This window comes from Pleurodeles waltl, chromosome 12, assembly GCF_031143425.1.
Source record: "Pleurodeles waltl isolate 20211129_DDA chromosome 12, aPleWal1.hap1.20221129, whole genome shotgun sequence".
NCBI lineage: Eukaryota > Metazoa > Chordata > Amphibia > Caudata > Salamandridae > Pleurodeles > Pleurodeles waltl.
Genome location: NC_090451.1, coordinates 651017160 through 651089248, shown reverse-complemented (window position 1 = coordinate 651089248; position 72089 = coordinate 651017160). Strand labels below are relative to the sequence as shown.

Here is a 72089-nt window from a genome sequence, read left to right as displayed (position 1 = left end):
GATGACTTTTTTCTCTAGCAGAACCCCAAGCATCAGCATTGAAAGAGAGGAAATAGCAAAGTGCCGTGGAGGTAGAGAAAGGATTCTGCAGGCATCTAAAAGCTGCCATGTACACATGCAGACAAAAGATACAGTAATGAAGCCGTGTATTAACAAACATAGCTAAAGTACATTACATAGAAAAAAAGATATTTAAAAGACACTAAAGGTAATTTCGAACAAATATTGTAAAATAAAAAGAAAATTATCTTACCTCAGCTGCTATGAGCAAAGAAATAGGGTAAATTGGCTGGGCTGCTTCAAGATGTTGGTTGTCACACATGCTCACTAATGTTTATCACGTGATAAAGACATTTTTTCTGTAGTTCAGTGTCTCATGGGTTTTGCAGTCCGTATTGTGTGTTGTGTGTAGTGACTGTTTCAAGTAAAGAAAGGGATAGTATAATACTCTCTGCCTATCCTGCCAACAACTCTATTTCTTGCCTAACAATGACAATGTCATCTTCCTTCTCCGTTTGTAATTATTTAGTTGAACTCATATGGGATCTGGACCCTCACCAGTATTAGAATCCATCCCATGGACATGTGGAATGCACAGTATAGAACATCTCCCAACTTCATCTTCTAAGCGCCTTCTTTAGTCGGATAGGCCCCCTATTCTTCAATGCTTGGTGCAGGTGGCACTGCTGGGGGCACACTGAATGCTCCTGAAGCATTCTGCATGCCCAGAGCACTGCTGCTCTTTCTAGCTACTCTCCCCAACTTGATGGAAAACTTTCTGTTTGGGTCTAAAATTTTGCAGAAACTTAAACATTTGTCATCATTCTCTTCACTAACTACAGTGGTATCTAATGGGATAGTTAGAATCATCCCTAAAACTCACATAAAACTGTCAACTGAATATTTTATATTTTATGATGTTCAATATGCCACTTCTTTTGCACGGATTTGTTTCAACCCTGGTAGAAAGCAATATTAGTTTCACACTGTGCATGTTCACTGGTCTAGGGATAACTTTTGGCCTCACACAATTTCTCCATGCCTTGCCCGCTAGCATGACTTTTCTTATGTTAGTTTTGCATACTTGTCAATAATATCGAACAGGCAAACTGTATTGCAGCGTCTTTAAGCCTGATGTTGGGCTCATAGGGATGGCGCTGCTGTTATAACTCCCTTTTACGGATGCTGGTGCAATAATGGACTTACATGAACCCCATTTCCTGAAACCCAATCTCCGACTCCCCTTAAAATAATGCCAGTACGGGAGGGGTACTTAGAAACAAGTATTGCTGTAAAAACCCCAACATGTATGTTTTCGTTGCTTAGAAGACTTGGAGATTCATTCTCACCTACAATTTAGGATCTGTGTTCATTAACTACGCAGATGAATTTAAAATCTAAATTTAATGGGAGTCTTAGACCTTAGTTTTGTTTACCAAATGAATGCTTTAATTAAACATTGCTGGTTCAGTCTTTGCTCCTGGCCCACCCTCACCGGGGATATGAAAGGGCCAGGATATTAGTGATGCATCCCTGAAAGGAGACCACGCCCTTCATCGGCTCCACGGGGTCTGATCACACACGTAGATAAGACCGGTACTCACTCGCCAATTTCGAGATGCCAATGGACTCCACCCATACCCCCGACCAGGACCATGGCAGTTGTAGAAAGATATTGACAACTTTACTGCCCTTCAGAATTCTCTCACTGGTTCTGGAAGTGTGGCACAAAAACCACCCGCTAACACTGGGCACAGGGAAGGTCCATTGAGCTGAGTTCTTAAGGCATATTACAACATGAACTAACTTGTTTTCGTTGCAGCAGCTGCCACATGTAATTTGCAAGGTGATCAACTGCAGCCACAGGTCATCCACCAGCCCAGGTGGAAAGGTGACACAGATGGAACACAGCCATACAATAAGTCACAATGATAAGCCAATGGGAGAAGCCATAAATGATAGTGGGAGAGATCATTTTTGCAAGACAGCGATCAGCTGTAAAAGCATGTATGGATAGGGCGTGTTACAGCCAAATGGAAGGCCTGGTCGAAGTGAAGGTGAGTGAAGCATGGTCACATGAACTGGAAGTCCACACGGCATGCCTGATTGCCCCTGAAACTGAATGAAATATGGGTGCTTTTGAAGGAAGGCCACCGGAAGTGATGGGTCACTTACTAATCCTGAATGACACAACTACTGGAAGTGGATGGGCCCAGCCTCTGATTGACAGTAGGTGATGAGACAGTAGGTGCTGAAGCACAGCCACCAGAAACGGAAGGTTATCCTGTTGCCTTATTGATGGAGGGATGGCTACTGGAAGTGTATGACCCTCCAATATGCCTGATTAACTGAAGTTGAATGAAACATGGCTATGTTAAGGGTATGACCATAGTTTATAATTGTATTGTTAATGAATAGGCTGATCACAGACAGAAGGTACACCTGACTGGATGGCATTTGGGACGTTTTGTTATGCAATATGTATTTGAATAGCACACAACTCACCCAGGAGAGTATCCTGTGCTGAAGTAGGAACTGTATGGGCCAAGTTGAGGCTAGTTGAAGGGCCTGGTGTTCAGTTTCTTGCAGAATTCAAGAACTTTGGTGCTGTCTCTGATGTGCAGGAGCAGGGTGTTCCAGACTATAGGAGCGAGGTAGGAGAAGACACAACCAGTGGATCTGGTTCTGTGCATGCAGGGTGTGTGAGAGGATGAGTCAGGTTGAGTAGAGGCGTCTGGTATTTTTGCAGAAGTTTATCCAGCTGTTGAGGTACATGTGGCCAATGCTGTATAAAGCTTTGTATGTGTTCATGAGTGCTTGTTTGAGGATTGGGAGCCCATGGAGCTCATTGAGGTGTGGTGTGATGTGTGCATGGGATGAGAGCTTGAGGGTGAGCCTGGCTGCTAAGTTTTGTGTGGATTGTAGTCTTCTGGTCAGTTGAGCCTTGCTTCTGGCAAAGAGTGCATTGCCATTGTCCAGCTTGTAGGTGATAAGGGCTTGGGTAATGGTTCGGGAGTGTTAGCAGGGTACCATGTGAAGATCTTTTTGATCATCACAAGTGTTTGGAAGTGGGAAACAGAGACTGCTTTCACTTGGCTGGCTGTGGTGAGTTGGTTGTCTATTACAGTTCCGAGGTTCTTTGCATGAGTTGTGGGAGGGTGCGGGTTCGAGGTCAGCAGGCTACCAGGTGGCATGCCAGGGAGGTGCCATTGCCGAAGATTACTACTTCTGTCTTGCCTGTGTTGAACATGAGGCAGTTGGTTTTCCTCCGTCTGGCAACTTCAGTCATGTAGATAGAAAAATTGGTTCAGCTGTTTGGCGTTTTGTTGGAGTGGGAGAGTAAGAGATGGGTGCCATCAGCATAGGATTTGATGTTGACTCTGTGGGTGTGGATGATTCTAGACAGTGGGTTCATGTAGTGTTGAAGAAGGTGTAGATGAGTAAGAATCCTTGAGGAATTCCACAGATGAGCTAGTCGGCATCCAAGGTGAAGGGGGCCAGGCTGATTGACTGGCCATGGTCTGTCAGAATAGAGGGATTCCAGCAAAGTGCAGGTCCTTAGATGCCGCAAGTGAACATTCAGTGGACTGTCAAAAAGATATAATGCATCATTTTGATTGTGGAGCACAAAAGGAAAACTATCATGGATGGTTTGTAAGTGAAAGTAGCCAAGAAACTTCGGTCTTTACTCTTCCAAATAAATGTGTAGTTTCCTTTATTGGGACTTGTGTGGGAAACAAGGTAGTTGTAACTCCACTATGACACTTCTGTTGTATTTTGTACCTTCTGATTTCAGGCCTGTGGTTGCTGTAACTGATTGCACATTTGATTATAGATACAGATTCACTTCTGTCAGCTATTTGTGAACCATAAACAGGTTCTGGACTTGTCTCAGAAAATCACCTTTTGTCCGGGTGCAATGTGCCTACACAGGAACATATGCAATGAAACCAGCATGCTTTCAGTTATCTTTTATTTTCCAGAGCATCTGCCTGTATTTGACTTAATTCATGGTCAATGTGATTTCTCTGACATCCAAGTGTCATCTCGGTTGGGAGCAGATAGAGGTCAAAACGCAGCTGGATACTCCAACTTTGCATCCACACTCAATATTCAAGTCAGTGGAAACAAATAGATGCTGTCTCAGCGTGTCATTTTGCAAACTGTGAAGCGATAAACTCTGATATATCATGCTTACAATAACAAACTACTTACAAGGATACAAACAAATGCATTGTGTGACATTCACCTGCTTGCTGCAAGGATATATAATGCGCAATTATATTTTACTCTGACTGGCATTTGTGACCTTGAGTTACACAAAACAGATTTTTTAACCATTGTACTCTTTTTCATAGGGTGGCCTGGTGGCTCTGTGTATCCTAGGCACCTTTTCTCCATTCCTAGACTTTGCTTTTACATATCATTGTTGTGACGTGTGTTGGAACAATTAAAATAAACCAAGACCACAACTACAAGACTGCACTTGTTGGAAATGTGCCCTTCTTTGGATTTGTTTGCCTATTTTTGCTGACTTGAGAACTGTGTGCACTATACCTCTGCTAATCAGTGTTAAAGTGATTTTGCTCCTCCTTTCAATGTGGTAAAATTGGTATATAGCTGATTGTTTTACCTTTAAGTCCCTAGTATATGGAACTAAGTGTATCAAGGGCATGTACATTAAATGTCACCAGTGGGCTGCAGTGAACTCACTGTGCCACTCATTACAGGAGCACTGTCAAATTTGTCTTCAGGTCTATCATTGTAGCCTGGCAGTGGTGTTTTAAAACTGCAAATTCGACTTGTCAAAATAACCCCCTTTAAATGACCTAAACCTTCCTTTTAAATATTATTGTTACCACCAAAAAAGCTTTTTTTCCCCATAAAGCAGGGTGCATGGTATTTCAAAGAGTGACATGTAAAGGTTCAATGTTAAACATGTATTTACAGTGAAAAGGCCCTAAAAACTATTTCACTGTAGCAGTATTGCCTATTCCACAGTAAAGCACTAGGGTGTAATATTAAGCTTAATAAATGTTATCTAGGGCTAAGAAAAGATACAAATTTCATGTTTGGACTTTCTTGAAATATTTATTACAATCCCAATTCAGTTGCGAAGTTAGATTTGTAATAAATATCATGTAAAGGGGACATTTAGAAAGTTACATTTTCCCTGCTTGAACTACCTGGAATCTAAAACTCACTGCTTGATGTTTCCCTTCTACCAGACAATAATTAGCATTTGAATAATTGTGAATGAGGTGTGAGCTTGTTGGTAGGAGCAAACAATAGCCTAGCCTGAATGGGCAGAGATGATGACCCATCTGAATGTGACTGCACATGAAGGGTGGGGCTGTGAGGATCCTTTTTGACATTAAAGTGTCAAGTCTTCAGTAAGTCACTTCCTTCTTGACAAGTCTGATGGTGTTTTTTATATGACACTTAGAACGCACTTCAAGAGGCCTCCCTTGTCCCAGGCAAATGTTATTTGACACTTGGGAAGGGCTCTTGCTTTGTGATTCACACAACTAGCTCATGGCCAAGCATAATTGTGGCATCTCCAGGCACCTGCTTCAAAACACTCCTGACCCAAGGCAAATCAGAAGAGGACTGAACCTGCTGTCTGCAACCTGAGAACTGTTTCAGAGGATGGGCGACCCACTCTCTCCCTGGTACCCGTGACAAAGAAGAGGATTCCAAGCATCATAAGGCTCACCCCAGCTAAAGAGATTCAAGGAGCTATAAGAGGCTTTTTCTGCAGCTGTCCAGATGATCAGTAGCAACTGGGCCTGGCCTGGACTCAGTCTGATACCCAGTGCGTCTTCAAGGGGCTTTAGAAGTGTAGAAGTGTACTCTTGTGGTGGATTGGGGCTTAGAAGACTAAAGTCACAAGGTAAACTATTTTGCCCAGGACGAACCAGGTTGTTGTATCAGCTCCATTACCAGTCAGCGTCAAATTGCGTCTAGGTCTTGTTCTACCGCAAAAATTGACTACTGTGGGAACTGAACCACAATATTTTAATGGTCCCCAATATTTAGTCCACCTCAAAATTTACCGCTGGAGGTTCGGCTACAGTATTCCTTGACTTTGCAATAAGAGTCACCACTCTCCTTAACATCAAGCCCAACAAATTTAGCAAAATAAATAATAACCTGACCACTCAGTAACTGAGTTCTAGATCAGAGGAAAGTTAAAGAGTTTTATTACAAATTACCAAAATCAAACAATATAGAATAATTATTAAATGTGATGAAGACATAAATTCAGAGTATATATTCCGAAATCAGGATAATTCAAATCCCAAGTGAGTGGCAAAATTAATAAAGAAATAGGTAAATTGATATATCCTTCAGAGTCCCAGGGAAAAGTGTTTGAACAAATGGACAGAGCCTTGAGAGGAAGAGGAACAGGAAAGTCTTCTTTGCTCACCACAATACAAGGGTTTTCTTGCATATATTTCTAGCATCAGTGTTGAGCAAAAACAACAAAATCACAGCGGTATGACTAGTGATAACCCATCCTAAACCAATCATAGAATTACTCATCAAAATGCACGCAAAACTAACTTACCTTACAAAAGTCTCCAGCAGCGACTTTGCTGTTGCTGTCCAGAGATGAAAAACACATTATTTAACATTATTCAAACAATACCCCGTACACAGTATTTTCAACCAGGCCCTCTTCATGAAGCTACTGCTGAAGGGCCCCAAGTTGTTATCCAACACATGAAGCAAGTTTAATTCAAAGCACATAAGCTTAAGGTGAAATAACTATCAATGTCTCAGTGTGCTGTGCTCGACAAAGACTGCAAAACCTTTGGGGAGAGAAGTCATGCAGAGGAATATTGATTGGGAGGGGTAATGAGCAGGAGCAGATTGAATAGTTAATCATAAACCACATCCATTTTAATGAAATAGCAACCTAGTGGAATATATGGCACAATAAAAACACAGTTTTAAACACACTTCGGATTGCTTCAGAATTTTTTTTCAAACGCAATATTATTAATTCATCTTTTATGACCAGAATTCATAATAAAAATCATTAGTACGAAAAATAATTTGTCACCCAAAATTGTACATTTAAAATACTTTAACAATATCATTGCTGCTTTGTGCTTCATGGCACTATTTATACGTATTTGTTTTTAAATCACATTGCCCGCTCTTCTTATTGGATTTTTGTCATTTTGGTGCCATTGTGTTTTTACACTTTTACTCTATTTTTCTAATAGGTTTGGGGGATTTCTCTTGTATTGAAATCATGTTTCCCAGATCCATGCCTAATTAGCTCATCCAGTTCAGGTTATTACTTTTCTTTCTGTGTCTTGAAGTAATGTTTATTCCCATTAAATATGAACCAGTAGATGAGACGGGGTTGCCACCTCAGCTGGACTCAGTCTGATACCCAGTGCGTCTTCAAGGGGTTTAGAAGTGTAGAAGTGTACTCTTGTGGTGGATTGGGGCTTAGAAGACTAAAGTCACAAGGTAAACTATTTTGCCCAGGACGAACCAGGTTGTTGTATCAGCTCCATTACCAGTCAGCGTCAAATTGCGTCTAGGTCTTGTTCTACCGCAAAAATTGACTACTGTGGGAACTGAACCACAATATTTTAATGGTCCCCAATATTTAGTCCACCTCAAAATTTACCGCTGGAGGTTCGGCTACAGTATTCCTTGACTTTGCAATAAGAGTCACCACTCTCCTTAACATCAAGCCCAACAAATTTAGCAAAATAAATAATAACCTGACCACTCAGTAACTGAGTTCTAGATCAGAGGAAAGTTAAAGAGTTTTATTACAAATTACCAAAATCAAACAATATAGAATAATTATTAAATGTGATGAAGACATAAATTCAGAGTATATATTCCGAAATCAGGATAATTCAAATCCCAAGTGAGTGGCAAAATTAATAAAGAAATAGGTAAATTGATATATCCTTCAGAGTCCCAGGGAAAAGTGTTTGAACAAATGGACAGAGCCTTGAGAGGAAGAGGAACAGGAAAGTCTTCTTTGCTCACCACAATACGAGGGTTTTCTTGCATATATTTCTAGCATCAGTGTTGAGCAAAAACAACAAAATCACAGCGGTATGACTAGTGATAACCCATCCTAAACCAATCATAGAATTACTCATCAAAATGCACGCAAAACTAACTTACCTTACAAAAGTCTCCAGCAGCGACTTTGCTGTTGCTGTCCAGAGATGAAAAACACATTATTTAACATTATTCAAACAATACCCCGTACACAGTATTTTCAACCAGGCCCTCTTCATGAAGCTACTGCTGAAGGGCCCCAAGTTGTTATCCAACACATGAAGCAAGTTTAATTCAAAGCACATAAGCTTAAGGTGAAATAACTATCAATGTCTCAGTGTGCTGTGCTCGACAAAGACTGCAAAACCTTTGGGGAGAGAAGTCATGCAGAGGAATATTGATTGGGAGGGGTAATGAGCAGGAGCAGATTGAATAGTTAATCATAAACCACATCCATTTTAATGAAATAGCAACCTAGTGGAATATATGGCACAATAAAAACACAGTTTTAAACACACTTCGGATTGCTTCAGAATTTTTTTTCAAACGCAATATTATTAATTCATCTTTTATGACCAGAATTCATAATAAAAATCATTAGTACGAAAAATAATTTGTCACCCAAAATTGTACATTTAAAATACTTTAACAATATCATTGCTGCTTTGTGCTTCATGGCACTATTTATACGTATTTGTTTTTAAATCACATTGCCCGCTCTTCTTATTGGATTTTTGTCATTTTGGTGCCATTGTGTTTTTAAACTTTTACTCTATTTTTCTAATAGGTTTGGGGGATTTCTCTTGTATTGAAATCATGTTTCCCAGATCCATGCCTAATTAGCTCATCCAGTTCAGGTTATTACTTTTCTTTCTGTGTCTTGAAGTAATGTTTATTCCCATTAAATATGAACCAGTAGATGAGACGGGGTTGCCACCTCAGCTGTTGGATACTGGCCTAGTCAGTGTTTTTCTAGAGAGGCCTGCAAAAAAGGTGGCAACCCTAGAATCAGGCAGGAGACTACCGATTTTGTAAAGCCAAAAACATTGCTTTAACATGCATGCCAACAGCTGTTTTTTTGTTTTCCAAACCTTGCATTTTCCAATTGTAAAATAGTGGCATATCTGCTTTAATTTATCTTTCTCTGGCCTGAAATTGTCCCACTTCAGTATGTCAATGCACATTATTTTCTTAAATCTTCTCTCTTTGACTTTCTGAGTGATGATATGTGTGCAATTACGAAATCAGGACTACAAGTACCACAGTTCAACAAGCATTGGCAAAGCCAATAGGTCTCACAAAGACCTATTGGCTTTGGCAATGTGTTTCTGCCATCTTGGATACCGGACTGTACACTGGATTTGTTGGAGCAGAGTAGTGTAGAGTGGAGTAGGGGGAGTAGAGTGTCATAAAAGAGAGTAGAGTTCAGTGGCAGAGACTGTCAGAGAGCAATGTCATAGTGTATTGAATTGGGTTCAAGTGGGTTGGATTGAGTAGAGTGGGTGGATTGTGGTGGGTGGGCTGGATGGGATGGATTAGATTGTAGTGGGGTACACTGAAATGGGGTGAGGTGGCTTGGATTGTGGTGGATTGGATTGGATAGGTTTGGATTTGATTGGGGTAGATTGAAATGGTGTGAGGTAGATTGGATTAGGTGGACTGGAGTGGGGTGGAATTAGATTGGTTTGGGGCGGGTGGGTTGGATTTAAATGGTAGGACTGGGATGGGGTGGATTGGATTGGGGTAGGATTGATTGGATTTGAGTAGGGTGGTTTGAAGTAGGGTGAATTAGGCTGGACTTAAGGGGGTGGATTGGAGTGGAGTGAGGTGGATTGGAGTGGAGTAAGGTGGATTTAAGTGGGGTGGTCTGGATTGGGGTGAACTGGACTGCAGTGGGGTGGATTCGATTGAAGTGGGGTGGATTGGATTGGGGTGCATTGGGTGGGTGGATTGGACTGAAGTGGGGTGAATTGGAGTGTGGTGGATTGAATTGGCATGGGATGGGGTGGATTGGAGTAGAGTATATTGCATTGCAGTTGGGTGGATTGCACTGGAATAAGGTGCATTGGATTGAGTGTGATGGATTGGATTGGGTGGGGTGGATTGAGGGTGAACAAGTTGGCGTTGGGGTAAATTGGATTGAGGTGGATTGGATTGGGGTGGATTAGAGTGGTTGTAGATGGGATTTTACTGGAATGGTGTGGATTAGAGTGGTTGTAGATGGGATTTTACTGGAATGGTGTGGATTGGATTGGTATGAGATAGATTGGAGTGGGTGGGGCGTATTGGATGGAATGGGGCTGATTGGAGTGGAGCACATTGTTTTGGATTGGAGTGGGGCAGATTGTTTTGGATTGGAGTGGGGCAAATTACTTTGGATTGGAGTGGGGCAGATTGTTTTGGATTGGAGTGGGGCAGATTGTTTTGGGTTGGGAGGTGCTGGTTGTTTTGGAGTGGAGTGAGGCAGATTGTTTTGGATTGCAGTGGGGCAGATTGTTTTAGATTGGACTGGGGTGTATTGTGGTGGATTGGAATGGAGTGCGGGGATTGGTGAGGGGGTGGGGTGGATTGGGGTGAGGTGGATTGACATGGAGTGGGGTAAATTGGATTGGGATGAATTGGATTGGTTTGGGGTAGATTGGATTGGAGTGGATTGTGGTGGATTTCAGTGGGATGAACTGGGATGGAGTGGGTGGATGGGGGTGAGTTGGATTGTAGTGGCGCTGGTTAGAGTGGGCAGATGGTTTTGGATTGGAGTGCGGCGGATTGGAGAGGAGTGGGGTAAATTGGAGTAGGACAAATTTTGGGGGATTGGAGTAGGGCAGATTGTTTTGGATTAGAGTGGGGTGAATTGGAATGGGGCGGGTTGTGAAGATTGGAGTGGTGGATTTGAGTGGGATGGATTGGGGTGTACTGCATGATAATGTGTTAAAGCATTACACATAAGAAAGAAACAATGTTGGTTTGAAATATTTAGCACAAGATAATCCTCGTCTTTGGAGAACAGCGCCCATGAGCAAAAACAAAAGAAAGCATGAGTGCAAAGTGAGGAAAGAAGACTTGCCAAAATAAAAGAAAGTTAACTGTAGAAAAAAAATCTATGCAATTTTGTTTGTCCTGCTGGGCACGTTTTCCCCAGTCACACATCTTCTGTTCGCATGGCACTAAAAGTTAAAAAGAGCAAAATAGTACCTCAGTTATGTAGGGAGCAGCAGACGGGCACTGATAATGTTGAGTCAATCAGTGCTTGGTCTCTGCTTCATGGAAGGAATGGAAATGGTGTTAGGCTGCAGCGATAAATTAGGAGGCTGTAAAGAAGAGTACAAAGCAAACCAACAAATGGTAAACAGCAAGCTGCTCGAAGCCCTTATTGTTAACAAACAGTGTCTGCAAGCGAGACGCATGCGCTAGCGCGAGCTCTCTCAGCCTCAACCCTTAAAAAAAGACAAGCATTTGCAATGCAAAGGGTCTCGCATTTACTCGAATTAGAGCTATTAGCATTCTAAACTCCTAACTGGACTTTTCTTGCCAAATACACTGAAAATAAAATGTAAAACAGTTTCAAATAAGCGAGCCAACAGGCGCCATGAGTGTGAAGCAGACATACAAAAGGAAACAGAAGTTCGCTCCCAGTCAAACGTATCAGAAAAAATGCAATTATCCATGTAACCGGCAAAAGTGCAATTATCCATCTAATAGAGTCGATGTCATGCAAAGCGCTCAAATACTTAAAAGGAAAAGTAGTCCAGAAGCCATTCGGAAAACACGGAGCCGTGTATGTTTTCATTTGTTTACCGGTGTTGTCAAGGAGGGCTAAACCCCAGAAAAGGCATGACATATGCATGGCTTTCACTAATGAAATCAATTTTAAAAGGCAAGTCCACGAACCAACCAAACTGATGGGCGTGGTTAAAATCCCACAGAGAGATTACAACAAGGGCCAGAGCACTTGCGCGCTCGACCCTAAAAAATTAAACCTTGAATGCAGAAGTTACTTGGGAATGGGCCTGAGAATCTAGAGCTCTCTAAAACTGTATGATACCACTTACCATACAAACCAGTTCTTTAAATAGGCCGGTACTGTCTATTACTGAGTACCAGCAGTTTTTTATTTTGAGAGGGAGTGTACCTGCATTTCTCAAGATAAACGTAATACTTTTGATTGGAGAGTACCGGCACTTCTCAGAAACAAGCAGGTACTCTGATGCACTTCTATTTTGCCATTTCAAGCACTGATGCAAACCAACATTTTCAGATGGTGAATTGGGGAACTTTGAAAACTAAATTGGGGGGTTGTATTTTCCCTATTTGCTTAGGTTGATGCAGAGACAATTTTAGGCGGGGGACACCTAAAATAAAGTAATTTTGGCTCCTAAAATAAGGAGTCTCCTCCCGAAACGGTTCTAGTGGCATGTATGGCGGCATATGCTATGTTTTTGTGTGAACTGTCACTAGTTTGCAATTTGAAGACGCTAAGGTCTCATCGATTGGCGAACAATAGAGTTAATTCGCGTCTTTATTAATAACGAGAAGTGTTTTCTCAGTGTTTTCCTTTATTTCTCTATTTATGGGACTAGACGTTTATGAATGGACAGGAATATATTTGCACAACAAAGATGGCGTCTTCTTGTAGGCGATTTTTAAATGAATGAGCGTTCTAGTATTCGACCCGAGACTCGTTCCTTTATCAATATGTCCTCTGAAGCTCCAAAACATCCGATTACGTGTAGCACCACCGGATCCGGAAGTGCTGCGCAGAAGGGGCGGGCTTTAGGGCCAAGATGGCGGCGCTCAGAGGCTTGTTGAAGTTGCGGGCACCTTCAGGATTGCTTCTTGGGGTGCGCCCGAACCCCCAAGTGCAACACAGCAGGTGAAAAGAAACGGGTTGGAGGAAGCCAGGGCTTCGATGATGGGGATTGTAGGCGCCTGTAACAGAAACTAGGTTGCGATAAATCCGTTCCTTCACTGCAGCCAGTGTTGTGGCTAGACGTGCTTCCCCCCCAGTGAGAGGCAGTGTGACAGCTGATAAGAATGCCCCCAACAAATAAACAGTGTGCAGATGGTACTGAATTTATAGATTATCGTACATAGCTGCCAAATGGCTTGATGATATCTTTGATATCACCAGCCAGATCCTCCTTTTCAACTACCTTCGTGTCGCATCATGGAACTTGTTTTTATTTTATTATTATAAGCGAGAGCTTAAAACCCCTACATGTGCGGTTGACTGAAAAGCCAAGAATATGTTAAGCTGTTGCACGTCACATAGGGCCATATAGCGCTTTCTCACTCTTTGCAGAATGTGAGATGGGTATATCCACCACCATAGCTGCCACGTTTTAGAATGTGTGACATTACCATGGTTTTATTGCTATTATTTGTTACATTCCATACTTTGTGTCACACTATGTGTGAAACTTAAATGCGATTAAAACCAAGCAGAAAAATCCCTGTAAAGATGAATAGAAAAACAGCGTGAAGCTTGGTCAGTAAGAAATGCATGGGGGGGTTGGGGGGGGCGTTCAGATTTCCCAACAATCAAGCTGGCACATAATGTTAAAATACATTATAGGAAAAGCAGGGCATGCGAGAGGGCTTAAGTGACAGAACATTATTTTGTGAAATAACCAATATTTATGAAGGCTTTCCAATCAGAGAGAAGGAGAGATAGGGTGCGCATTTTTGTCTTTGTAAAAATTCCTAGTGGAATCAGTCAGACACCTCACCATACCCAACTGAAAGCACCTGCACCTAACTATTTATCACAAAATATATTTATTGGGGGGGGGGCTGAAGCTACGTCCCGATATTAGAAATGACCCCACTTGGTGCCATTTGACGCCCTAGAAGTGTCACTTTGTTTGTGCTGCCCACTGGTGGTATAATGTCATTGAATTTAAAGTTACCGGTGTCTGCTGAGACTAGGGTCCACCCACAATCAGCTTCGTAAAACAGTGCAGACTGTCCCGAGGTTTAACCAAAAAAGCTGTTATTCTTTCTTTGACCCCCTTATCAAATGTCCTAGTTGCAGACCGTGGTAGTAGCTAAATGCTAAGCTTGAGTCTTTCTTAGTGTGCTGGCAAATGTCTTTTGACACTCATGGAACAAAAATAACGACTGCTGTTTTGTGCTACAAAAAGTACGACTGCTGCTGAGCGCACAGTAACTTTCCAAATTGCGAGACAAAATGTTCCAGTTTCGGGACATTGGTTTTAGTCTGACCTGTGCTGCGTGACCTTTGGGAAGACTACAGCACTGAAAGACGTAACATCATGTCATTGCCTTACCCAGATGTGAAATCACCCCCTGTATAGTGCCCGGGAGATATATGGTGGGGTAATGTAAAGAAGGTGGCAAAAACCTTCAACAGTTCGCCTCTGCACCCCAGTTATGTGTGAATGTGCTGCTCAGGAAGTGCAGTGCGACAGTGCTTATTAATCATTCAACCACCCACTAAAGCATTAGGTAAGTTAGGGATGTCCATATGTCAGAGGACATGTTTGTGTGTTGAACAATACCTCCTCCCACATATTAGAACAATGGATGATAAAGTGGCATCAGAATTTAAGAAAGCTGGAGATCAAGACACAGTGATGAGTAGAGATCACTTCTGCAGAAAGATAGGCAATAGAAAATCGTACTCAGTGAGCGATGCCAAAGGTATACCCTAGCGCCTTGAGGTTAGAGACGGATCTCTCAATGTCCCACAGTGAAAGACAGTGGGACCGTGAACCCCATCCCAGGGTCACTCCCACTGCCTCACAAAGGCGCACTGAGTTGTGCTCACCTTATGAGTCCTTCCTAAGACACTCACTGCATCCTGGAAGGCGTTGGTAGGACAGAGGTTCAACTTCCTTCCAAGGAAAGTCACTATAATGAGCCTCACAGGATAAATACACACATTAAGCTGCCTAATGTGCCCAAATATGAAAGCACGCTAAACTTTACTCATCTTTTGTTGTTCAAAGTTTATTGTTCTAGAAATATTTTATAACACTATAAAGACATACTACAAGACAATTTACAGAAACAATGCAATCTTAATTGGACAGTTAAAGCACTTCTAAGGTAAATCGTAACTGACAAGTTAGCACCTTGAAACAGAAGTTAGTGTAATAAATTGCAAACCATAAATAGTGTAATACTATAATGAGTATTAGAAATGCATTACCTAATCTGAATCGGGAGAATCCCATTTCAAAAACAAAGTTATATTTAAGAATGCACAGTGGTCAATCTTACAATATTTTGTGTCACAAACAATGGCGGAACCAGAACAAGCAATATCAAAGCCAGTAGTACTGCTCCCAATGCCAGAGGTGAGATATCTATTGGATCTGCCAGTGCTTTCTTTGCTATTGTCCTGCTGCCTTCACACACTTGTCTAGTTGTTTAAGAACATTCTTTGTCAGGAACAATAAAAACTAGGGAATCATACATGTAAACACAAACATTTTTTTGTTTTTTTGCAAGACAAGCCAGAAAAGTATTTCCTACGTAAACACTTGGAATATACAGTCTGCAGCTCTTGTGCATTGCATTTCCTAGCTGAATTTATGGAACACAGACGTAGACAAAATACGTTAGAATCCGGTCACCCAAAGCTAGCTCTGAAATGCTCCAGGTCCAGAGAATTTTAATTTGTTTGGTGGGATCTGTCACTGTGACTCATTATTTGGTTTTAAATACAAATAAAAAAATAAAAAGGCGACCTGCAATTACTTTTAAATGTATTTGTTAGATAACAGGAACAATTTTCAAGACCTGGTTTTATAATTTTTTGGGTATGCACCCTGACCACTCTTCACTGAAATTACTGAGTTCCCTGCTGTTCTGTTTCTTGAGTTCCCTGTGGTCTTATGTCGTGGCTTTAGCCATGAATTTATTATATGTTCATTTGTAACGTAGAAAAGACATGGTCTTACTTATATTTTTTCGGAGATTGTTGTATGATTACACTTTCCATAACACTAACGTACTGGAATGTTTTAGAGTCCACACGGACGCGGTTGTTTTAGAGTCCTTATTAGTATGCTTTCTCTTTTTATTATGGACTTTAGAACAGCAAGGCAGTGGCAGCCAGATGTGGAATGGACGGAGCAGTACGCAGGAGCGGTCATGTATCCTGATGCCATAACAAAGAAATGGAAACCGGCCCCATGGAATGGTGAGCCTAGTCGTTTTGGTCAATGGAAGGCATGCAACATGAACTTTCATTCAGATTCCAATATTTGTATTCTTGGACATTCAGTATGCGTGTCATGGCCACAGCTGGTTATGTTTTCTCTACCTTTTGTATGTGTTTTTTAACGCTGTTGTAATGGGTAGGGGGGATCACCCTATAGCTATATCGTGATTAGTCTTGTTTTACAATGCAAAGTGACTATAAATGGAATCACTAAGCAGCATTTCTCAATTGGGTCATGACGGTGGAGCCATGATATGCACATTGGGGCCTCTGTTATTGCATGCAAGAGCCCACTGCCTAGAGTCACACCACTAGATGTAGTACGATTTGCAACTTTTGAAGTTGAATGACTTGAATAATCTGCCCTGTAGAGGGACTGTTGCATGGTGCTCCCTTATGTGTAAAAGGATGTAGCACAGCAGGGGTGTGGAATTCCTATAGCCTGATGCCCAGGATATATTGTTTGAGGTCAAGGACAACAAGATTTCATGTTTACTTTGTCCCTAGGACAAGGAGGCTCAAACCCCTGCAGCACAAACCCTCTGGCTGCCAGTTTACAGTACCACTTTATGAAGCAGGGAAGGGAATTGTGCAGTTGAGATAATATTTGTGTCCATATGTTAATGATGTTCGAACTTGTATTTATGGTGTGCTGATGTTTTCCAATTAGGACTGGAATTCTGACATCAGCAGATGAAGTGCAGCTATACCCTTATATCACTGCTGTGATTAACCTTTGATTCCTTCAAAAGAAAGAGAATTGAAAACCCAACCTTGAACTTGAATTTTCTTTTAACTTTGCACATATTGCCAATTGGGCCCGTTGTCTTGTGTGAGACCTTCAGTCTCCCTAGCTTTTCTGGCAGTGCAGTGCTGCATTCTGGTACTGGCAGTTTTTACTCAACATAAGATGGGGCTCAAAATCCCATTATGCAAGTGGTGCTGTCTAGGACAGCAGGGCTGCATCAGGGAATCACAAAGGGTTTGTGAGCACTGGGACACTTTTAACATTTTAAATAAACACTGCTCACCTCACCTTTTTAAGAACACTGTTCATTCAAATTGAACATGAAAACGATAATTTGCATGCTATTTGTTTTGACATTTGAATAGTGTATCAAGAACATGTTTGAAAAACATTGGCGTAGCAGGAGCAGTAACAGTGCAAGCTTTTCTAACCCAACACAAGGAGATTGAAAAAGTGGAATTGTGAGTGGCAGAGAGTGAGAACATTAAAACATGTGTAAGAGAATTAGTGCAGGTGAGGATGTCAATGTTTCTGAAAGTGTGTGTCTGTGTTGATGCAAGTGTGCTGCTGGCATTGGCATACTGGAGGTATTTCTTTGTTCATGGATCAGGCTACCAGTGGCATGTGGGTAGGGGTTTTATCCATGACAAAATGCAGGCTCTGCCATACTGGATTCAGATATTTGATTATAGATTCACTCATGGCAAACAGCTGCCAGTGACTTTTTAGAAGTAGTTAATTGCATAAGGAAGGGCACCCAACGTATGGGCAGTACATATTGCAAATCTCTTCTTTGGTGGTATGTTGCTGATTTCTACATGTGCCCCGTTTGTTTTCACTTGGCAATTCCTTTATATAACTTCAGCAGTACCAGATTATTGGAACCCTCTTGATTATATTTCCATTTTCCCTGATGAATTTTCTTGCGTGAATTGTTGGCTTGAGGGCCACATGGTGGTACCTTCAGGCAGGCATTTGGTTGCACATGTAGTAAGCTCTATTTGTTTATTTCAGGCATAATTCTTATGTCCTGATGGTGATCCCATTATTTGGTTAAGGGATCGAAATGTTGTTGACTGTAGTACCTCGGCTCATTTGCTGTAATTGTTCATTTGTTGATATGAGCATGGGTACTTACAGTTTGTGACTTCATAATTGTATTTCATTTATGTCACATGAGGAATGCCTGAGTGCTAAAGTTTTTATGACCATTTTGGTGCTTGTTTTCCCACTACAATGTACTTTACTCTGACTTAATAAATGCATAATATTGTCCATTTGGATACCGAACATAGGGCCAGATGTAGCAAAGGTTTTTACCCATTCTGTGTCTATGGGAAAAAGTGTTCGTACATATGGCCCATAGAGCTTTATTGTATCTCTATGGTTTGTGTTTTTGCATTTCCTTCACTTGAAGGACCATTGTTCTTTTAGAAATAATTATACCCCTGGTCCCTGAGTAGCCGTGGGTCTCCCTTGTCTGTGATAAATGTATAGATTCACTCAAGGCAAACTGCTACCAGTGACTTTTTAGAAGTAGTTAATTGCATAAGGGAGGGCACCCATAGTATGGGTGTTACATATTGCACAATGCTGGCCCTTGCACATCAGAGGTCATTTTTGACATTTAGAGACACAGTTTTTATATATGGGGCATCTATACCAGAGTTCTGGCCTATTCTGTGTATTTTTGGCATAGGGTTTGCATCTGTTGCATGTGTGTGTAGCACCCGCCAACAAAAGGCTTGCCGTGGCATACTCGAGGTAGGTGCTGACATATTGAGTGAATGCATGTCAGATTTAGAAAATAAATGGAGTCAGCTCCTTCGGAGGGATCCGGCTTCTTTGGCACCACTTGTAAGTTCTAGAATATTTCATAAGTGCGTCTGAGAATATGGCTTTTTAGCAAATTGTTCTTTAAAATGCACTGTTGACCCAATTCTTTAAAAATATTCCCAGGGGAGAATCCTCTTAACATTCCTAGGAGAAGTCTTGCTCACTGGTGGAATTCACAGTATGCATTAGGCTCAGGGCTTCCGATTTTATGGTATTTTTTTCACATTTCCATCTGCATCTATCCATATTTACTTTTTGGCCATCATATTAGTATTTATCCATATTAATGTTGTGGTTTGTGAATAAGTGGAGCCAAAAATGGTACATTTCCGCATTTATTTAACTGATAAATACACACTCGTACTTTGCCTGTCACGTATTAGCCTATTCAGCAGCCAAATATAGCAAAACAATACACTAACAGGTAAATATTAGCAATTTACCACAATTATATTTAACATATGCCTGTATTTAAAGATATCTTAATCTGTTTTTATCTCCTCGTGCCATCTATCTGCTTGCATGTTGTCCTGGAATGCACAGCATACAACATGGACAGTCGCTCATTAGAAGCACAATTGTCAGTATTTTCAGCTTTACAGAATAAATACAGACAAGAAACACATTGTTTTTTTACTATATTTATCTGTAAAAATCAGTAAAAATTGAAACCTGGGAGGCTTAATTACGCTCTACCAAGATTATCAGCCGCCGCCAGTGTGCAGAACTGGCAGGGAACAGAGAGGGCAATGTATCGGAAGATGGGTTAGAGTGCAAGCATAGAGTGCCAGCTTAGAGATTTGGGAATTATGCAGTCGCTATTGCTCTCAATCATTGAATCAAGTTACTTACATTTCGCAAGTGGATAAGCTCCAACTTCTATTTGAATTTGAGTTTTGAGACTTAGGCCCCAAAAATGATGTTGTGAAACTGACTTCAATGCAAGTGGTCCTTAAAATTAATATGGCTCACTCACATGTGCTTCTGCGTAGACAAGGACCCCCCTGCCCAGAAAGGTGTCTCCAACCTAACCATCAACTTCGGGCCTCAGCATCCTGCCGCTCACGGAGTATTGCGTCTAGTACTGGAGCTCAGCGGGGAATCTGTGAAGAGATGTGACCCTCACATTGGCCTGCTTCACCGTGGAACAGAGAAACTGATTGAATACAAGACCTACTTGCAGGTAATCTGACCTCATTATGCTGGACCCCAGCCTTTTTTCCGGACCCACAGCAGACGTCTATTGGCAGATAAGATTCTTCTTTTCACTTCTGGGCCATCCTTTTCACAAACGAGATGTGATGCAGTGGCTATGTTGCTGACTGTAAACCCAAGGGGCTCACATTCTGATCATTGTTTAGCAGTTTGACCAGGAATACGATAATGTTTTGCAATTCATTTTATGTTCTATATCCATAATGGCCTTATCTGCTTTAATGAGCAACAATCTAGAAATAAGCATTAAATGCAGTTGTCCAGTTTTTATATAGCTCCTTTTTTACTCCATAGCTAATTCCTACCAATTTCCTCGCATAAATTAACTGAGTTACATTAGTTACAATATGATAGAGATTTGTCAAAAATTAACTTTGTGTGGTAAAGCACAAAGTTAGGATTGGAACAAAGGCATCCATAAATTTTGTGTGTCCATTAGGCGGGCCTTGTTCCCCCCCCTCTGCTTACAACTGAATTGTGTTTTGGTAGCAAACAGGCATCGAAGGGCAAGCTAGAAAGAAACGAAAATAATAAAAACCAGCGGGTATACTGTGGGGGTGCGAAAGAGCCTGTAGATTATAAGAAATAGTCACAGTGTGGAACAGTGTTAGGGGCTGTATATAAGGAGGCGTACAAGCCATTGGGCTGATATCTTTGAATACTCATCCAGGCTTTACTAATAGTTGCCAACACATGCGGATTCATTCCAGACATATTTTTGTTAAAAATGTTTGGGAGGGGTTCCTTCTTTGCCTGCACTGCTTTGCCGTGAAATCTACGTGAATAGAATGTATTAGTATCATTGGATTGAATCTAGTGTTATGTTACTTGTTCCCAAAACACTAGCACTAGTATTTACATTCCATCATACTCCCCCTATCCAAACACTGTCATGAAGGGTAGTTTGCTTGGTCTTAAAACTCAGTCACGAAGCTAGCCAAAGCTAGGGGCAGGAGAAGCGAACTTTTGACAACATTCTCATCTCTGCTACGTCGCTCAGAGTAAGTGGGCGGGAGGGTATCGATGCTGGTGCAGTATTTTCCAGAACAAAAGTACTCGGAGGGGAATGTTGACACTGGGTGAAATGACTGGCGTGAGAGGGAGTTAGATCACTGGTGGCAGATTACATATGTTTGATTAACAATGCTTGGGTTCTGTTATTCCACCTTAATTAAGACCTTGCCCACATCATTTATTTGTGAATATATGCAATTAGCACGGGCCACTGATGGTGCAATTTTCAAAACTGAATTTTCACGTAGGCCTAGGTCCCTAATGGTTGTCATCTGCTGCATTTTCTATATCCGCAGGCCCTACCTTATTTTGATCGGTTGGACTATGTATCTATGATGTGCAATGAACAGGCCTACTCATTGGCTGTTGAGAAGCTGCTGAATATTCAACCACCACCTAGGGCTCAGTGGATCAGAGGTAAGGAGGATGCCCCAGTTTTGAATATATAGTCTTAACATGATAGAATATTGTCTGGCGGGACTAATGAATGACTGTGGTTACCATTCTGTTAACAGAGGCATCTCACGTAGTTTTATAATTCAGCACAGTTGTGTTACAGACACTGTTATAATTGAACTTTAAAATAGTTAATATAGCTCATTAAAGTAAACATAGGTTTGACAAAAACATTAAAGTGCAACAAAAAAGTATCTTAATCCAAAATATGCTATACGGTTTTAAAAAACAATCAACGCATTATATATGTGAAATATTCTCCTGACTGCGGTGGGATAGTTCATTGTGATTAAGTATTCAAATGCATATGCAATTATTCTTAGCCCAACAGTCTTCATAAACAAAAGTAATCTCATCGAATGACCAGATTTATGATAACGAATTATGTGATGAAATTCATTTGGACGATTTTACTGCACATGCATATTTCTTAAGGTTGACGCTTTATTCAAGCAGGAGTATTGTGAGCTGAACCCCAATTGCTATTTTAAAAGGAGCTGCTGGATAGAGGAAACCACTAAAGCCAGTCTTAGTTTTATCGTCCATGATTCCGTTGTCCTTGCGGATCACAGATGTGGCGTAGTTGGAAAACCACACGAGAACTCTACCTGCCTGTAAGACCTTTTGCTCTAGCTCTTGGGTTTGACTTCAGCTCTTGAGTCTCAGTTCACGAGTGTGACTCAGTATTAAAGCCACGGTGTGGATCTCTCTGCTTTCCGTCGAGGCTTTTGAATAAGAGATTACAGTATCTCTTCAGGCTGCTGATTTTTCAGACTCAAGACCAGTTTACCTCCGCATTTTACGCACGTTCCTGCAGCGGTTCATTTGCTTTCCAGAATCGAGGGTACAAGAACCCGTAAGGTTCAGTGTTCCAGTACCTGCTTTACAGTTCTTCAGTACATGTTGGAAGATTAAGATGAGTTATTTAGTTGTAGAGTTAGGTTGGATGCTTCATGTAGCATTTTGCAGTTTCATACATGAAGATTCGTTGAGAATTAATGCAAAAACTGAAGACTTCCATCTATTTTACAGTACAATTGACCTTGTTTTCTGTAGCAACATTTAACTCCCACCGGGTTCTGTGCTGGTTGACTCTTTGTCTAGGATCCAAAGACACTTCTTTTGATTCGTAATATTTGTATACTTTCATTCAGATTAGGTTTAGTTGAAATCCTAGCAGTACAAGGTTATCGGTCTCTATGAGGTGATGCTTCCGAACTTCAGCTCTCTTTGTTGTCGTCCTAAAGCTTGTTGTAATTGTAGTAAACAGTCCAGGCCCTGTGATGAGAAGACTCCGTTCAGGAGCCCACACACATACTGCCTGAAACCAGACCAGGTAGGTAGCTATCAGGAATAGATCATGGGCCCTTCTCAAAGCTAAACAAGAATTGTAATGTTGTGTACGCAAATACAGTGATCTAAAAAGGCAGTAGAGTGTGTTCCGATACAATGACTAAATATCCCCTTAAGCACATTGCTATAATATCACATAACGGTATGGGGAATTTTAGAACTGTCCATCCTGAAGGGCTGTATTTGAAGTGGCCGCTGTCTTTCTTTTCCTCTGTCCTTACAGTACTATTTGGGGAGCTCACGCGCATCGCCAATCATATTATGGCTATCACTACTCATGCCCTGGATATCGGAGCCATGACCCCCTTCTTTTGGATGTTTGAAGAGCGAGAGAAGGTAAGAGTGTTTAAAGCATGTGCTTTTCAGAATTCGTACTAGTGAACAAGCTGCTTGGAATAACAGTATTGCGAATTATTCCACATTGAGAAGTGAAAGTATTTTTCACTACGGCTTTTCGGCATTTAAAAAACTATAAACTCATTACAGGCACTAAAAAATAGCATGATAGAAAAAAAAATCAGTTTATGCAGACTTTCCACTTTCGTGTCAAGCTTAACTGCAGCAATACCAAATTTCTTCTCGTCTGGAGTATGCTCGCTGTTGCCCAGTAGCTGTTATTGAACAGTTTTATCCAGAACTAAACTTAGCCTGAATAGTGTGCTTACAACCACAGTTGCAACAATCAATCAAAAGGTGATGGGAGAAATGCTGGCCTATAGTCTAAACCAGTGGTTCCCAACCTTTTGACTTCTGTGGACCCCCCTTTTTATCAATAACGGAACCCAGGGACCCCACTGAATAATTATTGGAATCCAGGGACCCCCCCACTGAGTCATTACTGAAAGCTGGGGGCCTAATCTTTTAATATTACTGAATTTTCTAAGCAGTCGCGGACCCCCAGGGGTTTCTGGACCACAAGTTGGGAACCACTTGTCTAAACCACAGGCATTCCTTGTGGCACAGCATTCTAGCCATGGTTTTTCATTCTCTAAGCCACCCTAAACAGAGACCCTCTTTCTACCTCTGAACATAACTCAGGTAAAAAGTACTTGCCACCAGAGGAAATTTGACCACACCAGGTGGATATTGATGCTAATTGTTGTGTTCTTTTGGAAATACAGTTTATGCTTTTTATCGTTCTTCACAAGCCATGTTGCTTGTGATGAGTTCACGTTGTTGCTTATCACCAGTGCACTTTGCTGCTCCTGAACGGTGCTTATTGCTAGTGGAGTTTACTGTCCTTGGTTTGAATCCCAGTGGGAAAGCACTGCTGCACTTCATAGCAATGCTAATTTATGGTGTGATTTTATTTTTATCGGATATTTAGGATATCTGATTTAGGCTGTGGCTGTCCTGTTTTTAAACATTATGTTTACCTGCTTTTAGATGTATTTCCATGAGATTGTATCTTAGAAATAAACATTACAATTAACTCTCAGCTTACCACCAATAAATAGACAGAGAAAATGAGTAGGTTACTTGGGTGGCCATGCAACATCTGCCATGATACAAGAAAAGGACTCTGACAGCGTGCACTGGTTTACCCCCGACACAGCCCTATAGCCCCATTTCCATTAAAATGCATTGATTGACTACAACCAATTCAAAAGGAGACCACAGACAAAAACTATACCTGCCGCAACATAAAAACATTCCCTAATATGCAAAAATACTTGATGGCAACTTCGTATTACTAAAGGAGATCAGAGGCAAAGACTGTATGTATTGCTGCAGCAGACAATTTAACATTCAATGAAATACACTGTCTCGCCTGCAGATTCCAAAAAAGTGTTCTCGTCGACTTCGAGTGCCCTTATGATCATAACTTTCAGGAGGGAAATAAAACGCTTCAACTTACAATGAGCTGTCACCAAACTAAAGAAAAGTGACATTGTGTTCCATCAGTAGTACGCCTCTAAAGGACTCAAATGATGGTTTTGCTGCTTCTGACATATATATACAAGTTTAGCAAGAACATTGCTTAGTAAAAGAGGATCAGACTTAATCAAGATTTTAGATTTCTTTCATGGCGAGCATTTGTTGCATGCTGCTCCCCCTAAATGTACAGTCACAGGAGTAATGCCACAGCGTACTGTTAAAAGCTGCAGCAGGACATCTGAGTTTTGTTTTGTATGTTGTGTTTTTTTAAAGAAGTGTTGTTTACTGTGCTATCCAGTGTTAAAAAAGCTTTGATGTTAGCGTTTGTGTCTGCCTGCTCAATATGTGGTTCTACCAATAAAAACACATGAAAGGGCACATTTTAGTCAAATCAAGGGGTGAGAGTTCCTTGCCTCGTGCTTTTACTGTATAGGAGAATCACTGACCTTGCTTCTGAGCGGGATTTAACATCCTCGTAAAACCAGAGCCAGGCCCTTCCTTCTCTCTGAGATTGACTTGCGTCCTCCTTATTTATCTTGTTGGAAGAACTTTTACCGTGGATATGAAAGAAACGGGCTCAAAGGTAGCATGGAATTTATTTCAAAACTTGCTCGATCTTAAAATATATGCTGATCCTCTAAAGTTGCAGGCTGGCTTCAACTCCTCATGAGATATCTAGTATAAGTTTGTGCTTTTAAACTTACATTAACTTTTTACCTTTTCAGACAAGACCCTCATGCTTTATGATTTTATTTTAATATCTCTCCAGATGTTTGAATTTTACGAGCGGGTGTCCGGTGCAAGGATGCATGCAGCATATGTACGCCCCGGAGGAGTTCACCAGGTAAAAAGCAAATGACTGTTACCCAAGTTGGCTGACTCCCAACATCATGTTCCACGAACAGCTGTATAGTTTAATTTTAGATCCCCAAGCTAAGCATGGCAGAAAAGTACCAGCGGCACCAAAAGGTCAAAACGTGGCATGGCCGTTTTTGTTGTTGTTTCTTTTTGTGCTGCAGAAAATTGTTTGCAACAGTCTTATTCAAAACAGAAACGATCAGCCAGATGCCCTCTAGCCTGTCATTTTCAGAATCAAGTGTGATTTTCTATTCTCCTACATTATCCTCTTTTTTGGTTCTAAGCAGCACAGGACAAGTTCCGATATCTTCCTGCATTTATCTTTTGTTCCTGCCAGTGCTTCTGAAACTATGCTTAGTTTCTGGTTCTGTAATGCCAGACCACATGTAAGGTACTATGTAACACCTATTTATGGTTTTTTTCCTGAGCATCCTTGGATCCAGAATAACCATTTCCCAATAACTTGTGTTCTGGTACCGTCACTGATGTAGTTCCCTAAACTAAGATAGTTTTGCAGCTTTAGATGTCCATCCATAACAACTGTACGGCTTTTGGAGCCGTAGCCACTGCATGAATACATCATTCTTTCCCTCACATAGAAGAGAGGCACAGCATTGGAGAGACATGCCACCACCATCTCTCTCCCTCTCGCTCTTATTCTTCCCCCTCCTCTTTTTTTGCATATACACCACCCTATCTTTGTGTATCTGAGTTAAGGGTTCATCAGTTGAGAGATTGAAGCTCACTAACAATTCCCGGAGCTGTGATAGCTGCTAGATACGCTACCTTTGAAATTAGAAGCAATCCCATATGAGTGTGGTTGTACGAAGAGGGATCCTTAAGCATCTTCCTTCTCCCTTATTGAACTATCTGTGGTCACGTCAGCCAATAGGTCTGTAATATGTCCCCACAGCATATGCAGTCTTTTCACAGATAGCAAGGTAATATCATTCACTTACACGGGTAGCGCCATATATGCATGAATACATAACATGCCCTGGCAAAAATAAAATTTCAAGATGCAAAATCAAATAGTGTTAATTTACACACATTTATAGCTTATTCTACAGCACTAGACAGTTTACTTTAAAAAATGCTTTCAGAATCCTGTCTCTGCTCAAGAGTCAAATAACCTTTCCCAATTTTCCTTAAACAGTTTATTATCTGAAAGGCGCCGTTTTCCACATTTGAATGACACATTTCACTGTGCACCACTTAATTTACACCTAAATTGTTGTTCTACCTCTGTTAAGAAAAAAAAAACGTGAGCTTTTAGGATCCCAGAAACAAATTGTGTCCATGCTTGTTCGTTTTTAATCCAATCCACAACGAGAAGGTTTTCTCCAGTGTTGCTACCTATTAATTCAAGTTTTGAAATTCTAAATGACATTAAAAGCTATTTTGAAATAATTATAAATGAAAGCTCAGTGTTACCACTGGAGGTGAAAATTAAAGAACGCTTGACCTGAATGGAAAATACATTAAATAAAATGCTTACTCTTTTTTTTTTTTCTTATAGTTTTACAAATATATCTACAATTGCTATTTACCTTTCACTCTATATTTTTTATCAAAAATGTATTTATTTTTATCCCAGTTTTATATTGTTTCAAATCACACTACATTTTAACTTCTGAAAATATCCTACACTTCTGTGTTTCATATGTGGACTTCACTTTTGGGTACGTAGTGTCCATCCACAGCCTTGGTCTTTCTAAACACTATAACTGTCCTCTGACTTCCTTGAGGTCCACTTTATTACCTCTATTACAGTACATATAATATAGATATATACTGACCTGTCCATTTTTCCAGAGGCTACCCCTAGATATTGCTTCAGATCTCGACCACACTATTCAGGAGAAGGATTTGAATTTCAATCCTTTCTTTCAGATCAGATCTCTGTGCCTGTGTTAGGTGTAACTCAGCTCTTTATGTGAGAAGAAGATGTAATATTGAGGGGGAGAAGGTGGCTAGGTAGTGTACACTCCATTAGTTGTAAATTATGGCCATCTTCTGAGGTCTTCTGGATCCCTGGCAGCGTGGTTTGGCCGATGCACCTCCATTCATGGGGCAGAATGAGAAATATATTTGTGCTGCTAAATATCCCTACTTTTTTTTGGTCTTGCCTAGAGAGCTGGCCCCCTATAGTGCTTTTAAGAACAACCGACAGAGAGAAGTGTGTATATAACACGGACATAAGGAAATGTCCTTAACACGGCTAGAAAAAGAAAATATGTATGACACTAACTATGAACAGTCACCAGCACAACCTAGGAGATGTTGGCAGCACAGGGACCTCTGTAACACAGGCACCATGAATAATAAACAAAACAAAGCAAGCAGAACGGCGTTCACACTACAGAATTTAGAATCTATCACAAACACATAGTGACGGGGCGGTCTCTGGTGTACACATCACTCATCACATCTTATCTCAAACAAGCATTTGCAAAGCCCATAGGTCCCACCTATGCAAGAGATTTCCTTTGAAAATATATTTCAGCCATGTTGTACAGCAGCCGGACTGAAATTGAAATTAAAAAAATCTATATGATTTGGCTAGATTACGGTTAGCTTTTTTATGGGGTAAGGAGCAAATGATGTGGAGTGTGAGGAGGATGTGCTAGTTCTGTGTTTCTTCTGTACAGAGAATCCATTCAAAATCTTTCAACCAATAACGTTTCTTTTAAGTTTAAACAAAAAAACATTTGTTGGAGAAATAACAAATAACAAGTCAAGCAAAATATATTCTTTTACATTTTCACAAGACAACAAAGTCTTGAACCTGTAGTATATCAGATATGCTTTTAAGAAATAAAAGATTGGAGAGAGAGAGAGAGAGAAGCAGAAGAAAAAAGAGGGGTGGAAGAATAAAAATAACTTAGATTACAAAAATAAAAGAAAGAAGAAAGTTAAAAGCAGAAAGGAAAATAAAGTATAAGGAAGACTTTCTAATTGCCTATATTAGAACCATGAGGGATCACTATAAATATTTACTAAAGAGAACTGATGAAGCAATGTAGCCTTTACAAGTAAACCTAAATTTAGGGACAACTGTGCAAAGGAATGTTTAAGGAGGTTTTATAACTTCTTCAACAGATGGTTTATGTGAGGGACATTGATAGGAAGAGCTGTCTAAAAAACAGTAACAGTGGACCAAAGAACATTTCTTATGTATAGCAAAAGTAATGGGTTATACATAAGCTCTACCCAAACGGTGATGGTAACACACACCATACCACCACGCTTTAAATGAGACATTAGATGCGTTTTTCCAATTCTTAGTTATTTCGTGAAATGCAACAGCCAATAAAAGATAACTAATTTCAACATTGGATAAAGATGTGGAACATACTGCTACGAGAATTCCCAGAAAGACATTTGAATATGAAAAAGTGACATTTGTGTGAAAAATTTCATTGAGTTGTTGCCACACTTTAACCCCAAATTGATGAATATGAGGACATTCAAACAGCATATGAAATAACGTAGCCATTGGAGTCTGTCATAACCAACAATTGACCTAGATAGTTTTCCAACCAATAAAGTTGGATTTGTCTTTTGGGAAGTTTATATGTTGTGCTAAGCAGTTGTGGCAATGTGCTGTTGTGGGAGTGGACAGCTATCACAGCTGTCTCCCCCCAAAAACATTTGCTTGGCATTTGCTTAGGTATTGCTTGTTATGTGTTTACTTTCACGCCCAGAAATCATCTTTCTGAAACAATCTTACCACTGGACACCTTGTGCAAAAGTCTTATTTCTGCCTTGGTTTATTTCAAGCCCTCACAAGTGTTGACATCTCATGTTGATGCCTTCTTAGATCTACTTGAAAGTGTGTCTGACTCCTTCTTTTGCATCAAATGCTAACGTGCTACGCCCTCTCACACCATTTCTCGATATCTTTTTCAGGACATGCCTGTCGGCCTCATGGATGACATTTATGAGTTCATAAAAAACTTCTCAATTCGTATTGACGAACTGGAAGAGGTAAGCACTGACTCATGACCGAAATATCATTATTGCGTATGCGTGTACCAGCAGAGGACTGAATGGGAGGCGATTGTGATGTTGCAGTACACTGGGAAATAAGCAGACTATATGGGCATAACCTAACATCTATTTATCTCTATTAGTTTGTACAGAAAGCCTTTCAACATAGTTTGGCTAAGTTTTGTTTTTCCGCAGAAAACGTTGTAAAGCAGTGAATTGCTGAATGACGTGGCTGACTTTACTTCAGTGTTCTGTATTTCAAAGTAGGCTTGAAACATCTAAACTGCAGAATAATGAATAACTGACCAAAACTCTTCTGCTATGGACAAAACATGCTGAATGTGTTACTTGCTAAGATGTTTGTTTTTTCCTTCTTCATTAAAAAAGATGCTGACCAACAATCGAATCTGGAAGAACAGGACAGTGGACATTGGTTTAGTATCCGCAGAAGATGCTCTTAACTATGGCTTTAGGTAATTCTATCATAGTAGTTCTGTCTTGCTGTACCGCCAAGGTTTGTTTGTTTAGATGTGATCTCTTTTCTGTTTAGATTGCCAGATCAATGCCTTTTCTTGTTCCAAGTTAAGAGAACCGTAGGACTGTAATTTACATTTCGACCAAGCTTTATAAACTCAGCATGGTAACGAACGCGACCAATCAGAAGACCTTTGCAGGAGAGCAGATTCCGATCTGGCCACCAGAGGGCAAGAAGTGCTCAGAAATGATTCCGTATTTATGTAAGCAATAGGCAGGCTTTTCAGCCTTGACCAAAACCGCAAGGGAAACAGTATGCTGTGACCCCATTATTTGTAAAGGTCTGTTGTCTTTTATTTTGGCACACGTCATTTCCCCCTAGCCTGGTACTTTTGCTTCCTGTTTTTTGCTGATTACTTCTTTACAGTTTCTCCTTCATTTGTTTCTTGGCTTTTAATTTTTCTGCCTCAGAACATACCGAACAACATGACTGTATTCATGTTATGGTCTTCTTCATACACGGCTTGAAACCCTTATATCTAAAACAAACCACAATTAAAATGTTTGGGTCCAATTGCAAATTATGTTTCAATGGTAAAGCAACAACAGATAAGTTTTATTGAAAAATCACGTTCTTTTACAAAACAAATATTGGTTTGGGGGACGGACATTTTTATAATTACGTTGCAGCTTCATACCATATACATTGTGAGCTTGCACAAAAATTATTAAGGAGTTACGAGGGAAGAGAATGCAAACGCATTCTATACATTTCCATGTCTACTCATTTTGTCTGTTGGACAGTCCTGTATGCCACTTCTTTGCAAAGCTATGTTTTAGTCTCCAAGCCATTATTTATCGTAGTGTTTTGTGAGGCACAGATTTAAATTTAAAATAATCTCTCGTTTTGGAATAAAAAATCATGATTAAAACATGCTTTTTCAAAGACATTTTCTTTCTCTGTTTTTAATGCTTTCAATTAGAATTCACACAGGGCCCTAGTAAACCATTTGGGTGAAAAGCCAATTTTAAGTGCCTAATTGATGCTAACAGACCTTATTCAGGCCAGAGGCTACCGATTCGCTAAACCAAAAATGGCTTTGTTAGCTGTCTGTGTCACGGCCTACTCGTCGTCTGTGTCTGTGGCCCTCTGGAAATGTGGCGAGGTCTTGCTTCCTATAGGTTCTGCCCTGACCCAAGTAGGGGCTACCCTTTTTGGTAGCTACGGTGCTGCTGACGGAGAGAACGCCAAAGGCAGTCCGTGCCCTCCAGAAGGAGTCCCCAAAGGGAAAAAACCTCAAGTAGGAACTCCTGGAACAAAAACAAAAAAGTAAAAAGTAAATCTGAACAAAAGACAAAAATGACAATGAAAAAAGCTTGAACAGGCTCAGAAAACATATAACTGATGCAGAAGAACAGGAGCGAAGATCACCACCCAAAGGAAGTGTTGCAGCGCAAAGAGAACAGAAATCACACACCTTATATACCCAAAGAACAGGAAGTGACCAGCAGGAAGTAAAATAGGAGCAGAAGGTAAGTGTGGGGTGAATGGTGAGTGGAGGGAGGCAAGAACTAGTAGGGGCGCACCGCACCCGTTACATGTCGAGGCCCCATGCCCAATTTGTGGCCTCGATGAAAATATAAAATGGCAGGGACGCAGCACATCCTGCTGCAGTGACTCACGGAGAGGCCCCCCCCCCCCCCCCCCTCCCCACCCCCCCCTCCCCACAGAGCCCCGGGTTTGTGCGGAAACACCCGAAAAAATTGACAAATCAAAAGAGGGGCATGAACAGAAGAGGCATCTTCCCAAAAACATTGACTAAGAGGATAGCCTTTCCAATGAATAAGATACTGGAGATGGTTCCGGAATATACGAGAGTCACGTATTTCTTGTACTTCATATTCAGGTTCATTATCCACCAACAAAGGAGGAGGACATGTGAAATGTTGGGAAAACGGATCAGGTGTATAGGGTTTCAACTGAGACACATGAAAGACTGGATGGATTTTCCAGGTTTGATGTAAACGGAGACGGAAAGTTACAGGATTAATTTTTTGAGGAATACAGAAGGGTCCGTAGTAACGGGGCTTAATCTAATTTTGGGAAAGACGCAGTGGCAAAAATCTTGAAGAAAGCCAGACTTTATGTTGGACGTGATAAGCTGGAGCCTTACTACGCTTCTTATCGGCCAGTCTTTTCTTGTATCTTTTAGTGACTAGTAGATTAGATTGAATAAATTGTTGGATTCTGTGTAGTCTCTTGGAAAAAGAGGTAATAGCAGGAAGATTAGAGGAGGTCTTGGGAGTAGTAGAACAGCAGCGAAGATCGCCACCCAAAGGAAGTGTTGCAGCGCAAAGAGATCAGGAATAACACACCTTATATACCCAAAGAACAGGAAGTGACTGTCAGGAAGTAAAATACACCACGCCCTCGCCGCTTGTCCGCTACTCTACCATGTGCGTTTCTGTATCTCCCTTTTTGTGGTTCTACTCACCTTTCTTCCTGGTCTCTCTCAGTCCTGCTCTACTCTCCCACTTATCACATTTTACTTTACTTTCTCTGCATACCAATTCCTAGACTACGCTGTTTCTATCTACAAAATACTCTGGACATAAGCTTTCCGAAATTTTGGTTTCCAGTATAATCCACATGATCACGGTGACTCACTTTGTCTTTTCATGCTTTGTAGTTTGGGTACCAATCACCTATCTTGCTTGCCATGTTCACTCAATGCTCACTTACACAAGTTCTTACCACTGGTCACTGGTTTCTGGATTTGGAATCTTCCCCACATGGTCATCGATTAGTCCACAATAGATTCCAAACACATTTATATGCCAAATTTTGCTTTCATTACTGTTTTGCAGCCTTGATGAAGTCACATGTGTGACGAAACACGTGTTAGCTGTATCTCGATGATGGCACAATGATCTTTAACACCTACAAATAAAGACACCATCTGCAAAGAAGACTTGAGACTTTTTTCAACGTCATACCTCCTCCAACCTGCAACACAACATCAGGAATATCTATTCTTGCTATACTGTTGGACATTACATTCTGTGTGCTGTGGCCATCTTGTCCCATTAAAATACACCATATTGGATTGGGAATATAGCATAGAAACTTATAGAAAAAGTCACCATGTTAAGTAAGGTTCTAAAGGCATGCTTGGAAGGAGAAAGGTTCACGGCAATGAAAGAAAGACATAAATACAAGAAGAAACGGGGAAAGCAGAAAAGAAGAAAGAAAAAAGAAGCAGAAGGTAAATGGGGGTGAATGGTGAGTGGAGGGTGACAAGAACTAGCAGGGGCGCACCGCGCCTGTAACATGTCGAGGCCCCATGCCCAATTTGGGGCCTCGATGAAAATATAAAATGACAGGGGCGCGGCACGTCCTGATGCCGCGCCTCAATGCCGCGTCCCAAGCCAAATGTACGGCTCGCGCCATGACAGTCTGTCTCCTAAAATTGCCTCTAATTCAGTATAAATCAATGGGAAAAATGCATTCCTCCGATTTGTGATTCAGAACCTTCCACTTTACAGTTTTAAAATCTTGCCATGTATGGTGCCTTACAAGAAGGGGAAAAAAACACAGATAATGATGCTACTAGGGTTCGCAATTATTAGAGAGGCATTTTCATTCTGGCTGTATAAGTAGGCCAGAGCACCAGTATTTTTGCACAAGGCAATGAGTCAAGCAGTTCTTTGTGATGAGAAGGGGGATCAAAAATACTAACTTCCAGCTGTGCTCCAGAGTTGAGTGAAGTGGGAGGAGTATTTATGAATTACTCATGGTGGACAACTAGGATTATAAGTACATTTCCTCTTCTACCACATCATAGGATCATCTTTAGTATTCATTAATATTAGACCAGAATGACAAGTGGATCCCTTCGCCTACGGAAGCAAATCCAACTGGATAGGGAAATGAGACTTTGTAGTTGTCTAAGCAAACAGGCATATTGCACAAAGAAGCTTGACTTCAAACATGCCACTTCTGCAGCTAGGATATTTAGCAGCAATAATCAGCAAAGATTTGATATAACCTTCAAGAAGCTGTTTGTTTATTCTCATCGGAACAGTACCATCCTCTAGGATGAGCCATAGGGTTAACTTCAAGTCATGTGTTAGCCTTATCAATGCGCTCAGTGATGCTGGACACACTCCACCTGGCTATTAAATAACTCTATCTAGATAAAGAACCCAAACCATTGCCGTGAGCTCTATAATAAGTTGTAACTACAGAATGCATGTGGTTGTATGGAGATAATATTCAGTAACTCTTCCTAATACTAGCATATTTCCCAATTTCACAGCTGGCAAGGAGTTTAGGTTTGGAAGGAAAGAGGATAACAAAATACCCTGATTTATCCAGAAATCTAAAAGGGCTTCTGGAAGGAATGATGGTTGAATGTTTGCTGAAACCTTAAGATGGAATACCAATCATACTTGTTGTCAGCACAAGGTTGAAATTGCAGTTTCCACCACCTTCCTCACAATTTGATGAAGAGCGGCTTTATGTATAGATTCTAGTGGAGGGTCTATTCATTTTGAAACAACTCTGTCCATTTCCCAGTGAGAGGATGGCTACTTAATAGAAGAGATGGCTTCCTAAGAAAGCAGTGCAAATGTTCTTAAAGCCCTCCAAGATTTCTTTATCAGAGGACTAGCGAACAAGGAAGTCTGAGAAGGGCATTTTGTGTTGTGGTAAAGGCCAATAAATGTAATTTCATAGAAAAAACATTGAAATCCTCTTTAGTCAAATACAGAAGATATAGTGGTATTTTCTCGTCTTGAGCAACAAGATCGGAACCGTTTCCACTTGAATGCAAATAGTGGTCTCTTAGAAGAATATTGGCCTTCTCTGGGCTAATCATGCATCGTCTTAAAGGGAGAATTGAAGCAGGGCTGATTAAGTCTTCTTTCCTGTTTAGTGCTAGTGCCATCAAAGTCACCATCCCCCTACTGAAAATTAACCAGGTGCAGTAACAAAATTATTTTCCTGCTTAATTTTCTTTTTGGCAGAGCAGTTTACTGTGGACTTTTCAAGCGAAGTGTTTCCTGTCTGCTGTGGACCGTTTTGAGATCTAGTGTATTGAATGCTCAAAAATCCAGAATTATTACATTTATATGAAGATGTTTTCATCCCGAAATTATTTTCAAAATGAGAGATTGCTGTGTTGTAAATGTATTCTGGAATCCAGTACTTATGCAAATATGATATTCTTATGAATTCAAAGAAAATATCCATTTTGTTGAGCTAGGATTACAAATAAGAATTGCTTCCTTCTGGTACATTTGAAGGTTCTATCACTTACCTGTTTTCATACTTCTCTTGACAGTGGTGTCTTGCTTCGAGGGTCTGGAATACACTGGGATCTTCGCAAGTCCCAGCCGTATGATGTGTATGATAAGGTAGAGTTTGATGTGCCCATTGGTTCAAAGGGCGATTGCTATGACAGGTGAGTTTCCATGTTAATTACGTTAGAACACTGTAATTGTCTTTTGTATGCACTCTCTGCCTATACATGTCAAGTCTCCATTCCATTTGCTCAGTCCCTTCCTGCCAGATATGAGCTTCACAGCCGCTAGGCTGAAGAATATAAATGGCTGTGGATTTTGTGAGTTATTGTGGCCATGAGCGAGTTTCATACTCCAGATGTTCAGAGTAGTATGCTCCGAAGTTCACTTAAAACACTGTTCAAGATCATTCCAAGTTTGTTCAAGTGACCATTCTATGAGCAGCACAGCCCAAGCTGACATGCACACGAGGCACTAGGAATCTTCTTGGGTGCTCCATTTGATCACGGTGATAAACAAAGCGCGCAGATAATATTAAATTGTGGTTGTGATAGTTGTCCGGTTTCAAATTTAAAAACATATGTTTAAGCAATAAATATTATATTATGTCTGATTTACTGGTATCCTTAGGCCCCTTCTCAGTGAAGAGATGTAAACTATCGTCTAAATTCTGAATCAAAAGTTGATAAGTGCCAAGAATGTAGGAGTGTAGAATAGTTGAGAGCTTCTTCTATCTTTATTTTGTATACTAAAAACAGAAAACCTAACAAATAAGTGTTGTAAAAATAGGACCCAGTAACAAATTACTTCAGTGGCTTACTTATGTTTTGGTTCATCTTGAAATGTGTCAATTAGCTTTTAGTGATTTCTCATATCTTGCTGTCCTCAGTGAGGTAACCAAAGTTAATTTTGTGTATTCACATTTTCAGGTACCTATGCCGGGTGGAAGAGATGCGCCAGTCCATGCGCATCGTCTTGCAGTGCCTTAACAAAATGCCAGAAGGGGAGATTAAAGTAGATGACGCCAAAATATCACCACCAAAGCGATCGGAAATGAAGGTGAAAAAGTTCAATCAGTGATACATCCTCACATCCTTTGCATGCAGTTCTCCATAAACCTGAAAATGTGCTCCGTAGAATAAATGGACCCTTTACTACTTAGTTAAATCCTCAATTTTTAAGGCACTAGGGCAAATCGTAGATGAGTTCTTTTGAAGGAACTGAAGGTCCCTCCTAAGCATCATATGACACCCCATGAGTCTGTACAGCGCTGCATCTGTAGCATAAAATTACTCAAAGGAGACGATTAAATAATACCTACACCTCGTTATGTATAAATAAAATATATATGTATATATACATATATGTATTCTATTTCCGAGGCTGCAATAGTGTAGTCTTAGTTATGTCTGCATCAGTACTTGTATAGAAAAGTTATTTTCTTGTTTTCTTAGTAAAGTTAGGGCTGTTTAACAAATTGGCACAAAATCTTCCCAAAATAAATGTCATATACTTTGGGTCTGTCATGACATGTTTTGTGTAGATTTGTCACACCTGGGCCACAAGAAGGGGGTGGCCTAAATGTACCATTTACCATTTTAATTCCCTTAGGAAGGTTTCTCTTTAATACAGAAAAAAATATCTGGAAGGAATTACTTCAGATTTGGCAACCACAAAGTGGCAGTCCATTCCAAAACATAAAGTTGCCGCTCGTGAAGCAAATCTTTTGTGTCTGATTGGGTGTGTAAGAGGGGGAGTCAGTGTCTGAGTGGGTTTGCGGGTGGATGCATGAGTGAGAGTCTGAAAGTGCATGTGGGAGTCTGTGTCTGAGCTGGTGCTTGGGTTTCTGAGTGCATTTATGAGTGAAATATTGCATGAAAGAGTAACATTTTTGTAACTTTTTTTTTGTTGCGCTTATCCGTGATTAATCCCGATTAATCACGAATATCGCACATGGTGAAGAAAAATCAATTTAAATCCATAATTTGACCCTCGAACACACCTGTATCACACTCTTGGGGTCAGAGTACCTCCACCCTTACCCCTAATGCTACTTTTAATTTTGTTTTTCAGCCCCAGGGACCATGTCCTGAGATCTAAAAAAGGCGGCTGCAACTTTCTGTTCAGAGTGTGGCTAGCCAATTACTGCGCTTATATTCACGCACATATTTGCAAATTATTTGCGTCCTCAGATATACAAACTTATTTTCCCTTTATTATTTCAAAAACTACTGAACGGATTTACACCAAACACCCAAAAGCACAATCTGCTTACCAACAGCTAGCTTTCTGCCAAATGTGGTGGAATTCCGTCCAGTGGTTCGGCTGTAGCCTTGCTCAAAGGTCCTTTGGAAATTAACTTGGGAAACACAACTTTTTAGACCACCCTCACTCTTTTTCTCTACTCCTGCTTGAGGAATCACCCCAAAACTTTCCATGCAGAAAAAAGGCTCACTGGGGCACCTTTTTTTTGAAAATTTAGTGAAGATTCGTCAGACGCTGCCAAAGTTATAGTAAGTCAAAAAACACTTTTTCTATGGAAACATGGTCCTAACTATTACTACGTAGTTATATTTAGGACCATATTTGTAAATGCTTTGGATATGTTTGTGAATGCATTCAATACACTAGATCTCAAAACGGTCCACAGCACACAGGAAACACTTCGCCTGAAAAGTCCACAGTAAACTGCTTTGCCAAAACGAAAAATGCTGTCTGTTGTATTGAATATCATAAGTGTTTGGGGACACGTGAGAGATGGCATGCTGTCCCATCATGATAATAGTTTATGAAGTTGTGAAAAATGAGTCCAGGATGACTGCGTAACATGCATTGTGTTTAAGTGATTTCTTCCAAGACTGGTGAGTGTGGAGCAGCGCACACCTGTCAGGTTGAGGTTTTGGGTTAACTAGTTACAGCATTAGTATCAGTTGTGTTCAGAAACCTCAGTTTGGTCTTAGTGATGTCATGATAGATATGTATGTTTGAATATGTTTTATGTAGTTCTTGTTTCGCCTTAGACATCTATGGAATCGCTGATCCACCATTTCAAGCTGTATACTGAAGGATATCAAGTGCCACCAGGAGCCACCTACACTGCTATTGAAGCTCCTAAGGTACCACATTTTAATTTTTTCAGGAGTTAAAATTGAGTATTAGCATCTGAGTTCTTTCCTAATCTGTATCTCAATAGCTTTACATTTCCATCTACATTTGTTTTGTTTTTTGTTTGCCTAGACTTTAATAACAAGAGCTAATACTCAAGTTTGTCTTTGATTTTAAGGGCGATTGGTCAGCCAAACCTGCTTTGTTAGTTATTTTCTTTTTCTAAAATATCTACACAAAAGAAGGCTCTGTTACTTACAAGATAGAATCTAAAGTGGACCTTTCCTCACCACGTGCCATGCACGTGCCATCTTGACTTCTATTCTTTTTCTTTTAGGACAGAACACTTCTGTGGGCTGGACCCTATCTTTTAATATATTCCATTATAAATGTTTTTTTTCCTGTGTGTTTCCTTTGTACGCGAAGATCTTCTTTTTAACTAATCTGAATTAGTTAGCCTTACCTATGACATTTGATTCATTTGTTTGGCTGATATAAATCTCCAGTTATGGAACTAATACCTCAGATGCTCTTCACAAGGACTGCCTTTTAGGTTAGATAATGAGTAATTGAGTAGATTCCTACTCCAGAGCATGCACTGCATGCATTTCGCTCTGTAACTGAAGCAATACTTGAGGTCAGATTTCTCAAGACACTGATCCTCGTTTGAAAACCCATTAACTTCCGTAGAATTTGTGCACCCATGTATTATATTTTAGGTCTTGTTGAGATTGCATAAGCATGTTAACTGTATCTTGCAATGCGTGTCTCCGCCCTTGAGGTATGTGCACACATCAGGTCATATTGTTGATATCATTTTATTTAAAACGGGTTCAGCAGTTGATACAATAAAAGGTTTTGGGTGACGAGGGCTCACTTTATAGCCTTGTTTCTTACTAGAAATTAAAGTTAATGTACTTGTGACAACATGTGGTGACATTAAATAGGGCACGACATGCACAGATTCTTGGGCTCCCTTCAGTCTGAAAGGGGCTACTTCTTTCATGGAACAGGGGGACGAATTCCATCGCCCAGCATGTCCACCACCACTGGTAGTTGTGTGGTCGATCTTCTCAGGTTGCCTACAGTAACAGCTACTACAGCAACCCTGCGGGTCTGCTGTAGGGGGCATTCTTAGCCAATGAAGAAGCTAAGAAACAAGAGGGCAAACATGACTCCACTCAAAATGCCGTCTCACGTTCCCCGTACCTTTACAGTGTAGAATGTCTCAGCATAAGGAGCCATTGTCCGTATCTCCGAGGTATACTGGTTACCTTTAAATTCAGCTACACTTTGCAGTTAATCAAAAAAAAACACAAACCTTAGTCAATAAGAGAAGTATTCAAGTGTTTAGAAAATTCGGTTTTTTTTTTTTTTTTTTCTTGAAAGGGACAATCGCAAAATCACAGAAAATCATCAAAACAAGGGTTCTTTTTTCCAATATTTTTGGGGCTAGAAGAAATCAGTGTTTCCAACCAATACGCTAAAAATATTTGTTTCTTCATCATCTTCCGAGAACACCATCAGGTTCGAGTGTTGCCACTTGGGCTTAGGCTCGTGCAAGAATAGTTACAATTTGCTCCTCAAGCCTCATTCCTACACACACCCCTCAGCGGTTTCCAGTGCATGTACGATAACGTGTCTCAGGCGTCTTTAACAGAGTTGACCCCAAAGACGACAGTGACAATTCTTTTTTTTTTTTCTTTTGAATCTTTTTGACATTACAAATACAACCATAGTATGCACAAGCACACTTTTTATATATATTATATCCTCCTCAAACACCCAAACCATTCCTACCCCGACAGTGACAATTCTTGTACAACATCTGTATATGGAGTTGTGATAAATGTAGAAAGTCCTTCCTCCACCGTTTTGAGAAATTGTACTTCTGGGATAATGCTTCATTCTTAGACATACTTATGTCATGGGATATCATCGTCGGGGAACATTGCTGCCAACACAAGTGCATACATTTGTGACAACACTCGTATTTCTGAAGAGCTCTTGACCGCCTTAGTGGTGTAACTTATTCTTAACCTAGGCCCCCTTTCCACCGAGGCCAATGCCTCAATGCATCATACTGGCCTTTTTGTTTTCTTAACAGATTACACATGCTGGTCATGCTAGCTGGACTAGATTGTGAGTTGGAATCAACAACAATTACATAGATTTATCCAGGATCTGGATATCCGCTCTCATATACTGTGCCTACTATTCAAGGAATCAGATCCTCAACTCCTTCTACCAATAAATGCATCGTGAGAAGATTAGACCGAAAACAAATTCACCCATGAGCCAATGGGTAACACTGCCATCCTCTGCTCCTAACAAAGGATGACTGATTTGTTCCCCCACCCCCCCTTCAGACTTATGCATTATTACTCCTTTAAACCCTGACATAATCAGCATGAAAAAAAGTGCTCTCTCTCTTACTAACGAGGGATACAAATGTTGTATCCACTATTGCCTCAAGCTCCTTCAGTTGTTGCCATATCTACATCCTGGGATGGTGCACTTAGGGCACAGGTTTTCCTCCATCCATGTAGCGGTTGATCGATCCTTGCTGTCATAACAAGATTTAGAAGAGAATCGGGTGTAAAACATTTGTATCATCATGTGTTCCTACACAGTTTATGCAACACCTTTTAGCTCTTTTTCTCCTCTGTTTAAAGTAGCGCCTACCAAACTTCATTAACCGGTGTTTGGAGTCCCCAACTAAAGCTAAAACTTAATTCATTACATTGAGGACTGATGCCCTATTGCCTCAAAAAACTAAAAAAAGTCTGGTGACAGCCTGGCCTTCTCCGTGAAAGAACGTGTGAAACATTCATTAAGGAGAAAGTGGCTTTACAAGCCAGTACCAAATGTGTTTGTAAATATCCTACACAATCCCACCGTAATCATCTTGTAATTCATTGACCACATTCGCTCCTTGTTCGAGGAATTCCGACATTCAGTGGATGTTAAATGGTGCACTGACCACACCATGTTGTGAAAACTTTGCAAACTATTCATCCATCCTGGTTCTTGAGCGGACAGATAATGTTCCAAACACAAGAGGCACAAGAACGATAATATCATTGTTTGCCAGGTATTTCCTAAGTGCTACTTCTCTCTCACTGCTGTTCTTTAGTGTTGGTATCGTTCATAGAGTTACACTGACGACCTTTCCTTCCATACAAGGCTTTAGTAGTGTTTTTTCTCCTCACCTGTTGTGAAAATCTGAAGAAATAGCCAGTAGGATAGAGGAGGGACAGGCCTCTTCATCTCTTCAGCTGTCCGTCACATCCAAATAATTGTGTTGCAGAGACCCTGTGCTATTAAATTAAGTGTATGTGTTTGAATACTCTGGGCACAACTTTTTAACAGGGGTAGTCAGTCTGGTGAATAATTCAAAGCCTGTGAATCAATGAAAAATGCCAAGATTGGGGGAACTGTAGTTATACAAAAGTAAAATGTTTTTTATCCTGACTGTTTTTTAACATGGCTTCTTCGATGTTGACGTTTCACTCCTTCACAGATGTATTCATGATGCTGTGCTATTGAGATATTTGACAAATGCCTTTATTAATCCAAACACTTTATAAGCTGTTGGACACCAATTATCTGACATATGGGTGTGTGGTAGGGGGTCGGGGGTGTATTGCAGTCAAAGCTCTATCCTTTTTGTTTATCACAAACATATAGATACAAGAAAGTACAAACAGCCTAAATACTTGATGACAACTAAAAAGATGAGTGAAGTGATGCAAGAAATGAACTTATTTTGATCTTATTCCCACTGGGTACTGCAGGAATAAGTCCGTTTTAAGTAAAAAACAAATCCTAAGGCGAACAAGAAATGAGGACATTATGAACTTACTATCATCCTAGTGAACGTTTGATCAAAACTGGTTTGACATCAAAATAGGATCTTGACACTGAGTGTTTCTTCGTCCATGTCATAGAACATTGCTAATTTCTTCGTTAATAAGGAACTTATGATGTATTGTTTTGAGCTTCCTGTTTTAGTGGATTTCCACACAAAACATGATGGTACCATAAAAATGTTAAAATTAAGTAAGTTGTAATCCTTGCTATAAATTACTATATGAAACGCCACACTCTAATTATATTTAAATAATTCAATCACTGTAGAAAAAAGTCATTTTCTGCAATCTGCTCAACTTCATTTGTTTGTATGCATATATGCAGCCTTCTAGGGTATGTGCATTGTCATTGGTAGCTGGATATAGTTCTCTGTGTAACTGGTTTGGTTTTTTGCTTGTTTACAGGGTGAATTTGGTGTCTACCTTGTCTCAGACGGCAGTAGTCGACCTTATCGCTGCAAAATCAAAGCACCAGGTTTTGCTCACTTGGTAAGATTCATTTGGATTTTACTGTTGCCTGTGCCTGTAAATGGTGATCACAAAATATAGTCCTACATCTAGACTTTATATTTGTACGTGCAAGAATGGATGCAGTCTCGTGAAATTGCATGGAAGCAATTGTACGACCTTTAGTACTTGAGTTTAATTCGGAATCCACAATTGGAGGATCTGCTCATTCCCTAACGGCTTAGTCTTGGCATCACTGTGTGGAAGAGATGGGTAATTTCCTTTCACTGTTTGCTCTAGAAACCCCTTAACATTGTTTTCCTGTTCCTGCTTGGTAATTCTGCCCATGAAAACAATTTAGGCTTTTTTATTTGGCTGCTGATCATTTTTTTTTGTCTGTAACTTCAAAGAGATGAGTTCAGAACTGTTACTTCAAAATACTGTCCAATTCAATTTTGTGGTGTTAAGAAAAACTTTCAGTTGATGCCTAATCACAACACCTTAGCTGTCCCTGTGGTTTACTTCCAGAATTCGATATTGATGAGACCATGCAGCTCAGTTTACCATGTGTAGTGTATTTTGATCACATTAATGAAGCTCAGGCAACATGGATATCATTACAACCTTCCTCAGTGGTGCTATTGTAGGGTGCTGTTTAGCAAGTAAATAACTACAAATACATATGTTCTGGGTTCCAAGAAAAAAGGTTATGGTGAATAAGAATATTTCTCTAACTTGGCCAAAAAAATGAACTGGCTGCAAATCCACTGTGTTCCATGGGATTCTGAAGAAGCCTGACCTCTTAAAAGTGGCAGATTTCAGTTCCTTAAATGGCGTCCACCCATTTGTGTTCTCTTTTTTTTAAATGATAATTGAAGAAGGATTGTTTACTGTTTTGCGAAATTCTAGTTTGAATTAAATAAAAAAGGAGAAGCATTTTCTCAGATGAAGAGTTAAGCACTTTTTGGAAATAGATTTCTGTTTTGGTTATCCGCACATGATCGAGAACTAGGATTACAAGTTACTAGGAGTTTCATCTTGGGGCAAAGTTAGATACCACTAACTGGAAAGATGCTGCTAGTAGTTTTAAAATTTAGACACGGATAATCCGGCAGGATGACTCTCCAGGCTTGTCATTTTCTTACCAAGCTTCAGCACAAGTACTGACTAGTGAGCACCAAGGTCCCTACCTGCTTTCCTAATCACAGACAGCCCAGGGCCTAGAAAAGGCAAACTCCTAATTTCTATAAGCGTCCTGTAGAACTCTCTCTGGCATCTTTTTTTGTTTTGATTTCACAAAACCAGACAGTAATATCTCTAGATTGTTGCTATTTTCAAAAACATTCAGGTAAGGCACCACAACAGACCGAGTACCCTGATATATCCAGGGCAGTTCTCTATTTTGGCTTTCAGTGCCGTGGTAGGGCGTTTCACTAGCTGGAGGAACCTGCTGGAAGTGAAAAATCCCTCCTTCTTGATCGTGGAACCCTGGAATTTCTTTTTGGTATAAACTGCTACACTGTGTTTTTGGGCAAAACGTAGCCATTTGATAAGGAAACTGAAAGCAGATTGGTACCAGTTTCAGGCTTTAGTTCACCAAACCTAGCCTTTTCTCGACTTGCTTCTAGTTCCTGAGTGAGATTTGTTTCACGGCTCTTAAATTCATCAATCACTAGACTTTTTACTAATTGAGGGTGACTGTTCTCCGCATCTTGTTAACAGCTGAACTTGATGGATCTCCATTTTCAGTGGCAGCTGTAAGAGAAATAGAGGAACCACACACTGGGCCTTGGAATCTGAGTTATTTTCCGAGAAAACAGTACCTTTGCTGCATCTTTCTGTGTGACGTTAATGCATCATGTTAACTAATATTCAGATGATGGGATGCAGCTCTTCCTAAACCAAATGAATAGCTAATAGGCTAGATGGCCGAAATGTAATTTATATGGTTAATCTTTATGAAAATATACTATAGAAACGATATATCACCACATTGTTTTTAGGGTCCAGTTTTTGTGTAAATGCACGAGGTAACACAATGAAAATTACACTCTGTCTCGTGGAGACTGTGTCCTGTCTTGGCTAACCAAGTGTTATTGGCAGTCAAGGGCAAGAATTTAATTCTTCTCCTCAGGTCCGCTTGCAAAAGTAACACCATGATTTGAGGACCTTCACTCCACAAGCACAGGGAATTGTTTTCTTTATGGGCTTTTGATGAAACTGTTCTCCCCTCGTACGTATCTACTGGCCTGACTTTGTTTGGCTTTCGCTTGTATTGCACTGTGGTAAACTCTGTAGTGACTTGTTGGTCTATTTACAAAAGTTATCAAAACTGAGTGAAGTCAGTCAGTTTCATATTCTTGGAATTGGTATTTTGCTGTGCAGGGTTGACATTGCTTAATGTGGAAGTACTGTCAGCATCACTCATCTGTTGTGCAAGACTTCGGTACATTTTCGTTTCTTGTGAACAAATTGCTTTTAGTGCAGAGATCTGCTTGGGTCGGTTTGATGAGAGCCAGCTGCGTTCTTGAAATATAACCCTTCACCATGCACAGCACTAATTCGACTGGCGTGGGGAGTAAAACGCCTGTTAGAAATTAAAAAAAATAGTTTCCATTTAGGCCATTATAAAACTGCACGTTGTGCGACCAAAAGGGAAATGTCTTCATTTAAAATAGGTCAGCGTCTTATGTTTTACAATACACTGCACCAAAATCTCCAGTTTTGCAAGTATTAACCTGTTATCTGTGGAAGTTCAGACTTCAGTCTGAAATATATCTCAAAATGGACAGTGGTTTCGCTTATTTAGCATTTATTAACCAGCTTTGAAAAACTGTAAAGCACTGAACTGTAAACTGAATCTTTTTATGGATAAATATGATACATTTTCTCCCTTGACGTTAGTTCATCATACATTTATAGCATGTACTGTGATCTTACAGTAGTTTACAAATAACTGACAGGTGTGGTTGTATTTTTGATATAGAGTTCAGAAGCAGAATTCTATTTAGCGCAAGTTGCATGAATACTATTCAACCAAAAGTGCATCTCCGTTGGGTGTAACTTTCTCTAACAGAGATATAGGTCAATAAGACTGAAGAGTCAGTGGAATTTATGCACACTTTGGCTGGCAGAAATAATATATTTTTTAAACAACTGTATAGCCTTGTGTTTCTTTCTTTTGAGTACTGCGTTGATGACTTGTAAAATGAACTTAGTAAGCAAGAGAGTCTATGTTGAAGGCAAAGGGCTTGTAGATGGATCTGTAAAGGAAATTAAACATGTAAGTCTTATGAATCCTAATAAAACAAGTTGAGCATAGCCTCTTCTGGACTCCTTATCAGGACTCCCTGCAATGGATCTCAGTTATTATTCCTGCTTCTGTATCCCTATCCAAATGCATGGACATTGACCTTACTGCGGGCAGGCTTCGTGATCACATAATTATTGTTTACCAGCATTTATTCAGGAAAATTAAGGCAAACATTCCAGCTTGTGATTTTAGATTGGTGGTTCAAGCAGCAAGCCTGCGCATGATTGAATCATGCTGAACACTCAGACAATTAACGGTGCTCATGTTCTGCGTAGAATACGGTGAAAAATATTGATAATTTGGCCACACATTTCCAACCAAAAGGTGCGTGTACCGCATTACCCATCACTCCTTCAAACACTGAAAGAACTGGAACAGTGCTCTCTGGGAGATTGTTTAATGCTGTATTTCAGTGTGGTCGTATAGAGTTGCAGAACAAATTGTCCCTCCCCTGCTTTCTGTACCTCACTACTCCTCCATCCAGTGATCGAGTGTGAGCTGATACCTAGCCTTTCCTGACAACAAATATTTGCCATTCCACACATGGTTTTTAAGCTCTGATAACAGATAAACAGATTTATGAACCTCTCATTAGAGTTGGATGGAAGAATGAGGCTGCAGTGAAAATTCAGAGAGTCAGGTTCACAGTAGTTACTTAGAATGTATATGTTGCACATTACAATTTACTGTCAATCATACAGGAAAATAAGTTACAGCAGGCTGCCAGTCAGTTATTATTGATGTGAAAGGTACAGAAAGTGCTAAAAAGGGCAGATGAATCGAGCCTTAAACAGTTATGATAAAAGTGAAAAACATGCAATAGCAGTGAGAACTGGTAATTAATCACTGGATAACTATTAAGAGGTTGTCATAGAAATGATTGTTGAGGATAATCAAAACTTGGCATCATGTGTGCTCTGACCTATCCCTAAATGTGTCAGAAAAGCTCATTAGTCAAGCCCGGACACGCTGTGTGTCCATAACTGCCGGGTGTATAGTATAGTTCTTAAACACGTCGGAAATAACTGCAGCAGAAGAGAGCACAAGGATTGGAGTAGGGTGGGTTGAATTGGAGTGGGTTGGGATATATTGGAGTAGAGGGGGCTGGATAGGCCTGGAGTGGGGTGAATTGGAGTAGATTATGGTGGGGTGGATTGCAGTGAGGTGTGCTGGATTGGAGTGGCATAGATTGGACTGGGGTGGATTGGATTGGTATGGGGTGAATTGGGATGGAGTGGGGTGAAATGATTGGGGTAAAGTGGATTGGAGTGGGGCAGATTGATTTGGATTGAAATGGGGCAGGTTGGAGTATCGCAGGTTGTTTTGGATTAGAGTGGGGCAGATTGTTTTGGATGAAAATGGGGCAGATTGTTTTGGATGAAAATGGGGCAGATTGTTTTGTATTAAAGTGGCGCCAATTGGAGTTTGGAAAATTGTTTTGTATTGGAGTGGGGAAGATTGTTTTGGATTAGAGTGGGGCAGATTGTTTTGGATTGGAGTGAGGCAGACAGGAATGGGCAGATTGTTTTGGATAGTGGCAGATTGTTTTGGATTGGAGTGGGGCAGGAGGGAGATACTGATGTGCAGAGTTTATATCAAGGAATCTAATGAGTTTTTCATGTATATCACAGTTTTGGTCATGGGAAAACCCTTTAAATAGCTGTTGTTGACATTTCCCGATTTATTGGTATTCAGTTTATGAACCTCGGCAGGATTAAAATGTTGTGTTGACCCGCTTAAGCTTTAAGTCTTTGTTCATACTGTAATCGAAACAGCTACTCCAGCTGGGCTGCGTCATGGTAGGGAGAAAGATAGCTTGAGTGTGCAAAAAAAATGCATCGTGCGTATGTCACAATTTGAGTCCTGCCAATGAATGTATTCCGTTTTATTGTTTGCAATGTGTTATCCTAAAATGCAACGACTGATGAAAAAAGTGCATTTTCTTCCCAATTGAGGGATATAATGATCTTACCTGCTGATGTGCGTGAATGTTCACATTTCAGGTTTATTTTTTATATTAGGATATGTTGATTTCAATGTGGTGTTCAATGAATAAAAGCACAAGTTGTTAAGCAAGCCTCTTACATCTGGCTTTTCCTCTATAGGCTGGCTTGGATAAGATGGCGCAAGGACACATGCTGGCAGATGTTGTGGCAATCATAGGTAGGTACCTTGTATCTGGAATGATCCTCCAACGTTTGATCTTCTATACATAAACCTGTTTAAAATATTATCTGTTTGTGATGGGAGACTTTAACTGGATATAGCTATTTGTTTCGGCTCATTAGATAAATTCTACTTGTTACCATTTGCCTAAAAAAGACCTGAACTGCCATATTAAATTATACACAGAAAATACGTGTGCTAAAACTTCGTTATAAGTCAAAGGTAGAAAGCCTTTTCTTAAAAACGTCACCACCATTGTGGTATTAATTCTAACAAACATTTTTATACCAAGCATCTACTAAGAGTCTGTAAATGCTACGATAATTCTGTAGGTCACTCTTTCACAAAGTACTCATTCTTCTGCAAGACTTATGTGATCTTCACTTTATGCATAAACACTTGTTTTATGAATTAAAAGATTGTGATTGTGAATCTGAATTCTGAGTCCGGATGCTGCCATCTTCCATATCTTGGTCATTTCTTACTCTGGATGGAGTTGGGTCCGCCATCAAACCTTTGGACTCCCTCTGCTCACACTTGTTCTCCAGGCACCGAGCACCCTTATTGTGGCTGTGGGCTTCGTATCATTAACTTAACTTGCATTTGTCTAGACTCATATATCCGCTGAGGGTCACAGGCTTGAGATAATGCACGTGGAGATTTTAGCTCGTGTTACCAGTGTATAGTTTCTCAACAACTCATGTTTCATATGCGATTCTTGTTGGTGCATGCCTTATGAGATTACCTTCAGGTGATTGGCCATATTCTGTTTCTGAGCAATGTGGGATTTCTTTAACTTTGGTGCTAGGATCCAGACTATAGACAGGGGATGCAGGTCTCTTTGCTTCCTCCCTCAGTGGGTGTTCTTTCAAGCTGCTCCCGTCAGTGTCTCGCTGTATGTGCTCGTACAGCAGTGCTGACGCCCACTTCAAGGTGGCACAGGGTTCTAAAATAGGTGTGACCACCTTAATCTGCTAGAGCACAGTCCCGGGTGCTTAGTTATCTGATGCCTAAGGTCACTATAAGGCCCAAGGCCAACGCCCGTTGGCTCGGAGGATAATGTACCCTTTTCTCAGCCTCATGCAGACAGATGGTGCCTGTAGTCCGTTTAAAAGACTGAAGCAAGTGCCTAAATGATAGACTGAGAACATCTTGTAAACCTATGAACACTGCAGCAGGATCCATGGAAAATGTTGGACTGTGACAGCTCATCCATAGTCACCAATGCGCTGATTCGCTGCCTCACTCTGCCACAAATTACTTGACATTCTACAGTTTTTTAGCTGATAATCTCTTTGCATGTAAGAGCTGCAATGTCTCAATCGCAGCAGAAGGCTGCACTGGCTCTATTGTGCATGTCTGGCAATGGCTGTTACTACACAACTACACATTTTCATAATACATATCTGACATGCTGCACAAACTTCAGAGAGTGCAGTATGTAAGGTTATGGCGTTTTCAGGCTTGATCGATCATGCACACGTTTGCCCTATCAGAAGTCAAAAAAGCAGGCACCAACTTTTTATGAGTGTGCATTTTCCCTGTCTGCTGGGACTGTATGTGTCTTTGTATATGTGCATGTAGGGTGACATATTTTCTGTGTGGCTAAAAGCACGACGAAAGCCTGTCATAGAGACTCAGTTATGCCTCTTTTTGCCCTCCATGCAAGTCACAACGCAACATGTTAAATGCATTATATGTATTTTCTAAAATCATGAACAGGTTGTTGCTGCAGTGACATGTGCGCCATGACTCAGTTCAAAGTAGGAACTATGTGCCTAACACAAAGAAGTTGCTTCTCAGACACGCATGGCCCATCTGGGTCCTACATGAATGATAGCTGTGCATGCAGTCAAACCACTAAGGTTCACTGGCTTCCCTAGATTACATCACCTTATACTGTAGAACTACTCCATGCAAGTAAGGGTGCATTCTAACATAAGCAAGACTCTTGCCAAGACCAAGAATAAATGGATTCGAGTAGAACGATTCTCATCGTTACGGTTTATAGCAGTGGGTAGTGGCATATGAGACAGCTGATCTGATCTCCACTCTAAATTGAGTGATATTCCAGTTCAGATTCTAAGGCTAGGAGCAGGCTAGAACTTTAAGATGATTAAAAGCGGCCTTCAAGATTCCCACAGTAAATGATCATCAGATAAATCTACATAAGAGTTTTGTGGTCCAAGATTCCACTATCAAAGTCAACCCTAAAGTGTTCCCTGCGCTCCTTCGACACACAGATGCCTCTAGGACCTGGCCAACAAGATCTGAACAGCGGTCCTTTTTTGGCTCAAACCATTCAAGAAAGCCAAGATGTAGATAAATGTAATTAGGACTGGCCTATATACTACTAGCTGCTTGAGGCGAGCTATTGGCACTAGTGTGGTAGTCGGCCACCATGCATGGATGTGATCCTCTTGCTTTCTGGGGACGTGTAGCCATTCTTTAATTGAGAAGCCATTTGATAGCTCTTGTATCATTGGCGAAACGGCTGATTTTGACCTTGAACACTTTAAAAAAAAAAAAAAAAGCAGAGCCACAGTGCATTTTTGAGCCTTTCAACCTCTGCCCAGCAGTTTCTTCAGCAGCCCAACTCTTCCAAGGCTGCTCCAGGTGGCAGAGAAATATACATCTACACTCCCCACCACTACTTTAGCAGTCACCCCAGTCCTTTTGTAGCCAGGGATGGAGAACAAGCAGACCTAGTGCAGGTCACCTGGTACACTGCTTCACAAAGGATCAGACATTTTCTTCCAGAGGGGCAGGCCATTTCTTTTGACAGATGTGTTCTCAACATCATACTAAAGGACTGTGCCCTTACTGTTCCTTTATGACTTACCTCAACTTCCTCCCACATCAGAGCAACTTTCAGAAGAGTTCCTATTAATGTTGCAGCAAGAGGTGTTCCACCTACTGGCCAAAGAGTCATTGAGAGGCTGCTGGGCTTCGAAACAGGGACAGGTTGTGACTCCCACTGTTTACTCAGCAGATGAAGGATGGATGCCTGTGTCCTGTTTCACATCCGTGCCCTAAGAATGCCTTCCTGCTGAAGGAGAAATTGAAAATGCTCACAGTGCCCCAAGTTCATTCTGCCTTAGACCTGGTCAGCTTGATGATTGCCTTGAACCTGCAGACAGCGTACGTTCATGTGCCCTTCCTGCAGTCCCACAGATGTTACCTGTAGTTCAAGGGAGGCTGTGAGGGCGGTGGGTGCTGCCCATCTTCGATGGTTGGGGGTACCAGTTTTCCCTTACCTCAAAGACTGGCAGTTGGAAGCAGACTTGCACAGTCAATCATAGACGTCTCCAGATGATGTCTAATGTTTGGAGAATTTTTTTTTCCTCAATCAATGAGCCAAAGTCACACCTGAGCTCTTCACAGAGGCTTCTTTTCATCAGAACTCTTCTTGATTGAGTGCAGTTCCGGACATTTCCTCCCTCGCAACAAGTCCATGACATTCGGGGTATGATATCCGTGTTTCAACCTAAGTCATGGATCTCTGAAATGGAAGCTCTGAGTCTTCATGGCCTGCTGGCCTCCGCCATCATTCTTGTCCCGTTGTCAAGTGGCATATACAGATTCTGCAGTGGGAGCTGAATTTTCAGTTGGCTAGCACCAAGGAACCATGACAAATGTCATTCAGGTTTCATAGGAGAGTGCACAGATCTGCAGTGATGGCTGTTGTCTCCCAAATTGACCAGCAGCAGAACTCTTCTCCCACCCAGAACCCATGGTGGTGATGGATGTTTCCCCGCTGAGCTGGGGATGTCACTTGGAGAGGTAGCAATAAGAGGACTCAGGTCTCTAGTGTAAACTCTGTTTCACATAAATCTGTTAGAAGTGCTGGCTAGCTGCCTGGAATTTAAAACCTTTCTGCCATCCATCAATGGAAGGCAGGTGCAGGTTTTCTGGGACAACACTACCACAATATGGTACTGCAACAAGCAGGGTGGTCTTGGGCCTTGTGCCTCTATGGTTGGCCAGAGCGTCAGTGCATTTCCCTGATCATGAACCAGCTGGCAGGGTATTTAACGCCAGGAGGGACGAGCTTTGTCAGTGACAGCTGACAGTTGCACCCTGAAGTGGTGCAGGATGTTTTCTGACAGTCAGGGGAGCCTTGGCTAGCTCTTTTTTTTTTTTACCACAGTTGAGAATGTGCCATATCAAAGCATCTGTGTGTTGGAGTTCCCAAGAATGTTGTTCCTAGGAGAAAAATTGAGATTAGAGTGTAACACAAGACTCCTTTATGTCTTCTCCGTAGCTGCCTCTTCAGCCCTGAGTTCTGAAAATCACAAATGATCTGCCCAAATCATCCTAGTGGCTTCGGATTTGCCCAGAAGGTTGTGGTACCATCAACTTCTAGGCATAAGCATTTCTCCTTAAGGCTGATCTTCTGTCATAGCAGCGTACTCTGCCTGTGCCTGCACAATCTTCACCTCCAGGCTTGTAGGTTGAGCAGCCTCACTTGACTGCATTTGATGTGCCTCCTCAGGTTGTGGATGTCATCCTTGCAGCCGGGTGTTGGTCACAAAATCTGTTTACGCAGAAGCCTCAAGACCTTATCTAGTGGTGCATTGGAACACTGCTGTAAAACGTCTGGACTAAGTTTGGCATTTGGGGAACTTCTGGACTAAGGTTGGCATTTGTGGACTATTCTAAAGGTCAGGAATCTGCAGTTAGGGTATGCACCAGAGAGATATTTACTGAAGATAATTAATTTGTTTGTCTCAAAAGTTCTGTTCAAGTCCCAGTTTGGCAGAGCAGCATTGTGAATGGTTCTTTTAAGGAATTTGCTGGTATTTTGCATTAGAAGAATAAGATAATTACCCTTGGTAACACTCGCTCTGATAAATGCAGTAGCTGCTGCAAATTACTCCCCATTTTTGTCTTGATGGTGTGGAAAACGTAGACAGAACTGATGTCAGTTGTCCTCAAGCATCATATGTACAACCTGCCATGTTACTTATAGTGGTCGCAAGGCGCCTGCTTAGGGGGTGCACCTGGAGTCATTGACTCAAAATTGATTCAAAATCTTCCATTTTTTTTTCCCGGAGGTTAATTAAGACATTAAGACAGAAGCCAACACACCCATCAGAAGGAAAGTTACAGAAAGTAACTAACCTGTTCTTTATGATGTAGCTGATGAGGGGATCCACGAACACTCCTCACAAGCTAAGTTTGGTGAATAACATTTTAATGTCAGGTAGTTGTGCATTTTAGGAAGGAATGTTTACAAAAGGGAAGACTTAATTCAGCTTGCATTTACATTGACCGCCAAAAGTGTTGTGTTGTGCTATGTTTCTGTGCTTAAACCTTATTTTTTTTAGATTTCATATGAATTCATCAGGTTTATAGACATATACATTATGGAGTGCTGTTAGCAGAGGTTTATCTGTGCTCACTAAAAGACTTGGGAAAGGCAGGAGGCCACCACAAAAGAAAAAAAATACTAAAACTGTTTTGTTTTCTGCCTGTCTTTTTATACTTTCTCCTGCAGGCACTCAGGATATTGTGTTTGGGGAAGTGGACAGATAAGCAGCAACCCAACAAGGGCGACTGAAAGGATGTCTCGAAAGAGAAGATAATCAGTTCTGTTTTACAGAATGTACACTGTCAGTGCGCTCTGCATGTTTGTGTGCTCTCCTTATGTTCTGGGGATTCACCCGCAACCAAGTGCTTGTTAAAGAGGCATCTTATTTAAACAGCTACATAGACCCAGTTCCTTCTTTTGACATTATAGGAGGGCGTTAAAAGCTTAAAATAAAACATTTGTCATGTAAGGGTAGTTCTCGTTTTTTCCTTTCTTATACTTCACAAAGAGGACATTACACAAAGGAATATCACGTTTTACTTGAAGTTTTATGTAAATTACCATTGGTAGTCCAGAGCGATGTCTCATAAAGGGTGGTTATGCAAATAATTAAAGTTAAAATCTTATGCTTCCAGTGCATAATTTAGTCTGGCTTCCCAAAACATAGTGTTTGAAGGTGTGGACATAAAAGTGTCGAATTCTTGTGTGCACAAATTAATCATTAAACCCTGGAAAAAACTATTGTATTATTAATGACTAATAAAAATGTACAAATACTGTATTTATTCTGCTGTCAATGTGCTGAAGTACTTTTGGGTTGCGCTTTTTCGTAGGTAGTGCCTAGATGGGTGCTTTTCATGAAAGAATATCTATGCATGAGCATTTAGTTGTAGAAAGATCAGTAATTTCCCCTTTTGTGCTTCTGTGTAGCTGTGCGTATGTTCGTGGTCATCTCCACCTATCAGAGGTGTGTTCTACTTCTTGGGTGGAGACTTTCTGTGTACATTTGTTGGAGGCAAGGTCTTCTCCACCTTTCTGAATTTCAGTAGTACACTAATCCATCACAGTCTTAAAAAGCATATTAGGTGCTCTTGAGCCACCATAACCAGAAGGTAGCAGAGTGAAGCACCTAGGGTTGCCATGAAAAGATAAGGGGGATTGGAAAGTTTCAGAGCAAGGACTAACAGATGGGAAAGATGCTTCACTAACATGCAGGGGGATTCGTAGTGCATTCTGGGTAGGCAAACTTTTAACATTTTTTAATGGTAGAGAGTGAGTTTAAGAGGTGATTGGAATGGTGAGAGAAGAAGACAGAAGGTACCAAGAGAAACAATGACATGGAAGCCAGTGGTTAAGACTCCATGGCTGGCCAGCGAGGGCTCTTTGGAAGGGAGCAGGCTGCCTCATTTCCCTCCCTCTTCCACAAAGTGGAATGTGACCTCTGATACAAGCCTCTCCCTAAGCGATCATTTTACTTGTATATCAGCAATTTACCTTGAGTCCATATCTAAACATGAAGTTGTACGAGGTAGGGCTTAAGGTTACCTATTTCCCTGGACGCTCCAGTTTTTGCAAGGATCAACACATCTGAGTTCATAGGGTCCCTCCACAGGTTATTGATGGCATGGACTTGCTTTCCGGTGTCCTACTACACACCTAGCGGTGTTAACTGAACTGCTTAGGCCAGGAATGCTCTTAGCCCAGCGACGATTGGGAAAAGCATTTGCAATCTATTATGAATGGAACAGTATTGCACCTGGTTCGCTTCAGCATTTCTGTGTGAAATGCATTAAGACATTTGCATGATTTTCGCTTTATGGCTAGCACATTCCTTGCACAGTAGGAGAACCCACCTTTGCTGCACAACGCAGTACAATGCAAGATAGTTTACTGCTACGCTCTGTAAAGGATATTCTCTTGCCTAAAGTGATACAAATCATGGCTTAATATGGTGCTAGCCGGTTTGTTTCCTTTAAATCCTATGTGGCTTTATGCTACTCAGTTCTGGCAGATATGTTACAAAAGCCCAACTTTGCCCTCAATCAACTCAAGTGCGTACAGTCATAAGGGTGTCTGTGAGGGCTGCAATACACGCCAACGCGGACCGCAGCGATTATTAACTTTGGTGGTTTTCCCGACATGGAATAAGTTTATCACAGACCTTGGTTCCATCTTAATACTTGGATAGAATATTGAGTGCTATGGTTCATTAAGGAAGTTTAAACTGAACACAAGTCTTGATAAAGCCCCAGCCTTTCAGGCACTGTAACAGGGTGAAACATGTGTAGACTGTACCAACCCGATACAAATTAAATGCAGGCTAATCTTCAAGAACTATGGGATCAATAAAAAGAAAATTGTATATACAAGTAAGTGTGTTTTCAATCGGCTTTTTCTATATACCAGGATATAACTGAGTATAAAATTTCCTTAAAGACAAAAAAACAAACATATTGTTTGGAAGACCCAACACTTAGCAAAAATGCAAACCTAATTTTGAGGAGGGGTTGGCCGAAACCCCTTGGGGATGTCTGCAGTGGAATAGATACGATCGGAGGGTGCACTGGGAAGAAAGAGAGAACGTTGCGCCTCAGTGAACCTTTCACACAAGTTATACATGATTGTGTGTGTGTCTGTAATCACAGTCCCAATGCCAGGTCTATCTTCCTGTAGAGGTTCAATCAGTTGATAGCCTCCACTTGCATATGTGACACTCATTAACACCCATTGTCCATCTTCGACTTTTTAGATGCGGCTCACCTTTGGTGCAACATTAACAAGTGTGGATGCAAAAACACATTTAGATGCAAAGTCATGCCTCTTGCAACATCAAGGCTGGTATTATGACAATTGTAGATGAAAAATAACATAAATGCAGAAGCCCATGTAAGTGCAAAGTCAACAGACGTGGTATCAGATTGAGACGGAATATCATTCACCATTGTGAGAAAATGTAGTAACATCATAAATCTGATAGAGACTTTTAGATGCAGATTCCTTACCTTTGAATTCTCCCCAGGCATCAGACCAGTTTCCATCCAGACACTGTGCTGCGCATGCTGCCCAGCATCTGCATGGCCGAGGGCGCAGAAACACTGACATCATGGGTCAGGTGGCCAGTGGTCTGGTCAGTCCGCTGTCCGCCCCCTGCAGAAGCCTCTAAACCCTCCTAGTCTGCCTCCCCTACATGAAGTACCAGTTGACAGCAGGATTCGCCAACACATGCCCCACTGAATATCCATCACTTTAGAAAGGTGGGTTTTAAAGTTATTCCTTCTAGACTGCCCCTCCATCCATGCCACCATCTTATGATTGGACGACAGAGGTTCATCAGTACCTTCTCTGTGAGGAGGTTGCAGCCCTCTTGGCCAAGAAAGCATAGAGAGGGTCCCAGTACTAGAAGTAGACTGTGGTTGCTATTGTCCCTAATTTCTGGTCCCTAAAAAGGACAAGGACCTTTGCCCTAACCTAGACCTCCGATCCCTCAATCTCTTCCCCAAGAAGGAGCATTTCAAGATGCTCACGTTGTCTGTCATGGACCCCGGAGACTGAATTGTAGCATTGGGCTTGCAGGATGCTTCCTTCCACATCCCTGTCTTGCCTGCCCACAGATTGTACTTGCGGTTCACAGTAGGCCACAAGCAATTTCAGTTCACAGTACTTCCCTTTTGGTCTTACGAGCGCCACTTGGGCATTCACTAAGGTAATAATGGTGGTTACAACTCTTCTGTGGAGATCAGGGTTTCAGTCTTCCCCTATCTCGATGGCTGGTTGATGAAGACAGGCTCACACCAGGCTGTAGTCTCCCATCTCCAGACTAAAGCGGACCTCCTGCATTTGCTGGGGTTCACTATAAATATCACCTGACTCCCTCTCAGATGCTCCCTTTCATCTGAGCTGTTCTGGACACAGTGCAGTTTCGGGCTTTTCCTCCAGAGCGGTAAGTCCAGGTTTTCAGGCTACGATACTGATGTTTCATCCTCAATCCTGGATTTCAGTGAGAATGACTGGGGCTGCTGGTCCTCATCGCATCCTGCTAGTGGTACATGGCAGATGGCATATGCTGGCTTTACAGTGTGACCTGAAGCTCCAGAGGGCGCAGCATCAGTGTAACCTCTCTGTCATGGTCCAGATCTCAGAAGGGAACTGGGCAAGATCAGCAGTGGTGGTAAACGAACCCCGATCGGGCCAGAAGCAGATCCCTTTCCCCAGCCAGATCGGACAGTACTGACAGATGCATCCCTCATGGGATGGGGTGGCCATCTCGGAGAAGTGGCGATCAGAGGAATCTGGTCTCCGACGGAAACATGAGTCCACATTAACATGCTGGAGCTCTGTGCGATCCGGATGGCATCAAAGGCCTTTCTTCCCTCTATCAAGGGAAAGATGGCACAGGTATTCACGGACAACACCACCGCCATGTGATACTGCAACAAGTAGGGCGGTGTGGGGGTCATGGACCCTTTGTCAGGAGGTTCTGCTCCCATGGACGTGGCTGGAACAGCAGGGCATATACCTGGTAGTTCAACATCTGGGGGCTCTCTTAACTCCAGAACAACAAACTCAGCCAAAAATGCCTAGTGGATCACGAATGGCATCTCCATATGGAGGTGGCACTAGGTCTCTTTCAGCAGTAGGGAGATCCTTGGTTAGATCGGTTTGCCTCTGCCACAAATGCGCAATGTCAGCAGTTTTGCATATTGAAGTTTCCAAGGAGGCAATCACTCGGAGACAGTTTTCGTCTTGAGTAGAGTTCAGGTCTCCTGTATGCCTTTCTGCCCATTCCTTCCCTGCCCAGAGTTCTCAAGAAGATCAGGAACGACCATGGCCTAAGTCATCCTTGTGTCTCCGGATTTGGCACGGAGAGTCTGGTATCCTGAGCTGCTGAGCATGTCCATCGATCCCTCAATCAGACTGCCTGTTCCAGAGAATCTTCTGTCACGCAGCAGCAGAGAGTTATTAATGTGAACCTGTCCACTCTCTGCCTTTTTGCGTCGAGGTTGAGTGCCGGCGGTTGACAGCTTTTGACCTTCCTCCGGAAGACTGTAACGTAATATTGGCAGCCAGGCATCCCTCCATCAAAATGGTATACACATGTTGTTGGAATGAAACTTGTGGCATGGTGCACAGCCAAGTCTGTTGACTCTTTCTGCCCCTCTCTCTGAGGTTCTGTTGTTTATACTTTCTTTGGCCCAGTAGGGCTCTGCTCTGGGCCCTCTTAAGGAACATTTGTTTGCTATTTCGAGGTTTACTGACCAATCTTCTTTGTTTGTCTTTTATTGTACATAGGTTCCTCAAACGTCTTACACATCTCTTAACTCCGTCACCATTCATTATGCCCCAATGGGATCTGAATTTTGTTCTGACTTTTTTGATGTGCGCACCTTTCAGCCCTTTTCACAATTGTCCTCTTGGGCTTCTCACTTTAAAAGCAGCTTTCCTTGTGGTGATTACATCTGCCAGCAGAGTGCGTGAGCTTCAGGCCTTATAATCTAAGCTGCCCTTTCTTTCTAACTATCCTGACAACGAGGTGCTTAGCACTTGGCCTCTTTTCTGCCAAAAGTTGTTATTCCCTTTCATATAGGGCAATTCATCACCTTTCCTGCTTTTTACGCACCCCCACATACTTCTAAGGAAGAGGAGAGATTCTACTGCCTGGACCCAAAAAGAGAGATGGGGCTCTACCTTGATCATCCAAAGAGTTCTGGGTAGATAACCAACTCTTTGTAGGGTATGTGGATGCAAAGAAAGGTTGGGAGGTGTAGAAGCGGACCATTTTCAGATGGGTTGTACCCTGCATTAAGATCTACTACGCACTGGCCAAAAAGCAACCACCTGTCTGCGCGCTTATTCAACTCGAGCTAAAGCTGTGACCACTGCGTTAGCATGCGGAGTTCCAGTCCTGGACATCTGTCAGGCAAGAACGTGGGCATTCCTGCACACATTTACCAAACACTACTTCCTGGATAGTCAGGTCTGTAGGGATTGGCAATTTGCCCATTCGGTCCTGCAGGATTTTCTTGTTTGAATTTGGTTTGCAGACTCACCCCGGGGGGTGGTACTACTTGGGTATCTATTCAAAGGTGAGGAATCTGCAGCTAGAAGTCTTTATCAGGTGGATATGTTAGTTACCTTTGGTAACAGCTTATCTAGTAGAGACTACATTTGTCTGCAGATTCCTTACTGACCCACCCATCCTCTGTGCTCTGCAAACTGATTTCTAGGAGCAGGGACTCCCCTTGAAGGGTCTTAGTTTGGACACACCAGTGGTCAGTGTTCTTTATGGCTCTGGGCTTCTGGCATGGAAAGTCATGAAAAGGAGCTGATGTCAGCATGTCTGGGTGGCACCTACATAGGAGTAGTGGCGTCATATTTGACGTGGACAACACCGAAGATGGACGCAGGGACGATCAATGCCACGTACAGGCATGTGGGGTACTGCTCATGAAAATCTTCTGGATCCAGTTTGACCCCTAGGGAGATTACAAAGGCAAGGAATCTGCAGCTAGATATGATCACTAACAGATAAGGCGTTACAGAAGGTAAGTAACTTGTCCATTAAGTGTAAAAGTTGCACATCACTATGACCACAATTGATTGTTTTCACCTTGAAAATCAACCTTGGTACACTCAACACACATAGTGTAGCATAGTTTCAGAATCACAAATGATACATGGGTGTAAAATGACTTGTAAGTTCAAAGTCACTATTACGAAATCACTATGTGTAAAGTAAACATCAATGTAATATGTTTGAGAGAAAATTTACATTTATGTGCAAACATGTGCAGGATCACAAATCACATTCAGAAGCCAAAACTAATTTAGGTGAAAAGAATTACGTTTCTGATGGATACAACTACCTGTGGATTACTCACCTAAAGAATTATCCCCACGCGCCAGCATTCAACGGAAATTTTCTTCTAGCTGTGCACATCGACGATGACGTCACAATTGCCCGACTCCCACACAACGCCGTATGATGTCATCCAGGCAATAAGAGGTCCTCGTCGACGTGCAGACGTCAGTTCCCTTTTTTCCGTGCCTTCGAGTAACGTTTTTTTCTTCAAGGCTACCAGGGAGCTACTGTTTCACTTCGTGTGTAACAATGTTGCAGCCAAGGAAGTCGGGTTTTAAACCCTGTAGGGAGTGCGGAGGTCGAATGTCTGTCACAGACCCGCATGAGAATTGTTTGTGGTGTCTAAGTTCTGACCATGAGGTTGAGGTGTGCGATTCATGTCCGCGCATGAATCCGAAGGCCATTAAGGAGCGGGAGGCCAAGTTGTTCCTGGCAAGATCCAAGAAGGAGAAACATCATCGCCGTGAGTCTTCTTCTAAGTCCTCGAGATCTCACCAGCGTCATTGAGACTCCCGACGCCGGCATGGATCGCGGCATCGGTCAAGTAAGGCAGGCACAGACCCGGCCGCATTTCTCAATGCGATGTTCAACATCTTTGTCACCATTGCTCCGGGAGGTGTGCATTCTGGGCCTTCGGGTCCATTGGCCTACGACATGGGCGTTCCGGCTTCATACAGACTGACGCCCTTCATGCCTTTCCTTCCTTAGGGAAGTACTGGTTCGGCGCTGGTACCAATGGTGTCGCGTAGAAGACCGGTGACGCCGACGACGTCCACCGCCCTGGCGCCGATGAGTTCGCCACAACTTCAATCTACCTTGAAGAAGCTTATGGCGCCGATGGATCCAGCGTCGGACTAATCCGATGGTAGACGCCGTCCGAGGTCTTCGGCATCAGCTGATGCCTTATCGACGCTGGGGATAAAATTCCAGTCTCGGCTCCAGGAGATTGGCTCTGAGGCTGCTAGAGGAGCAGGAGTATGAGAAGCAGCTCTTGGAAGAGGGAGAGATTGTGGAGCCACTAGGAGAGCTGCAAGGCTTGGACACGGCGAGTGGTTTGGACACTTCCCCGGACTGGGACTTCACTTCTCTGGGGGAGTACACTGAGGAGGCTGCCTCTTTTCATTCGGTGGTCCGGAAGGCGGCGGATTTTCTGGACCTTCCTTGTCCAACTGCAGATGTAAAGACAAACATTCTCACTGAGGTTTTGCATCCATCATCAGCTGTGGCAGAGCCGCTTCTTCCATTTAATGAGTCACTTATTGACCCAATTATAGAGGTGTGGAAGAAGCCTGTTACTTCGACGGCTGTGAATAGGTTGGTGGCGAGACGGTATCGGGTGGGTCCAGGTGATCGGGCGTTCTTATCCAGACACCCGACTCCAGAGAGTTTGGTTGTGCATGCTTCATGCTCCTCTCGCTCTGCTCCAGGATCTTTTCCAGGGGTTCCCGCGGATAGGGAGTCTAAGAGAATGGACCAGTCTGCTAAGAAGTTGTTCTCTTCATGTAGCATGGCCCTCACGTCTACGAATGCTACCTGTATTCTAGGAAGGTATATTTATGTTCTTATGGACGAGGCCAAGACGCACTCTGAATTGCCTCAGGAGGAGCTTAACCTTTTGGCGGACGCTCAGACAGCTGCGACCCAGGTTATTCAATCTGGGCTTGACACATCGGACTCTGTGGCCAGGGCTATGGGCATGTCCATTGCGACAAGACGACATGCCTGGCTACGGTCTTCAGGATTCTCTCCCGATATGCAGACAAACCTACTCGACCTGCCCTTAGATGGGGACAAACTATTTGGAGCAAAACCTGACTCTGCCTTGGAGCGGTTCAAGGAGAGTAGAGCCACGGCAAGATCTTTGCGACTGCAAGCAGCCACCTCCACTTCCTTAAGATCATTTAGGGGGTTTGGGCATGGCTCTTTCTTTCGAGGGAGGTTCCAGGCAGCAGGACTGCAATCAATCTTCAGCAGCTCACCCTCATAGATCTTTTTAGGGGCAGGGGTAGAGTTCGTACTAGAGGGGCCGCCCAGGAGCACTCTGCCTCTTCCTCTTCCTCCGGAGGGATGCAGCAAGGAAAGCAGCCTTAGTCCTCCATCACTCCCTTTACACGCATCTCCTGTAGGGGGGAGACTGTCTCAATTTCTTCACATCTGGGAGTCAATAACATCGGACTCCTGGGTCACCGAAATTGTGGGGAAAGGTTATACTCTTCCTTTTCGTGAGTTTCCTCCTCCCATCCCTCCCCGCCCATCCTTTTGTTCGGAAGACCATCTTCTTTTACTACAACAGGAAGTGCTAATCCTTTTGTCGAAAGGTGCAGTGGAGTTGGTTCCAGAGCAGGAGAGGGGTCAGGGCTGCTATTCAAGATTCTTCCTGATCCCCAAGAAGGATGGTCGGTTGAGGCCAATCCTGGACCTGAGGATTTTTAATTGGTTCCTCAAGCAGGAAAAGTTCAAGATGCTGACCCTGTCACAGGTTCTTTTGGCATTGAATGAAGGAGATTGGATGGTGTCTGTCGACTTGCAGGATGCTTACTTCCATATCCTGATCCTCAAGTCGCACAGGAATTATCTCTGGTTTGTGGTGGGGTCGCAGCACTAACCTTTTGTGGTCCTTCCGTTTGGTCTTACGTTGGCACCTCGAGTCTTCACAAAGGTGATGGCGGTTGTTGCAGCAGAGCTCAGAAGAAGGGGGATAGCAGTATTCCCTTATGAGGACGATTGGTTGATCAAAGCCAAGTCTCCATAGCTCCTGCGGCGTCACCTGCAGTCGACAACTCAGTTGTTGTTCGATCTGGGCTTTTCGGTGAACATGCCCAAATCTCACCTGGAGCCCTCTGAGCACCTCCTGTTCATAAGGGTAGTACTGGACACAATATTGAATCGGGCCTTTCCTCCGCCGCAGCGGATTCAGGACATTCAGGCGTTGATTCCAATGTTCCAGAATGGAGCAGTCGTTCCAGTCCTCAAGGTCCTTCGTCTGCTCGGTCTGTTTGCTTCTTGCATTCTGCTGGTCACTCATGCACGCTGGCACATGAGGGCTCTTCAGTGGTGCATCCGCAGGCAGTGGTTTCAACACAAAGGAGATCTCGAGGAATCAATAAAGATCTCCAGAGATGCTGCAGCGGATATTCAATGGTGGGCTGCGGACGGCAACTGTTCCCAAGGAAAGCCATTCTCGCTGCCGCCTCCGATGGCCACAGTGATAACGGATGCCTCCACTCTAGGGTGGGGTGCTCATCTGGGGGACCTGGAGGTCAAAGGTCATTGGTCTCCAGGGGAACAGAGGCTTCACATCAATCTGTTGGAATTGCGGGCGATCCGTCTGGCTCTCAAGGCCTTCCTCCCTTCCATTCGCGGTCGGTCGGTCGGTTCAAGTCCTAATGGACAACACTACTGCAATGTGGTATATAAACAAGCAGGGAGGAGTGGGGTCGTATCTTCTCTGCAGGGAAGCTCTACAGCTCTGGTACTGGGTTCAGGACCATCGGATTTGCTTGGTAGCAAACCATTTGGCCGGAGTTCTGAACGTGCGTGCAGACGTTCTCAGTTGGCGTATCTCGAACGATCACGAGTGGCGTCTTCATCCAGACCTGGTCCTTTACATCTTTCAGATGTGGGTGTTTCCTCAGGTGGATCTGGCAGCCACTCGTGAGAACGCAAACTGCCTGTCATTCTGCAGCCTCCAGTATCCGGTGCAAGGAGCTTTGGGGGCCGCGTTTCAGATGTCCTGGAAGGGTCAATTGCTTTACACGTTTCCCCCCATACCCCTGATTCCTCGGATCCTGAGGAAGATTTGCCAAGACCGGGCTCAAGTCATTTTAATAGCTCCGGATTGGCCAAGAAGGGTGTGGTATTTAGACCATCTCCAACTCTCTCTGTGCCCTCCGCTCCGTCTCCCTCCCAGGGCAGACCTCCTCTCGCAGTCGCAGGGGCAGGTTCTACACCCCCACCTCCAGGGCCTGCACTTACATGCCTTGCGATTGAGCGGGGCAATCTGAGTGCGTTTTCTCTTCCACCTGAGGTGGTGGAAGTTATATTATCGGCCAGGTGACACTCCACCAAATCTATCTATGCAAGCAGGTGGGCTAAATTTGTAAATTGGTGTGGAGAGAATCAAATTGATCCCTTGAGTGCCCACTTATCTGACATATTGTTGTTTGCATTATCCTTGGCACAGAGGGGTTGTGCAGTTGCCACTGTTAAGGGTTATATATCCGCGCTGTCGGCCTTTCTGTGCGTCCCAGACCAACCCTCCTTGTTTAAGTCTCCAATAGTTTTGAGGTTCATTAAGGGTCTCACTAACAAGTTTCCGCCGACTCCATTTGTTATGCCACAGTGGGATTTGAACTTAGTATTGACCTTTCTTGTGGGTTCACCGTTTGAACCGATGCATTCTTGCCCATTGAGGATTTTAGTTTTAAAAACTGTTTTTCTGGTTGCCATAACATCTGCTAGAAGGGTGAGTGAGCTCCAGGCTCTTAGTGTGGAACCCTACATGGACAAAGTGGTGTTAAGGACCAAGGCGGCTTTCTTACCGAAGGTCATTACACCCTTTCATTTAGGACAGTCCATCCCGTTTTCTTCCTTCTATCTTCCACCTCATCCATACAAGAAGGAAGAGAGGCTTCACCGACTTGACCCAAGAAGAGCGTTGAGCTTCTTCGTTGACAGGACGAGGGAGTTCAGACAGGAAGATCAGCTCTTCGTCGGTTACGTGGGGAATAGGAGAGGCAAAGCTGTCCACAAGAGAACGCTTTCCAGGTGGGTCATTCTTTGCATCAAATTGTGTTATTCTTTAGCAAAGAAGGAACCTCGTGTGGGGGCTACGTGCCCATTCCACCAGGGCTAAGGCGGCTTCATCGGCCTTAGCTAGAGGTGTTCCTGTGGTTGACATCTGCAAGGCGGCAACTTGGGCATCCCTCCACACTTTTGCCAAGCATTATTGTTTAGATTCTTGAGGTTAGGAGGGATGGCCATTTTGCACGCTCAGTGCTGCAGGATTTCTTGGTTTGACCATTCAGGCGCCCACCACCGGGGCAGTACTGCTTTGGCACTCTATTCTTTAGGTGAGGAATCCACAGGTAGTTGTAGCCATCAAAAGAACAAGTTACTTACCTTCGGTAACGCCTTTTCTGGTCGATACATTAGCTACCTGTGGATTCCTCACAGTCCCACCCGCCTCCCCGTTGCCTGACTGGCCTTACCACGAATTCCTTGGGTGAGTACACGTATGTTGTACATATGTATATACTGATGCAATGATTTATATATGTGTATATAGTTGTTTCTGTGTATATATACTTAAGAAGAAGAAAAAAAGAGGGCATGTGTATATATGTATATATTTTGTATTGTTTATTTCTATTGGTTATGTTTCATATTAGTGGAAATAAGTGTTGGTATATAAGTTTGATTGATGTGTTCATATCACATTTGTAGTTTCAATGTTCTCCTGTTCGCCTCAAAGGCACGTAAAAAATGGTGATAACTGACGTCTGCACGTCGACGAGGACCTCTTATTTCCTGGATGACGTCATACGGTGTCGCATGGGAGTCCGGCAATTGTGGCGTCATCGTCGACGTGCAGAGCTAGAAGAAGATTTCCGTTGAATGCTGGCGCGTGGGGAAAATTCTTTAGGTGAGGAATCCACAGGTAGCTAATGTAACCACCAGAAAAGGCGTTACGGAAGGTAAGTAACTTATTCTTTAGTGGTAAATCACTATTGGTCTACCATTGAGTGTGAAACACTATTTAAGAGCAAAAATGTGCCTCCTTTGCAGTGTATGGATGGTTAGCCTCACTAATATTGTAATGGGATGGTAGGAGCTATTTAAGGAGGTGGACTACTACACCGAAGGGCATATAGTCACTGCAAGATGTAAAGACTTTTTCCCCGATTGTAAATATAAATGACAAATTCTTCCAACAATGGCCAAACAAGGCTAATCCAAATGGACCAATGGCTGAAACGTGTGTGGGAGGAGCGAATGTGATTGCTTTTAGAGTTGATGACATGATTTGTTTAACAGCTACAAATTTTTGAGACCGAAATTGATACTGGAGAACTCCAAGTGAGGAATTGTTTCCTACACTACCTCTGAGTACACCTAGTTTCCTTTAAAGGTTTAGAGTCACTTATTGCTTAATAACTATTCAGTCCTTAGTCTCTGCAAAATCTCACAGAGTTGCTACTTCAGTGTTACATGTAAAAGCAATGGGGAAAATGACAATCCCTATGGTTGCTTGGGTGACGTGCTGATAAGGTAACGTAGGTTGTGAGACATGCAGAGCTTGAACTAGCTATGAATAGTGCAGCAGGTGCAGTGGCACTGAGGCCCAAGGTAATGAGCAGCTATCGCTAGTATGTATTGCATTAGAGCCTGGATCATCCTTGCGATGGCACGGTTGTAGAGGAAGAGAGTGAAACATTTGAGGTGGAAGGTGAGAAGTATGAAAAGGGGTTTAAAAGGAAGACAAGAAGGTGCGTGGGACATAGAGAAGGAGAGAAAAAGCTCATTTCAAGGCCAGAAAAAGAGATTGAGCCATCTAAATCGATTAAGGCTAGAGAGTAAAAGGTTGGATAATGTTTAAGATCAGGAAGGAGTGAAAGAGAATCTTGAGTCTGAGAGAGACACTTTGAGGAAACGTGTGGAGGTAAGACATGATACGTAAAGGGGTGAGAGAATAGTGGCACATTTGTGACTAAGATGCAGAGGGAAAAAGTGAGGCGAGTGGAGATAATTGAGCGAGACATGCACAGGAAATGTGTGAAGTGGCAGTAAGAGAGTGTGACATGTAGGGGTAAGGAGTGAAGGCAATGAAATTAGACGTGCAGAAGAAAGGACTGATGACAGAGAGTGGAGATAAAACACTAAAGGGCCTATTTACTAACATTTTGAGCTGGGTTTGCGGCACAAAGTGATACAAACATGTTTTGGTGAATTTACTTTACATCTCAAAACCTGTTGTGCACTGAGAAGTTGTTGAAAGTGACACAAAGCAATGCTTTGCACGCTTTACATTACCTTGCATCATGAGACCTTGTTCTACGAGTGGTACGAGGCAAGGGGTTCCCATGCAACCACCCATGGTGCTTAACACGAGGCCTATATTTACTAACAATAGTAGACAGGTTTTAACTTGGAGAATTTATTTGATTTCTTCCAACTTTGCACGTGTGCTGCACTGTATATGGTACATCCAAAGTGGGAAAAGTTTTCAAGTTTGCCTCGTCATAGTATTTTGTACAGGAAGTGTAGCCTTCCACTACAAAACCTAGGTTTAACATGACACAGACACCTTTGCAATATGGTGCAAGGCACCCTGATTTCGTGCTAGCACGAGGGAGAGAGCAAGACCGTGCCATGCCTTGGCAGGTACTGCGCTTTCCTGCTCTCTGCCCCCCCCCCCCCCCCCCCCCCAAACACAGTGTATTGACTTGGTGATACTGTGCCTTGCGTGCTTTGTAAATCTGCCCCTAAGTTGGACACAAAGACGCAGAGCATGAAGAGAGTGGAGGCAAGGCCTTGAGTGAGTGAGTGAGGCATGTACAGGAAAGGAGAGACGAGAGAGTGAAGGCAAGGTAGCGAGTGAGAAATTGAGAGGCAAGTAGTGAAGAACAGGGAAGTGAGGCATGCCAAGGAAAGGTGAAGTAGGCTGGTGTGAAGGGAATGAGACAAGTGGAGCAGTGGCATTGTGTGTGCGTGTACAAGTAAAATGACCCCATGGCCACTGACTGGATAACAATAGAGCAATATTCTGAGTGCCACTGCATCACTGATAAATACACCCCTGATGCAGTGTGGGCATGAAGGCAGGGGATGCTTGACGCATGAGACAGAGGGTGGAGAGAGATGGACCAGATTTAATACGAGAAGAAAAAACGCAGAGTGTGGCGCGGGAGTCTCAGAAAGAGCACAAACTATACACTCAGGGGCGTAGCTTCAGGGGACTGTTTGGGGTGTTACATCTCCCCACCACCCACAAGAAATGTATTTTCTCGTAAATAGTTGGGTGCAGCGTCTTTCAGTCGGATCTGGCGAGGCGTCTCGAAACTCTGACCAAGCCTCGCCCCTGCGTAGCCGAAAGCCTGTGCTGCGACGCCGCCTGCAGGCCGCCTCCAGGCGCACGGTCCGATTCCCCAGAAGGGAGGAGAGCAGGCAGGGGGGCGGGCGCGCTTCCTGTGGCCGGGGCGGTCAGTGCCGCGGCGGGGACTGAGGAGGAGGAGGAGGCCGCGCGCATCGCAGCAGACGCACCCCCGGCGCACGCGCTCGCGTCCCCCACATCAGCACCAGCAGCGCCCGTCCCCTCCAGAGCTCAGCCTCCGCGCCTTCCGCACACCGGCTGCCCGGGAGAGGAGAACCATGCAGGTGCGTCTGCCCGCCCTCGCCGTGCTCCTGGCCGCCCTGGGACCAGCAGGTACAATCCAAAATAAGGCTCTGCTTAAAAGTACTGCTTTTGTGAAACTTTCGCGGAAAGCATAATGTATCCCAACCCCGCCGATTAGTGCACATTCAGAAAAATGTCTTGGTGCCCCTCACTGGTTTTGTGCCCTGTTTGCATTTAGCTAGTTTTGTCTCTCTTTGTGTTCTCGTTATTTGTCACCTTCTCAAGAAGAATTGTTGCGTTGGTTAATATTCTGTGCTCGGTAGAGTGGTCTGTAGCAAATGCTGGGTGACGCAGGCTTGGTCCCGAGTGTGGCCAATTCAACCTTTCATCCTTCAGGTTTGCAACGAGTGACGCTGACGAGTAAATGTGATACCTGTTACCGCTATGGTTTAAAACCACAAAAATATGTAAATACAACCTATTTGAAAAGCAAGGCATTTATTCTTTCTCAAGCCCTTTGTATCCACGTTTTTTTTAAACAAATTATTCTAATTAGTTTTGCCTGCATTAAAACACTTGAATTCGTGCACTACCTGTCCTCGTTTTAACTCTATTTCTAGGCCTTGACAGCACACCTGTCTGCAAGATGTATTGCTACTAGTTTTTGTGGGTGTGCAGTGAGTAAGCTTGGCTTCACCCAAGAGGAGTGGATTCTTTCACCTTTTACTTTTGGCTACTTGGTGTATCATTCCGCCTTCCAGTAAGTGCTTTCCCTGGAATGCTTTTAGAACTACTTTACATCTGAGATGTAAACTCGATCACTGTGCTGCTTGTCACGTATAGTTGTTTGTTTCGTATATACTTTCTAGACCAAAAGCTATCCCTTTTTCAACTTCTCCACTTAGCAGCCTTATTTTGCAATAATCAGCATTTGTGTTGTTGTGACTGGTGTTTGTGAATATGTTTACGTGTGCTGAAACTTTAGAGACAGACATATTGGCTTTGCCAGTGCCTGTTTTGGATATTATTATACATATGTAATCCGATGATATATACTATCCTGCTGCTTCTTTGTTGAGCCTCCAGTCTCCTGCTGATTGGCCCTCAAATGTAGCACAATAATTTGTGAAACACCACCCCATCTTTTGGCCTGGCTTATACTACACATTAATCTTCAAAGTCATTTTCATTTCTTTTCAGTACTCCATACCTTTCAACCTGACCAGATATCCGTGGTCATCCCTCATCAAATTAATCGTTTTCCATAGTACAGCTTTTAATATGGGTTTTAGGGTCTTCCTGCTCCTGGCCAAATGGCTTTTTACCTTTCAATGGAAATCCCAAGGAATATTACCGCTAGCAGACCAAATGAAATATTTTTCTGTTCCTTTAAGTTTGCCCACCTCCATTTCTGAGCTTTCCTGCGAATTAAAATTTTACAATAAGTGGGAGGAAATGTAATTCTACCAACTAACAGCAAGCCCGCCATCCAACAATCTGCACCTACCTAACTTGCCTGGATGCCCTGAACTTGTAATACAAAGATATCACTAAGTGCCCGTTGCGCTTAATTTCCTGTTTTCTGGCCTGTATTTGTTCTTTCCTTTCTTATGGCCTGCATTGATTTGTTTTTATGGCATTTTATGCCATTCCACGGAGTGCTCTTTGCCCAGGGTCTTGAGTGCTACATCAGGAACCAAAAATGACAAAAAATAAACTGGATGGGAAAAATAGATATGCGTCCGCCACAATGGGAGTGTACAGTGATTCACAGTCATCGTTATCCAAGTCCTCCGTAGTGAACAAGATTCTCTCTCAAAAATATCAGAAATAGAAAAAAAAAACAGACCTTGTGTCTCTGCTATGATTTCTTCATTAAAAAAAAATATCTATTCAAAGCTTTCTTCCTTCAGATTTAGAGTTCACTTCCCTTCTTCACTCTGGGGCTGTGATCAGTAGGCATGTGGAATTTCCCAATCAGTATTGTCACTCAATGCAACCTTCCAATTTTACAAAAAACTATTTTTGGTTGTGTTGGTCATTTGCATAGCGCTGATGCTGCACAACTGTGCTTTCAAATTGCAAAAAGTGACTGACAAAAAAAAGTTGGATGACAAAGTACGTAATGGTCACTATTATTTACGTTAGACTCCTAATACCGAATTATGGTGGACAAGCTAGCCTGCTACGCATGGGCTTGCGTAGCAGATGGAAGTCCATTTTTTAGAGGTAAGTATTCTTTTTAGATTGTGCTCTTTCGAACCAGCATATGATACAAACACACAAATAGTAACATGGTTTGCTTTTCAGTCAAATATAAATAAATTATTCAAGCACGTATTTGAAATTAAAATCTAGTATTGTGAAAGAGTAAAATTGGTCAGAAAATCACAACACAATTTGATTTTAAATTTCAACAAAGTCCTAGAGAATGTAATAATAAACTAAAGGGTAGGGAGCAATCAGTCATTGCTCTGAGTCTAACAATCCCACATTTTACGTAAACTGACAAATGATCGAGTATTTAATTTAAAGTACAATCGTCAATGAATACTTATTGGGTCTGAGTTATGTTTTTTGGCCACCAGCTATTTAGTAAGTTCACAAGGCCACTATCATACGATGCCTCAGATGGTGAGGTATATTGAGATTTATATAAGTGAACTCCCATATTTTGACTATAAATATGAGAACTTCTATTACTATTTTAGGGGAGTATGCCCTCTTCCTCAACTATTTTTAATAACGGGTGTAAGACAATTGTGCCAATTTTCTTCCTGGTTATGTGTTGGACCCACATGATCTTGGAATTTAAACCAACCCTTAGGTAGACCCATTCTGCCAAAGTTTCAAGTGACATATCTCAAAGGCTGACAAAGATTTTCAGTTTGGCCTTCATACTCACATCCATGACTCAAGTTTGCAGTGTTCATTTTTACCAAATGCCAATTATGAAACCTGACTCTGATTTAGAAGACTCTGTTTGCTAATCTTTATCCTTAAGTGAACCCCATATTGGCTCCATGTAGTGAGATGCATAATAGGCTATTTTTAATATAAATTAATGTAGGCATGTGCTGAGGCTCTTTTCTTGTCTGCTTGCTTTATTCGAGCATTGTTACAGGTGAACATAGTGCATATTGAGATTCAAGGCATGTTGAGAGTACTGGAATCCCTCTATTAAAAGGAGTTCAACAGTTGCAGACAAATGGCCAGTTATTGTGCTTTACACACGAACTGTAAAGGGAAGGAAATAATTTTCATGGAAATTGTTTTTCATAAAAGCAGAAAAAGGCACAAAAAGATGTTTTTTCAGGT

The 72089-nt window shown here is 42.1% G+C and overlaps 1 protein-coding gene across 1 annotated transcript; it reads left to right on the top strand.

The window, feature by feature from the left end:
* Positions 1-12767: 12767 nt before the first annotated feature.
* On the top strand, positions 12768-54358 carry NDUFS2 (NADH:ubiquinone oxidoreductase core subunit S2). Its single transcript, XM_069218283.1, has 14 exons — positions 12768-12913; positions 16104-16210; positions 19808-19998; positions 21341-21461; positions 23077-23189; positions 25501-25575; positions 29502-29579; positions 29970-30055; positions 35402-35521; positions 36290-36419; positions 38381-38476; positions 42743-42826; positions 48203-48260; positions 53764-54358. The coding sequence occupies exons 1-14, from the start codon at positions 12825-12827 to the stop codon at positions 53799-53801; spliced, it is 1386 nt and encodes a 461-aa protein (XP_069074384.1). The 5' UTR covers positions 12768-12824; the 3' UTR covers positions 53802-54358.
* The last annotated feature ends 17731 nt before the right edge of the window (positions 54359-72089 follow it).

What these genes read in the sequence shown, in the direction of transcription:
- NDUFS2 (XM_069218283.1), top strand. Translation starts at nt 12,825, where the DNA reads ATGGCGGCGCTCAGAGGCTTGTTGAAGTTGCGGGCACCTTCAGGATTG. An exon ending in CCCCAAGTGCAACACAGCAG is followed by an intron (nt 12,914 to 16,103) that starts GTGAAAAGAAAC and finishes TATGGACTTTAG; the next exon opens with AACAGCAAGGCAGTGGCAGC. An exon ending in TGTTTGAAGAGCGAGAGAAG is followed by an intron (nt 23,190 to 25,500) that starts GTAAGAGTGTTT and finishes ATATCTCTCCAG; the next exon opens with ATGTTTGAATTTTACGAGCG.